The sequence below is a fragment of the Ylistrum balloti genome, unplaced genomic scaffold, assembly GCF_031769215.1.
Source record: "Ylistrum balloti isolate Yb309-2 unplaced genomic scaffold, AGI_CSIRO_Ybal_v1 Utg369674, whole genome shotgun sequence".
Lineage (NCBI taxonomy): Eukaryota > Metazoa > Mollusca > Bivalvia > Pectinida > Pectinidae > Ylistrum > Ylistrum balloti.
The window spans coordinates 823,389-895,477 of NW_026781918.1; the positions used below are offsets into that span (position 1 = coordinate 823,389).

At 35.0% G+C, this 72,089-nt stretch overlaps 4 protein-coding genes across 5 annotated transcripts in view; 1 reads left to right on the forward strand and 3 right to left on the reverse strand.

Annotated features, from left to right (window-relative positions):
* Positions 1-5,801: 5,801 nt before the first annotated feature.
* Positions 5,802-13,056, reverse strand: LOC132563556 (glycine receptor subunit alpha-3-like). The gene is made up of 8 exons (XM_060228300.1): positions 12,959-13,056; positions 11,598-11,668; positions 10,027-10,094; positions 9,652-9,878; positions 8,344-8,426; positions 7,079-7,216; positions 6,512-6,891; positions 5,802-6,079 (listed from the first exon to the last, which is right to left on the reverse strand). The coding sequence occupies exons 1-8, from the start codon at positions 13,054-13,056 to the stop codon at positions 5,915-5,917; spliced, it is 1,230 nt and encodes a 409-aa protein (XP_060084283.1). The 3' UTR covers positions 5,802-5,914.
* A 3,841-nt stretch (positions 13,057-16,897) lies between these two features.
* Positions 16,898-36,354, reverse strand: LOC132563587 (glycine receptor subunit alpha-2-like). 2 transcript variants are annotated; one of them, XM_060228330.1, is made up of 9 exons: positions 36,244-36,354; positions 26,666-26,845; positions 25,616-25,686; positions 23,646-23,713; positions 22,633-22,859; positions 21,895-21,977; positions 21,049-21,189; positions 20,239-20,618; positions 16,898-19,095 (listed from the first exon to the last, which is right to left on the reverse strand). In XM_060228330.1, exons 2-9 carry the CDS (start codon positions 26,764-26,766, stop codon positions 18,925-18,927), a joined length of 1,242 nt encoding a protein of 413 aa, XP_060084313.1. In that variant the 5' UTR covers positions 26,767-26,845; positions 36,244-36,354; the 3' UTR covers positions 16,898-18,924. The 2 variants fall into 2 exon arrangements, with proteins under 2 accessions (XP_060084313.1, XP_060084321.1); XM_060228338.1 differs by lacking the exon at positions 36,244-36,354 and adding an exon at positions 27,821-28,122.
* Positions 36,355-57,733: 21,379 nt separating this feature from the next.
* On the reverse strand, positions 57,734-65,474 carry LOC132563245 (exosome complex component RRP45-like). Its single transcript, XM_060228000.1, has 14 exons — positions 65,385-65,474; positions 64,848-64,942; positions 64,426-64,542; positions 64,099-64,201; positions 63,379-63,476; positions 63,038-63,077; positions 61,809-61,891; positions 61,095-61,227; positions 60,390-60,478; positions 60,117-60,278; positions 59,470-59,488; positions 59,069-59,195; positions 58,805-58,880; positions 57,734-57,874 (listed from the first exon to the last, which is right to left on the reverse strand). Exons 1-14 carry the CDS (start codon positions 65,448-65,450, stop codon positions 57,769-57,771), a joined length of 1,314 nt encoding a protein of 437 aa, XP_060083983.1. The 5' UTR covers positions 65,451-65,474; the 3' UTR covers positions 57,734-57,768.
* A 156-nt stretch (positions 65,475-65,630) lies between these two features.
* The window catches only part of LOC132563566 (phospholipid-transporting ATPase IA-like), a 52,082-nt gene continuing 45,623 nt past the window's right edge, over positions 65,631-72,089 (forward strand). The window contains exon 1 of the mRNA XM_060228310.1: positions 65,631-65,716. Within this exon, the coding sequence (XP_060084293.1) occupies positions 65,671-65,716 (46 nt within the window). The 5' untranslated portion in view covers positions 65,631-65,670. The remainder of the gene's footprint in view (positions 65,717-72,089) is intronic.

Below are 72,089 nucleotides of genomic sequence, written 5' to 3' on the forward strand. Positions count from 1 at the left end.
TGCTGCCGGTTGTAAACTATCTGGAGGGGAAGATACATGTCCACAAGCATCTGTTGTCCGTAATTCAGAATTATCCCATCGGGCTTCCGTTTATCCCGTTGTGCTCTGTTTATAAGTATCACCTCAATGTCGGTGGCTGTATTGGTTGAATGCATCTGTGAACATAACTTTATACCTATGAAAAGGAATACTGACGAGTCCTGTAATAAAAGCTGTATGATACGGGTAAATCAATTCAAGGGACCTCTCTTCAAGTTTAGTAATTCCCAGAAGAATGAAACGTGATTTGGTCATAAAATCCGAAACCTAGACTGTAATAATATTCTTCTGGTTAATCATGTAACCAACTGTCTAGGTTAAAAGTAAAATAAAAGTTTCCGGATATATTCTATATATAACAATTAAAGAGGATCGAAGTCAGACATTTCATTAAACGTGTTGCAATAAAAACGTCGGGATTTTTTAGTGTTGTTTCGAGAAAGCTAATAATTCTAGTACATCTTACGTAAATTGTGATGTACATAGACCAACTTACGCGAGTTCCCCTCTCGTATGAGATTTATTGAACGAGTCAAAGATTTTTTCTCATTTCAGAGAGATTCTGAAAAAATAAACTAAAAAATTCTTGAGAAGTTTCATAAATTTTATTTGAAATGATATTGGCTTTCCGTGATGAAAATATGAATATACTAGACTGCAATAAAACTAAAATTGGCGATTTTTTTGTTCTATATCTCGATGTTTGGTAACGTCAGAAAACATATATTGCCATGAAGAAATGACGTCACAAGTGTAACCTCTCCCAGTCACTGCTCCGCTAGATGTTATAACACGTGTGATGTTAAACAATTGATGCTATGTAATGTGTGTTCTTATATTGTTAACAGGATAGTTATGTGATAAATGATTACAGAAGTATATACTTTGTTTCTACATGAAAGAATGCCTTAATAACATTGATCATGAATCAAATCTATTTTTACAAGGTTGAGGAATATCTCATTTCAAAAATTTAATTCATTTTACTTTGAACATCAGCGAAGTACGCATGCGCAGAGTCATGGTGAGTGTTTACGTCTGTACAAACCAGACATGGCTTTCCTACTGATGTTTAAATCATTCCTTATTGTAACGATTCTATTTCAGTGATAGCACTGTCGTCTGACAGTCGGTTTGTCAGTACATGTCCTAGCGAGTTTGAGAAATTTGAATTTAGTTCACAAATAATGTAGATTTTGATTTTACGGTCTTAAATGTGTTTGCACATGATTTTTTATGATGATGATGATGATTGAATTTATACGTATAGAACATTGTGAAAACGATGTTTAATGTACTTACTAGTTTTATTTTTATTATTTATTTTTTTTTGTATCGGCCTCCGCGGTTTTTTTTTTCATGTGCCTCTTGAAATCGCCATTTTGTAAGTTGACACCGCGGGAGACTTGAACTGTGTACATGGAAGTTAAGACACTCTGTTTGTGAGAACTGTTAGAATGATAGACACGAAAACAACCATGTCGCTTGTAGAATTTAATGTTGACCTTTTTGTCAACAATTTATGTCTTTTTATGATCTAGACATCTAGACGGTTGACGAGGCATCTCTGATATCTCATTGAGATCTCGCAGGGCTTCCGCATTGAACGCCATTAATTTGAACTTATTATCGACAGATAATTTTAACAAGATTATAAGTGTGTTGATTTCACTTTCTCTGTGGCTGTCCATCGATCTTTAAGTTGCTAATAGAATGAAGATGGATGTACATTAGATAGTTCTCAACAAGTGATCTGAAGGAAAAACTAGATAGTTATCCATAATAATGAAAAAATCAAAATGTATACTATATCGGTGAAACAAGAATCCTAATATTTTTACGGCGTCGGCCTGAGAGACATGAGTGGTGCCGAACTGCCATTACTGAGTCATCTATATATGTTTGGAGACTGATGAAGAAACCATCATTAAATTCTCAAGGACCAGCTAAGCAATGTATTTGATTTACAGGAAATTCTATGATTCAATCAATCTTACGGTAAACTTTATTCGTATCCATGAAGTCGCACGATAAAATTCTCAATCGATGTTTTCTCCGCTTCTTGTACAATATGGCTGTTAATGAATTGAAGATGCACACGTGTATCAATGATTATCAGAGGCGTCAGGGGCGGAGGTAGATATTTACAAAGGCACGTCTAAATAATTGAAAACAGTGAAATTTACATGTTTTCCTGTACGAGATCTCTTCACGAGTTACTCTAAAGCAGTGTTCATATCTCAACTTGAAAGTATGCATTTTCTTCGGGCGTGTTTTCACATCATGATTCATGGCAAGAGAAGGGATAGGAACCAATCATTCATTATACCACACTGCAGCATTGTTCTCTCTTGTCGTTCCTCTTTTTTCCATATACCTCTACATTTATTGTCTCTGTATCATCTTCCTGAATATCATACATTTATTATTCTACCACAATAGATGGATGTTATTTAGCTTCTAAAGTATCAACAAATCTTTTCAACTATTATATCAACAGAGTTTAGCATGTGATGGTTGGCTTACAGGATGAAAGTTGACCGGAAGGGCGCTTCACGCACTCACGGAAATTAGAACGCACAAAAAGTAGTTCACGATTATTTTTGTAACAATCTGATTTTTGTTTCATACTTTTCTGCTTTGAAGACAATTTATTTCTAGTTATAATTTCTATGAGTTACAATACCTCCATGTATTTCTGAAATTGTCTCTTTTGTATATATGTATCAACAAGCGACATTTCAGTAAAGGTCACATCATAAGCCTCAACTGATGACGTAAATAAAACACACCTGTACAGAACAAGTCACTTCGACTTTGGAATAGCTTTCTTATTGTGGTAGACACAGGTCACATAAACTTGTGGCTGTTATAGATAGCAATTCTTTCACTCTTGCTAAAGCTCATGTTTTTTGTTTGTTTGTTTGTTTGTTTGTTGTTGTTGGTTTTTTTTTTTTTGGGGGGGGGGGGGGGGCCCGGGGGGGGGGGGGGGGGGGGGGGTGGGGGGGGGGGGGTTATTTGTTGCAATTATTGAAAAATAACACACTTGAGTAAAAGAAATATGTACTACAGCCACTTGATTTGTAAATTCTTTATGCCAATTTCCAAATGTTTTAATACATAGTATAATCAGACATTGAACACAATTTCGTCAGCGATGTAGTTATTTGTTTTGGTAGAAAGAATGCACAAAAAATGGTACTTTTTTATACAAGTTAAGAACTCCGATGTATGAAATGATGAAGAATCAAGTGACTACATCCTACAGCTGTTATGTCCTCCTAGGAATTGTCAGTGATGCTACATCATACAGCTGTTTCGTCTTTCTAGAACTCGTCTGTAATGCTACGATGTTGAAACCATGGAAGAGGAGACCAATGTGAAAAATCAGAATTGGTAGATTTGAATGTCAAAATCTAGATGGTCGGGGGGAAGTCGTATCTGTAATATTCCTGAATTTTCCCCTGATGGTTCAAATTCCCCCCATTATGATACGGTAGATGAAAAATGTATTTCACTGAAATCATTAACTGGATTTACTAACTTTTTTAGAGGCACATAATATGATATTGTTTGTCACTAGGAATGTGTTACCCTTGTCATAGGTATATAATTTCTTTTTTTTTATATACCATTTCTTCAGTATTACTCAATCGGTATGGTCACAAATAGGTACAGTTTCCATTCTTTAACTGGTACCTAAGTAATATTTAACTTATAGTGTATGAAAAGTTATTTTTATTCTTTGAAAGATCACGCAATTTTTGTTTTAGCATTGGAAGAAATGTTATTAGTATAGTGGCGTTCATTTTGTTTCTTTATAAAAGATTTATCAACATTTACAACTTTAGATTACACAATGCTAACACCCCGTACATTTGTGTATCTAAAACAATGGAAGTAGCTTCCAAATGACACATTTCCTTATTGCTAATCAAATATTTCTTAAAGTATGGAACTGTTGGGAGAAATAAATGCAGTAACCGTATAATAAATTAATTTACTTTAATCCATGAATCCTCTTATCATGTGGGACTATTTGCCCCAGGAGTACGAATTAAGTTATGTTTAAATGACAATAGTTTAGCTATCAATGTATTCAGGTTTTATCAACAAAGTAACGTTATATTCCGGATCGAACACTGGCTGCTATTTAACGTTAAAATGAATTCTTGAAACAGGATACTAGGAATGTTTATACATGAAAAAAAAATTGACAAAATTGATAAGTGGTGCATACAACGTTTCTCGAAATTTTAATTAAGCAAATTCGCCCAATGCAGCGTTCATGAATCAAATAATGATAAATATTGGAATATCGTTGGTATACTACTTTTTTTATTCAATCGATTTTACCATCGATATCTACATGTTATCATCACCATCATCCATTTCTCGTCATCTCTTGTTTGTCGGGTTGTATTTATACGCAAGGTGGGGCGAAATTCGTTGTATGACAATAACAGTTATGTCCCTTTATCAAGAGCATAACCGTCACTGTGATATCTTCGGAATAGTTTTAAAATTAGTACGTACAATAAACGTATTTTTGGAATGATAATCAAAATGTCAAACTGTTAATCAAAATGTAAAACTGTTAATTAAAAAGTCAAACTGCTTATTAAAAAGGATGTTTAATTTCCGTGCCTTGTCAATTTTATTTCATAGCGTACCATTAATGTTAATAGTTCGGTCACGATCCATTACAAATAAAGAAAGAAAACAACGCAAGTAAATTAAAAAAATTTCTTTAATATCAGTCTGATAAATCAAAATATGATGAAACAAAGGATTGTACGATCGTTGGCAAGCAGTGTGGAATACAGAAGACGAAGCATTGTGAACTCAAACATAGGTTTTTATACCTCGCAATAACATGACCAATCACTAAGTTTAATTCCCCATTTTAAAATAACTTAAGAATTTCAAATAAAATTTTGGATTTATGTAACGTCCTGTATATGATTAAAGAAAAGACACAATGCTTTACGACCACGTGGTTTTATTTAGCTGTAACATTACACTTTACGTTGATCCGGAATTGAGAATGTAACCTACTCTATCTGTTATCGTATTTATCGACATACTGACATTACTGACAAACTCATATGGAGCGGAAAAAAACGTGAAACGGAATATGTCAAAAAGATTATCTTAGTCATCCTCACCATTTTACATGTTGGTGACACATTTTGTAGGGTAAGTCAGATAGATAAAGAAATGATGTAAAGTAAGTTAGCACACAACTCTACAAACAAGGCAATTGTCCTCCATAAACTTATAGTGAAATTTCTTTATTTTGCATTACAAGTGTACCCCACTGGGGCCAACGATTAATGAATAAAAAGGCAACCGAAGGCAAACCAATATACAATCAATTTAAAGTGGTATTTGTACAACAGAACAGATGAAGATAAAACATGTAAGGTTGACCAATATCATTCACTCACTTTTAAAATTACTTGGAAATTTCGAACAAGGCACGGCAAATATGAATTGATGATGCTATTTGCTGTCAATGTTGATCAAATCTACTACCATATAAAACATGTAAAAACCTGTAAAACACTATTAACCTATCAATATAACATATTTCTTGTGACACATTCAAAGTTCAAAGGTCATAGACGTACAAGATGTATTTAATAAAGAGGCACTTGAGGAATGCTACATGATTGAATTAATTCTGCAATATTGATGCAGGTTTGACAATAGAATCCAACACATAAAACTCTTGATTATATTAATTACTTGATGCATAATATTATTTCATATAATGTATTTTGTACAATCCATGCAAAATAAAGTGATAGATATCAGTTGGACAATACCTAATATTTTGAAAGTACTATGTAACGATACAATGCCAAAATATTTAGTTCGACGTGAAAACAGCGTAATAGAGCCAAAATCCAAGATTGAAAACACCAAATGAAATAGGAAAGACAACTCTAGATAGTTTATCTACCTTCTTGCCTTTGTCAGAGAGGTCATGTAGCACAAAAGTATTCAGTTTCTCATTTTTCTCTCCGGGCAGACCCTGAAATGATAATCAAATGAAGACGAAATGGTTTTAACGTACAAGTTATTCAATAGGTCAGATACAATGGTCATTATTAAGTGATTGAGCCTATACAAGTATAAAGTAGTAATAAATCGATGGTGAAATAGGTATAAGCTATCGTGTTGAAGTTTACCTGGAATTTTAAAACTATATTTATTCCTTAGCGAGTTCGTTTGTTATTTTATATTTACAAAGTACAATGCACACACACACACAGATACCTGTTTTATTAGTTCATCTAATCACTATGGTAATGACAGGTGAACGCGATGTGTCGTTCTTGATCGATCATTTCATTTGAAAGCTCTCTTTTACAATGAAATTAATCTATAGTGTCGTTATTGTCAATACCTTAGATGGTGGCATCCTACAACAATTTATGATTTCGTTTCAACTTCATTTACTTACCGATGCCACCAAAATGCCACTCGTATCCAACTTGAGAGCAGTCACCAATTTGGAACGTCGTTTACGTGACAGAACATTTACGTATGCATATTCAAGGAGAGAGGCGAAAACAAAAACGAGACATATAGACATCCAAACGTCTATTGCTTTCACATAGGAAACATGTGGAAGGGCGGAACGTGCACCGGAACTTTGCGTTGTTATGGTGAGAACTGTGAGAACACCCAATGAAACCCGAGCAGGCGTTGCTTCAGCGTCCACCCAGAATGAAACCCAAGACAATATGACAATCAAGATACTTGGGATGAAGATCTGAGCGATGTAATAACCATTGTTCCTTTCGAGGTAAAGATAGGCCTCAAGACAAGCAAATTTGCCGCCTGTTTAGAGAGAAAACATGCTGAGCTGTAAAATCGGAAACTGTATCCACAAGTAAGGGAAAATTGTCTAGTCTCTGCAATATATATCGTGCAACTTACATGTTTCGTTTGGGATCCAGCAATGGATGTATAACACACGAAATATGTGGACCAATTAAATTTAGAAACCAAATAAACGGTTACTCACTTTCGCCGTAATCTCTAGTACAGGTACTTAACGATATATCATTCTTGAAAAAGAACTGCGGTAGTAGTCGATCGGACATTATCTTGACAGCTTCGGAGGGACGCCACAGAAACACTACATTCTCTGTAGTATAACTGTCTGTAAACAAGATTTCATATTTCGTTTGTTTAGACAAGAATATTTCAGGCTTGACTCATTCACACTAAAGTACAAGTTGTAGAGATTTCAGCCTTGACTCATTCACACTAAAGTACAAGTTGTAGAGATTTCAGCCTTGACTCATTCACACTAAAGTACAAGTTGTAGAGATTTCAGCCTTGACTCATTCACACTAAAGTACAAGTTGTAGAGATTTCAACCTTGACTCATTCACACTAAAGTACAAGTTGTAGAAATTTCAGCCTTGATAAATTCACACTAAAGTACAAGTTGTAGAGATTTCAGCCTTGACCCATTCACACTAAAGTACAAGTTGTAGTGATTTCAGTCTTGACTCATTCACACTTAAGTACAAGTTGTAGAGATTTCTGTCTTGACCCTTCCACTCTAAGGTACAAGTTGTAGAGATTTCAGTCTTGACTCATTCATACTAAAGTACAAGTTGTAGAGATTTCAGCCTTGACTCATTCACACTAAAGTACAAGTTGTAGAGATTTCTGTCTTGACCCTTCCACACTAAAGTACAAGTTGTAGAAATTTCAGCCTTGATTAATTCACACTAAAGATTTCAGCCTTGACTCATTCACACTAAAGTACAAGTTGTAGAGACTTGACTTAAAGTACAAGTTGTAGTGATTTCAGTCTTAAAGTACAAGTTGTAGAGATTTCAGCCTTGACTCATTCACACTAAAGTACAAGTTGTAGAGATTTCAGCCTTGACTCATTCACACTAAAGTACAAGTTGTAGAGATTTCAACCTTGACTCTTCCACACTAAAGTACAAGTTGTAGAAATTTCAGCCTTGATTAATTCACACTAAAGTACAAGTTGTAGAGATTTCAGCCTTGACCCATTCACACTAAAGTACAAGTTGTAGTGATTTCAGTCTTGACTCATTCACACTAAAGTACAAGTTGTAGTGATTTCAGTCTTGACTCATTCACACTTAAGTACAAGTTGTAGAGATTTCAGTCACTCTAAGGTACAAGTTGTAGAGATTTCAGCCTTGACTCATTCACACTAAAGTACAAGTTGTAGAGATTTCAGCCTTGACTCATTCACACTAAAGTACAAGTTGTAGAGATTGTTATTGAAGTATAACTTACAACTTTCAATGGCTATAAGACAATGCTGAGAATCCAACGGGTAGGCCGAGAGCTTCATATCACAGGACAATGTCATTGATACCCTGAATGATCAAAAGAATGATGACACAGATTGAATTATATTTCAATTTTTATAAATGAAACAACCAAATTTAGTCTTTTTCATTTTACTCATGACTTTGACCAGATTAACATCGATCTGTGGGCATGAATGTTTACTGATTATATAAGGGGAGCGAAGCCGTACACACTTGATGTAAATTGTTGAAAACAATTAATCCTATTTGTTCGAGATTTAAAGGAAATAACACAAAAAGAGAAATTATATACAAATTATATACAACTTATAGATGGTTGCCGTCAAATTTGAAGCGAATCGCGATAGAGAACCGTAAAACTCAGAGGATCCGTTAATACTCCACGCTACTCTCTGAGCATGGTCGACAAAATTTAATATTACAGCTGTTAAACAGAAAATGTGTTACAAAATCGTTTTTCGCCTGAATAATACTATTTGATCAGTCTTTAATGACGGACTTTCTTAACCCAAGCCATTGCACTTGAAACAATTCTATTAACTGTAGACTTCCACATATTCAAATGGAGGAAAAAGCTATATTCATCTGATATCTGATAATTGATTAGTCCATTTCTTCTCTTTCGGAGATGGACGCAGATTCTTTTGAGATGAACTAAGCAGTTCAATAGATTTGTCTCAAAAGTAACTTAAATCATCATCCGATGAAATCGACCAAAGCAAAAATCAATGATAGAATTAAGTCCTCATTCACTTTGGGGTTTGGCCGGGGAAAGGGAGGGGGATAACTGGCATAATGTTATATTCGCAATTTGCACGAAAAAAATTTACCTGACGTTGTCGAAGACAGTTCTGTTAGAATAAAGATTTATGATTCTGTAAGGTACTGTTACGTCATGAAATATTGCTATGTTTCACCTTCGGTTTCAAATTTTTGTTCCTATTCCTAATAAGAGGAACATTTCCCGGGTACAGTATCCCTTAAATAGTTATGCTTTTGGATGGTATAGTACTGATGACATTGGTGCCCGTTAAAACATGTCAGTATCTCCTTTATCAACACTTTTAATTTGTCATTGTGTTGGCTATACGATACCATTGATAGACATATGTCCTCCAACGGTTCTAATAAATTACTCATCATAAATTTTACGTGTGGCATGACTGCCGCTCCTTCTTGAGTTCTGTTATTTTTCCCCAACATGTTTGTTTTTGCTGTGTTTATGTTCATTGTTGTTGTAAATCACCTTACCTCACTGACAAACATTTACCTGACGCTGTAGAAGACGGTGCCGTTAGGATAAAGTTGCATGAGTCTGTTAGGTACTGTCACGTCGTGAAAGTCAGCTTTCTTCTCGTTAGAAAAAATGGTGTCTGGAACCCAAACCTTGTCAATCATACGACTGTCCAGTTCCAACATGTTCATCCCGGGTACTTTGGGGTACGTCAGGCGCTTGTCAACCCATTTTTGACGAAGGAATATTGTTATCGTATAGTCCTGAAAAATTTCAATATTGTTACATTCAGTTTATAAACGTTCACTAAATATTGTGTTCATCTACTGTTTCCGACATCAAACAAACACGTTTACGTAGAATATCGCTCTAATAATGTATTAAAATCACCCTCCTTATCTATCGACTTACCATTGAAACCTCTTTCACGGAGTCCATACTCATTATGTAAATCTGAATAGTCACTCTTGTGGCGATATCTGTTGAAAACAAACGTATATTACTGGCATGCATATAAACACTTAATTCAAATTCCATTGCGATCAAGCGAGGGCAAAATGTAAACAAAAGAAGGACTTTCACCCATAAACTTTGCAAACTTTGTCATGTTTGGAATATTATTGGATCAATGCTCGTTTTAAGATCGAGACTGAGAGTTTGGAATCTTTGAGATGTATATATTGTTAGAATATGCTTAAATTTAAGCATGTTCTAAAAGTTGTTAATAGTTCAGGAATCTTCAACATGCACTTATTAACATTAAATCATTATTATCAGATTACTATCAAAATTAAACACTGAGACTGGTCTTAAGAAAATTTGAGATCCCAGGTCAAGGTGTTTCGGAACGTATACATCTTCGACAAAATATCTCTTGTTGGTGAAAACTGTTAACTAGACTGATAAACATGAAAGTAGAAGGCGTAATTACGACGTAATCATTCATTTATATATAAGTTCTGGCTCAAACAGCTGTCAATAGTATTCATTGTTACTAATGCTGACGTAAATATCACAGAAGAAGAAGAAGAAGAAGAAGAAGAAGGAGGAGGAGGAGGAGGAGGAGGAGGAGGAGGAGGATAATGCAATATATATTACTTTTGTTATTCATTTTAAATCAAAAGGAAATATTTCCGTAATTTTTTTTTAAATAAAAGATACATAGGAATGAGTTAAAGTCTATGATTCCATTACTTATATATAAAATGTACAACCTGGTATTACACCCAGGAATAATTAATCATTGTTCACATGCATAACGATCGAGTGTTTATACAAAGTTTATCTAATAAGTATGTTTAACGAAAGAAGACCTCTTTCCTTTATTGTTTCGTTTTATCACCGCGGCAACATAACTAGTAACAGGTGAATAGTTTAGATGTTTAATGGAAATAAACCTAAGATTAGGACAATAAGAGCCGTATGTTTTACCTTTTCATTGTTTTATCCTATTATTCAATTCTCTTATATATCATCGTGTTATTATAATAAAGGGATGGTAAAATATAACACACATGCATATTACGGATATAAAGTTAACAGAATAAAGTTTTCCTCAATTCTTTGGAATCACGTGTTGTGGGACTATTTTTACTCGACGTTTTATACAGGCAACTTTTAATTAGTATTCTTCTATAATTCCGACATGTTTTTAGATATGACATTTATTATTGATGGAATGATCCAAATCTGACATGAACACAAATTAACCGTAGAATTAGTGGAAAAGGGTTAACAAAAGACATTGACATATTGAGGTATCAAAGAAAGCATTTGGAATTTCGGATGAATTGTCCCTTGATTTAAACCTTCAAACGCTTACAATGTTGTTATAACAGGTGATATAACAGTTTGTAGCAAAGTATCTTTGTCATTTTAATAGTTTCAGTGTGATGGACTAGTAGCCCTACATTCATGAGACAGCATGAATACGTGCTGTTGTTAACCCCAAGCTGTTTCACTTTGGTACAAACGCTACTTACCATCTTCGAACTCTGGTGACAGTCTGGAATCATATCTACTTTCATTCAACAGTTTCTTGATAACAGCCTGTCTGCAAACAAGGCAGTGGTCAACATATACTTGTAAGACACATTTTTTACTGACAACACAATGAATAGTAGGTTGCATAGATAACAGGTCAAGTTAAGTATGGAACAACACTTTAACAATATCAACATAGGCCTAAAAAAATTTTCCACTACGTTTTAGAGTATATATAAAAAAATAAGTATATTGGTTAAAGAAATACTTTCAGATCTTGAGGATAAGCTTTTATTCCTTTTTTCATTGTTGTGTAATATCGATGTTTATTGCTGTTACAAAGCTACACTGATAAAAGTAAATTAAACGATGATTATCTTTCAAGCCAAAATCGTACTATAAGCATTTCTTTGGCCAGGTTAGCCAAGAACCAAGACTAACACGTTGAAATTCTAATTTCTTACAGTGTAGTTGTGACTCTTTTAAGACCGCCTAAGCTTTAATTTACTTTTCCCTGTAATGGATTCTTGGCTTATTCCAAAAAATACAATATGCCAAGTTAACTTGGAAACAGTCACGAAAAAAAGCTGATGTTTTAATTTCATGCGACATAAGCATGTGTAACTTTTAGATAGTTATCGTATCTGCCACAGCCAGCACGATATCCCAGTGAAATTGACGTATGTTTCCCCCAGGTCACCTCTTCCAAACATGCGCACGCATGTCATTTTCCATAAAAGAATAATAATTATAGCATAAGATAGCGAGGGCTTGAAAACTAATTTCTCGACTACTGAGGATGGAAATGAAGTCAAGAAGCTGTTTAAAACATGTACAGCTCTCCCTGTGACAGCGTTAATTCGTTTAGTTGTAGATTTCGGTACACCAGTTGGTTCAGGCAAGCTGTATTGTTATCAAAAAGAACAAAAGAACATGACAAGGTTGAATTGGATTCTGCTTTGTTTTTAGTCTCATGGTGTGTTGGTATCTCGGCGTGAACACTGCCAAAGTAATTCCTCATGTCCTAGCCCCTTCGCTTACGCCTTGTCTACATGACTATCTACCATATGACTACGGGACCTGTGATATCCCGATCTGTAGCAAAATGTAATGTAAATGTTTCGTGATTTGACAACGTTCATTACTTTTGCCAATATATCAGACGAGAGCGTGAAACGTTTATCATATAAGATAATTAATTTTCTTCATAGACCTTTGATTGTTTCAAAGAGGGGATTTTCAACTTCAAATCCTTTGTATTGTACATGACATGAATTACACTATAGATCATAGAGCTAGATATAAACGACACAGAATCTACATACTTCAGTTAACTCTGCAGATGTTGTGAATGAAATACCTTGTTCGGTTGCAGCTATGGAGCTCATCACCTTTCAGAAACTGTACCAACACAGTCACCGCAATGAAAGCGTCCAAAATATTCCTCAACCCGTTCATTTTTTCTTCATTTCGTATCTACCACATTTTGTGTCTATGTTCCCAACTTTCAACGTCCACACTGTTGAATAGCTCTCCCTTCAAATAAATGCTACACAACACGACGCATAGAGCGCTGTACATGTTTGCTAATAAATTTTGCATTGATATTGTATAATGCTGATCAATCATTTAACTGATCAGATCTATGACATCCATCTATTAATGCCTACTACAATGTCAGGACGTGTAGGGGTACAATTGTATTGGCCTCATTTTTCCTGTTAATATCACGTCGATCGTCACTGCATTTTAAAGCAAACATCCCCTAACAATCGCCCTATGTTATTGATCTTAACGTGATATGTTTGTATTTAACCTTTCAATAATTTAGCATCGATATTTCTCGTGTATCCTGTGTTGATGGTTCATATAACTGTATGTACGAAATAGCAGGCAAATACCAAACCGTGCTTTTATTTCAGCGGCTGGAATAGGTTTGTAACCAAGAACAACGGCATTAAAAAAACAAAAACAAACAAAAAAACATTTGAAGACCGATTGGATTCTTTACAAAAACCATTGGGTGTCCATCATGTTCGAACAACATTTTACTCGGTTCTCCTCTCATTATAACGAAGACTACAAGTGGATTCAACTGATATTGCTTCTGACAGCTTGGAGACTTCATATGATTATTATTTCTCTGTGTGGCTATTGGTGATATTTTTGTTCATTAGATTACCCCATTATAACGGTTTTAATTAAAGTCTAAAAAATAAATCCTTACTAAAATTGGTATTTTCATGTTGAAGTGGACAATGTGAGGTTTCATTATTTTCATAATAATATTTTAGCTTTGTGTTGGAGATTACTATTTGGGCAGTCTCGAATCTGTGTCTTCGCACCAAACACTAGCCGAACAGGAAGTGAAACAAAGTTGAAGTGTTAGGTTGGAATTAGCAATATATTTTGCATTTTTAGTATTTTTAAAGTTGGTAAACATGACAATCACATGTCAGAAATAGGAGGAACTTTTTTATTTACACAATCTTTATTCCTCTACTATGACCAATGATTTCAGGAAAAATGCAAATTAACCGTTTCCTGTCACCTTACATACTTCAGTCGATTCGATATACCAGGCCCTGTCCCTAATATTACGAATTTTGAACAAGATGTCATCCATTGAATGACAAACTCGTAACACATGGTTTAAAGAGATGCAGGTTGGTGAAAATTATGGGGAAGTTTAATGGTCGTTACGGTGATCTCATTGAGAAATATTCTATCTTCCATATGAAGCTGGACGTGTGTGATGTCCTTTAGTTTCCTGTTGGTTCCGCTGTTATATATATATATTGTTCTCATTTAAGAACATTTACCTGGCGAGTGTCCTCGATGAAACATAAGACGCTTACACTTCGAGAACACATGGCCTTCTTTTCCGTGTACTTTTTCAGGATTATGCTCACATGTTGGTATTTTATTACTTAAAGCTTAGAACAAAAAATATTTTTTCCCGGACTCAGAAAATTGAATATTGCTTTCACTGTATTTATCTTGTTTTCGCATGTTTTTCTATCCTCGAAAAAAGCATAACAATAGATACTTTTGGAAATCATCATTTTTAGAGTGTTTTCCTTACATATATCCTTTTTGTGTGTCAATGCATACGCGTTGTGACAGAGTGTTAGAACTAACTTCAAGTCCAAAAAGCTGACAGAAAAACTTATCTTTAAAAAAATTACGTGTACTTGAGAAGTAACAATACACATGAAATAATTTTTGACACCAAGCTTAACATCTTTAGTATCTCATATGCAACAGTACATAGCCGCTTATAAGGTTGTTTCTTTTAAAGATTTTTTTTAAATTTAACATTAATAAATAAAATTCTGTAATCATCATACTTAGATTTAAAGCTTGTTCTAGATCTTATTTTCTATGCCTGCATAGACGTGTAATTACGCTGGAATAACTACATATTTTATTTGGTGGGCTCATGTTCATCGGCAAGTCAGTGTAGACTAATGACTTGAGAAACTGCTACTAACCACTGTTTAGTGTTTTAGATGTAATGAAGTCATTCGATGGATATCCAGTAATGCTTTGATAAACACATGTTACAGTAAACTAGAAATTCCTATATGTAATTAAGAATCAAGATATTTTTGTACTTTGGATTTTGAAAGTATTTTCTTGGCTTTCTAACAGATTTTACAAAAGATGCCCTGTGTGGTCATGACATAGAAAGCATCACCGCACTACACCAAGTCGGATGAATCCAATAACATGTGGATTTAAAAAAAATCTGCCTAACAAAGTTTTGGGAACTTTGTTGAACAGAAGTTTTATTTTCATCACAATGATCGCATTGGGAAACATTCTATTTTTGCGCGATATGATGCTGATGCTCGTTAGGATGCCTGGTGATTCAGTTGCTATTTATTTATTTTGTTTTGTTTGTTTTTTACATTAGGGAACGTGACATTGCTTACTTCAGTTAACAGATATTTAAATATGGCGATGTCCTCGTTCAAGATAAGGACGCTTGTCCTTCCTTAACACCATATTTCCCTCCAATATTTTTCACGGGTGACTGGTTAAATCGACCTTACCATCCTATTTTCGTCGAATTTTAGTTTGAATCAATATACGGTTGATATGTCAGTATTTTCTTTTCTTTTTTCGTTTTTAGACAATGATCCATTCTTTTCATTTTAAAAATTCACCGAGACAATTGTCATTCTAAATGTCATGTTAACTTAAACTTTCCTTGCCTATCTAAAACGACAGTTTTGAAAGAAAAAAACCTTTAAGCTCCACAATTGAAAATTCAACGAGAAGGTATTAAGATATCTAACTGCCGTCGATATGCGGTTCTTCTATTTTCATAAAGTCAACATACAGATTTCCCTTTTCTCTTCAAAACCGTATTGCACTGCACAAGGATAGGAGACCGATGAAACTCTATGAATATTTTATTTTGGAACCTATCTTAAATTCTTCAACATAATTATTGAAATAGAGCGGAAGTATTAAGGAGGACCTTAATTGAATTCTGTAATCATTTATTTATATTTAAATTTCATTTTAAAATAATTTTGAAATTTCTTAATCGTTGCATATGACTCTAAATTGTTACAACGTATAGATTTTTCCTGTTGCCCGATAACCGTCACATTGAAATGATAAAATAATTTATCAGAGATGAACATTATTTTAATCGAAGTGCAAAGACGATGGGTAATGTTGTAAAGTAAACAGTATACCTTATTGAGTAAATGGCTTTTTCTTTTGAAACTAGACCGTAACCATTATTCTTTCAAAACATTTGAACAAAATAAACTCCAATCGATTTGACAATGCGGTAAGTCATTATCTGCTAATACTTAATTGTAGATATATCATATGTTCAAAGTGTAAATAATTTTATCATCTCGTGTACACTTTGCATAAACGTTTTGATAAATAAACCTATTTTTGCAAATGAAGGCAGCTTTTCGTAATATTTACCGTAACATCAAATCTTGTCTCGATGGCTTTGATACATGGCCATCTATCTGCGTGTACCAACTATGTATCTTGATAATATATGTTCCTCATCCTGTGAAGTGATTTTTTTTTAAACTTTCCGTCAAACACATCCAATACTTTCTATTTATTCTCGGCCGCCATTGGTTGTCGAGGTTATCACTATACCATTCGACGTAGTGAAAACGAAGGGAAGTAACTCTGGGAGATTAGAATGTTTCAATTAAGAGTGTTTATAATTGAAACGATGCATTTGTTTCTACATATTTTATCAACAAAGAAACGAATATAACATATCTTCTTATAAAAAATAACAACTAAGTGGTTATAGCAAAATACTATAAATGTTTTTATCAAAAATGTAAAACAAACATAGAATAACATATTTCCTTGAAAAATTGAAAGGGTAAACATGTCTTTTTTTCATAATTTTCTGAATATACATACACCAGACCAAGTAACTATTCAATGAAACATGCGTAAAATTTCAAAAACGTCTTTAAAATACCACATGTCAAACAAATGCAAGACAACACATCTATGCGTTCAATTGTAACGAGGTTAAGGAGCGAATCTTACCGGATGTTGGAACTGATATATGTAAAGCTCAAAATTCACAGTTTCGGAAATTCCTATCAGTGTAAATCAATTAACTAAAATCAAGATACCATCCATTTCACTTATGATTTATCGCACAATATTCCCGGAGTGCACCGGCCCAACCTTTTTATGCTGCAATTTAGAAAACTAATGATATTCAACAAGTTAGTTTCCGATAGGTACGGCTGAACCCTTCAAACTTCACGCACCACATATTCCGCAATCCAGCCTCGAACCCGATCTGTATCTTGCGTTTTTCTAGCATGTTTAACCGATCCAAATAAGGTAAAATTAGACGGTAGCAAAGACTGAGTTCTGTAGGAAAGATACGTTAATTGTCTGTCGGAAGTAGAATAAGACGGTAGCAAAGACTTAGTCTATAGGAGAGATACGTTAATTGTCTGTTGGAAGTAGAATTAGACGGTAGCAAAGACTTAGTATATAGGAGAGATACGTTAATTGTCTGTCGGAAGTAGAATTAGACGGCAGCAAAGACTGAGTCTATAGGAAAGATACATTAAGTGTCTCTCGGAAGTAGAATAAGACGGAAGATACTACAGCACTGACCATCACTTGCACATCTACAAGATAAGAAGGATAAACAAGACGGTTATCTTACTGACCAAGTCTTACCATTATTTAAGAACATGATGGTGGCACATTCCCGCCAATAAAACCGTTTGTTTAGAGTTAAGAGATAAGGTAGAATGCATATGAAAATATCGACAAAGCAACGAAAATCTGCACTGTCTATGATGTAAACTATCCCAAAATTTTCTCTCTGAAGGTAAATATTGAAATTTTGAATTAATATGTGAGACCTATCACAATATAAATGTTGTTTTATATATAACTGTCCAGAAAAACACTGCATGACAGACATAAGACATATCTAAGTATGTGTATACCCACGACTGATCAATGTCCAGGTAACTTAAGATATAAATATATATATATAATATGAACTAGAGGATTAAGTAACAAAAGAATATCTACCAGACTTGTGTGATAAAGTGGAGGTCTGTTTGATGTGGTAACTCTAAACAGGTTTACTGTATCTGTTCAATGACGGATTAATAGGTTCAAATTTACCAATACATATGTAGCGAAATCAGAAGAGATGAAAATAAGGGCAGGCTTTAAAGTTAATTATTAAAATGTTTAAAAACATTTCATTTTAATTTGGAATGTCATAAGTACGAATATTGGATCACTTCCTGGTAACATATCAACATACAGGTTATGTCTATATCTTCGTTTCCGTGAATCTTCACGCTGTGATGAGACATTTTAATTAGTTGCTCTACCGGAAGTCATCAAAGATTTAATTACGTAATAAATCAACATGTGATGAATGATCATTAACATCGTTTGTAAACAAAAGTGATAATATATCACAAGCTTACTTACCGCTCTATAATTGATTGTATACCAGAAACTTTAATTAACATTTTTAGTATATACAATAAGGAAAATATAAAATAATTGCTTGGAAAACTTGATTAATTGAAAACAACATGACACAATATATACTATTTGTACCAATTATGTTTCTAACTGTTCGACTGTTTTAAATAGCCATTGTCTGCATACCAAGTAAACCCTTGGAAGAAAAGTAAGTGATTGTTAAAAAATGTTTTTCAAATGAACGATACGTTATTTCAACTCGTGAATCAAATCTTGATCTCAATGAATTTCTCCAACAAAACCTTCTCTTGGCAACATGATCCGACGTCGAGTGACAGCTGGAATCTATCCCGATGACGAAAGGTAGTATGACCAAAATGCAAGGTTGAAGAGTGCAAATGAACAAGGAAAGATAACTCTTGACACTTTATCTACCATTCGGGCTTTATCTGTAAAGGTCACCGGCCCAATACTTGATTTGCGCTTGACACCATTATCGCTGTTGCCGTTCATTTCCTGCCAATACAAAAATAATTTTTTTTTCAAATTTTGTAAATGAGAAAAATGACAGTGCTGTTTTTTCTGTTGCCATAATTGGTTGTTCAGTTCAATAAATGGCCGTATCTCATGTATGCTATAACCGGATGCAGTTCTGTGTTTTTTCATTCAGATTTTTGGTTCCGGTTTTGCGTAAGCAAACACGGATTTCTCGGTCTGTAATGACATATGTCAATATACTGCAAACTCAGTTCCGATAGATATGCTTTTGTTGACCAAGTTTTTTCAGCTTTTCCGATAACTGCGAATTGAACTAGACACAGCTAGTAAATACGGAAAGTCACATTACTGACGATTCAATTAGAAAATATTCAGTTAGAGAATAACTCGAAAGTTATCTATTAAGGTTTTTATCACTTTTCCTTCTTCTGATTTCGTCTTCAAATGGTTAATTAAAAGTTCTTTGGAGGCTTCGTAGACGAAATTATCAATTGTGTAATCATTACAAATTCAGTATTTAATTACAAATAACATATCGCAGGTTTAACAGCTCAGTGGGTGAAATGATTTATTTTTGTGATCATTTTTGTTAGATCTACTCATTTTGGCTGATGTATTGCTGTTTATCCGACTCTTATCCATATTTATATTTAACTGACTTATTACTAAAATACATCCATAGATAACAATCAAGATTTACTATCTCACAAATATTTCAAACTTTTGTGGCGAAGAAAACATTCCATTGTGTTTGGAATTAACATTTTAAATGTGTTTGCAGAATCAAAAGCATTCCCCTATTGACTGACGGCATGGATTCTATTTGAAATGTTCGTGTTTGCTTTAATACTTTTTTTTGTCCAATTGGTAACCTGGCAACACGGCAATATATCTGGAATAGTGGTGGATACCGTAACATATGCGTTAGTGTATAAACACAGTTTTATGTGATTGGCTCCAATACAAGATCTTAAAAGATCTATCATAATTTATTTCCTTTCTTGGTGTCTTTTCTACTTATGATTGTCTTATGTATATTTCACAGTTGTAATATTAAAATATTGTGACATAGAACTTTAATCACTATCAATAATCATTATGAAAGAGCTGGTTTAAGAAACAAAACAAACCAATTGGAAATGATTAAGGAACAAAACAAACCTGAGTGTTTAACATTCCGTCCGGTCCAATAGCTAGTGACGGAAGCAGTTTAGAGCGGCGTTTACGAGACAGAACGTTTATGTAAGCGAATTCGAGAAGTGAGGCGAAAACAAACATGAGACAAGTGGCCATCCATACGTCGATTGCCTTGATGTAGGAGACACGTGGAAGGGTGGAACGTGCACCGGAACCTTGCGTCGTTATGGTGAGAACTGTGAGGACACCCAATGAAATTCGAGCAGGTGTGGCTTCAGCGTCCACCCAGAATGAAACCCACGACAACATAACTATAAGAATACTTGGTATAAAAATTTGAGCGATGTAGTAACCGGTGTTTCTTGTGAGGTGAAGCGTGGTCTCGAGGCAGGAAAAATTTCCACCTACAGTTAAAAACATGACATAATCAAACGAAAAAATATCAAACAAACTAACAAACTTTCTAGACATTGGTGAACAAAGCAGATCGAAGACCGTTCGAATTAAAGATGGCGAAAGAGACATAAGATGGATTTCGTTATCATTATATTACCCTTTGGTACATAAATGTATATGTATAAAGACAAGCACATCACATCCACAATATACAGATATTTTATTCTTAGTTTTGTAAATAAAATTATATATTTATATATATATATATATATATATATATATATATATATATATATAAAATAAAAATAAAAATATGAACTAATGACCCTGTATGTTTGAAAATGAACACGTGTTTGGTTAAAACATTCACCAAATTAAAATTACATATATATACCTATTACATACAGCATTCAATGTATAAACGATATGACCACTTACTTTCTCCATAGTTTTTTTGGCAGTCGTTAGTTATCGATGGTTGATCAGAAAAGAAGAATTGAGGAAGAAGTCGATCTGTTTGCATTTCTACAGCTTGGTAAGGGTGCCATTTAAATATCACATTGTCTGTTGTGTAACTGTCTGGACAGAAAAAAAGAACACCTTCATCAGCTGATTGTTGTCCCGTGCTTACAACAGGTCTATTTTAATCATAACTGGTGCTTTATATCAGAGAAAAGAATCGTGTTTGGTAATATTCAGTTTGGAAGGAACACTATTTAAAGCGATATAACTGTGAAGATTATGCTGTTTACACTCCCAATTGGGTTTCGGTGCTATCTCCTTATTTGCTTGTTAGACAGAACCTTGTGAAATGTAAGTCACCTTCCCGACCTTTGGTGGGGTTTCCCCTGGTACTCAGGATTTCTCCAATAGTAAGGCCCCTCGAGGTATTCAATCCGGACCAACAAAGGTGATTAATATAAATTGGTATAACTAATTTCGCAATTTTTACAAAAAAAGTTGATAAAAATCACAAAGTGCAAATAATAACACATGACAAATTTCAAAATGATGCAGAAATATCTTGCATTGAAAGCAATGATAAAGAATCAGCGCGTGTATTGTGAGAGTCTAAAGAACACACGTTATCAATTAAACTCTTTATTTACATATTTCAGTGAAAACCAGCCAGCATTATTTACAAAGTAAAATATTTCCTGAAGAACTGAAAAGGGCATTGACAAATTCATTTACAGTGCTATAGCACAATTGAACACACTTCAAGTTCAACAAATATTTGGTATGTATAGAAATGAACAAAGCCATTTCTGGTTTTTTACTTACAGCTCTCTAAGGCAATGTGACATTTCTGGGAATCCAAGGGGTAGGCCGATAGTTTCATGTCACATGATAATGTCATCGTCACTCTGTAGATTGTTCAAAAGACGCAAAAATGAACATCACAATTTAATAAAGATTCATAGTTGGAAACTACATGATTCAGTTTTTTCCTCTTTCTAAGGGCTAAGAGGCCTAAATTTTGAGATGTATCAAGTGACGGAGGAAATTCAAAAGTGATCGAAAGAAATGTCTGAATCTAAATGTCTCGAAGGCAAGATAATTCAATAATTTTCATAAGAACGTGTGTATATTCTTCTGAACATTTCTACCTACCTCTGCTTTTATATTGAATGTTCCAGTTGAATGTGATTTTTATAGACGCTTAACGTGTCCATTTTGTTCAAAATTATATCACCGATGGAAGCGTTAGCCATTTATTGACAAGTTATGTTTACAAGTAGCTAACCGTTGACCATTTTTAAATATATATTTTTTTTAATATTGACTATGGCCAATACGCCATAATTATTGTCAATACTACCTCTCGCGTTTTCACTGTAAACAAGTGAAAATTCCGAACCTCCAACAAAGCCAACGACCCATTCTCTAAATTGAACAATCAGGTTCGTTTTTGTCAAACTTTTGACCAAAATGTACTCGAGCAGCTAAAACAATGTGGAAATGCCCTTGTACGATATTAACTTCATTCCCGAAAAATCTTCCCTTGGACATCTCACCTACCTGACACTGTAGAACACTGTTCCATTAGGATATAGATGCATGAGTTTGTTGGGTACCGTGATGTAGTGGAAGCTTGCAGATTTCTCGTTAGCGAAGAATGTATCAGGCACCCAGACTTGGTCTATCATTCGGTTATCAAGTTCTAGCATCTTCATCCCCGATACTGGTGGGTACTTCAGGCGATTATCTATCCACTTCTGACGCAGGAATATCGTCACTGTGTAGTCCTGTTAACGATATCATTGATTGGTCATATCATTTCAGACAGGTGATGGTACATTACAACATCTGACTTTCAAGCCTGATGATGTTTTAATTATAATTTCATAACAAATCAAAAATTGTTGTTGACAATATCATTATCGTGTCTTTCTGATGCTTTAAGATAAATACATATAGTTCATTTGCTTTAGCCCTAGTTCACCAAAAAGTTCATCGTTAACATTTCATTATCATTTAACCACAGCTGTACAGAATATAGCCCTAATTCAACCTAATAATGGTATATCGTTTACAACGTAAGCCAGCCAACTTTTCGTATCTTGTACGTGTTGTATAATCAGATTTAATGTTGACATGGTGTGCGGTAATATAATTAAAAACTGGCAATATCTTCAGAAAATGAAAACATTGAGCACATTGCATAATTCGTGTATAAACTCAATTAAACGAATAAATCATATGTAAATAAATTATATTTACTAGTTGATATTTCATAAATGCTGTTTAGATACGGAAGTACAATCTAATTGCAGAAATCACGAACAATGACAAAACACTATTTAGATATTAGAGAGGTATGAAACATGCCTACTATAGGTGATGTTTGTTTTATCATGGACACAGTTAGGATCAGAACGTCCGTTAGATCATTTGGTTATGTCTTCTATTGTTCTGCTGTTGCCAGCGTGTTTTGATATCCTTTTTGTGGGCAGCTGTAATGTTATATTTTGTACTAAGACCTTACGTACTGATCCTAAGGTTGTTGACAATTAGAATAAGGAATACTTTACCATGGATGCTTCATTCAAGGAGTCGATGCTCATGACATAAATCTGAATAGTGACAGCTGTAGGAACATCTGTAATAAAATAGGCAAGTCTTCAACATTTTAAAAATTCTGACTAGAGCTCAATACATGCTTTGGAAAGTTTGGTATCAATACGTCATACTAACAGCTCATGTATTATATCAATTACATTCGTTTTTCAAATACACGTTTACACGCATATGTACCATCGTCATTTAAATCTCATTCCCAAAGTTTGACGTATTTGATTTTCTTTAGATAGTAGTTCACTTGGGAAAGTGAAGGGAAGTGAAGTAAAGCGATTTGGGAAATTTACATGGCTGGTGTCGTCGATAAAACAGAAGACACCATTCTGGAGTGTCTAAGCAGGTTTTCATGAAAACGTACTCATTCTCAAATGTTCATCTTGTGTTTGGTTAAAATATTTTTGATAAATCCGATATCTAAATTTTTCAGTGATTTGAAGAAATTTCCAATGACTTCGTATGACATACTCTTTGTTAAGTTATTTCAGGATTTAAGCCAGTTTCAATAAAGCTGGGATAAGCACAGATTTCGTGATTTACAGTAGTTTCTTTAAAACCTTCTTTCGTTCATGTTTTGTCCTAATTTGGTCGAATCTTAGTTTGAATTTTGATATTTTTTTCCTTTTTGCATATGATACTAAGCGTCTCTATTCATCTTTAAATGTTAAAACAAACTAATTATTGTACAAAAGATCCCAGATATTGTTATGATCTGTATTTGCTCTATACAAGTTGAATTTTTTCCTCGTATTTGTTCTCAACTGTTGGTTGTATTGTCATTCATTGATAAAACTACCATACGGTCTTTGGTAATTACGTCACAGTTACTTTCTGAGAAACTTTGAAGTAATCTCAATCCATCAAAATGCAAGATGACCACTCGTAAGCCATTTTTCACGCCATAAAGGAAATCTATATTATTTTTAAAGAAACTTGGATATACAAACTAAAACTGTCAAAATGAAAGTAGGTCATATTGTTTTTAAGATCAATTTAATTAAGACGTATGCAAAAGAAAAGACCACGTGCAACTACTATGTAGAATTGGAGAACGATTCATCCATTCCTTTTCAAGCAATTTCAATAACAAACTTCAATTGTCAAAGTTACAGATGATCGTTTGTCAACTATTTTGTTTTGTTACCCGACTCAAAATTAAAAAGGTCACTACTAAGGACAAGGGTAACCCACATTTTAAATTCAAAAAGAAATCTATTAGATTAAAGACCGCCTAAAAGTCATTTTGACTTTCTTATCAGTCCAAAACCTATGAAATAAAAACACTGTTAGGAGTTAAGGGGAACCTTCATTCGAATGGGGGAGGGTAAACTTTGAAAACTGTTGTAAAAGATGATTAGTTAAATAGGCTACAGATCAAACACGACTTATTTACACAAACTGCTTTTCTCTTCAACAAGTTTTGTTTCCCATTCAAAAGTGATTCATATTTGATCCATTATTTAAATGATTTGTATGGAAAACTTTTCATCCTGGCCATGTGCCCAAAGGGAAACAAACCAAATGTCTTGATAATAAAATGGATTACTACAAACAGTTAACAAATTTAATTGTCATACACGTAAAATGCTTTGACGTGATCATGCAGCACTGGAGAAATATGTTCCGTTTATAGCATTATGTATTATTCAGAATCAGTAAAATAAAGATTGCATCAAAATAAAACGCAGCATAATCTGAATCATACCGAGATATATTAGCATACCCTAAACAGAGACTCTGTTTTATAGCTTGTGAGCTTTTATATTATCACTAAAAATAAATCTGCATATGACATTTATCTGTTTTTACCATCATGTTGTGTTGATAAAAGATGTATTCTGGATATAATGAAAGCAGTAATACTGGAGGTAAATAATAATTACGTGAATCGTTTATCATTGTAAGCTGCAAACACAAGGTATCTCACCTTCCTCGTATTCTGGGGATATTTTGGAGTCATATGTACCGTCGTCCAACAGCTGTCGGAGGATATCCTGTCTATCAAACAATGTGAACTATATAATATTAAAAGTGATCATGTATATTAAAACATATTAAAGGTAATATAAAATATATTAAATTAATTTAAAAAAAAACTGAATATATTTCAATAAGTAATATATGATATCTAGAATTAGATATACCTTAAAATGTATAATAAAGTATTGATGGACATTGGAACAAACACTGGAAAATATAGTTAAATATTTCCACCGAATTTTACATGAATCTCCATATGATATGTGATTTATAAAACTTTGAAAATTCTCCGAGACAAATGGAAACTTTTAAGTCCTTAAATACTTTTAGATACTCTTATTATTCAAGCAAATATTGTAGAAAAAGAAAACATTTCTAGGTCAAACCTGAAGTTAACTTTTGCTCTATAAAGCCATTGCTATGTCATAATGCAATCTGTAATTATGTGACTACATTTTCTTTATCTAAACCGGACGTCACAGTTGGTTACATTACACACGTGTAATAGTGAAAAACTCGCACGTACATATTCACCGAATATCAAGGCAACTATGAGATAAAGTGGTATACTACATCTATGTACAAAATAAGCCGATATACCTAAGTGTATACCGAAACAAGTGTTATACAATGTTATACAGTGTTATACAATGTGTTATACTATACCGAACTAGGTATTTTACTGCTACTTTTGGATGCAATTAATGACATACAATGGGCTTGGCAATTGCAACTATTTGCATTAGTCAATATAACAATTTTGTTACTAATTGTTCAAGTAGACACTAAGGAATGATTGGATAAAATTACAATGGATTTGGTTTTTTCAGTAATAACGAATCATAATTCTGTTTTCATGACTAACGAGAATTAAAGTTCTACAAACAAAACTGGATTTATTTTCGTCAAGTCATAAGAAACACTTCGATATTATAGCTAGACTATCGAGACTTTACAAGTACTAGTCATGTAAACAGAAGTAATGGAGAGCTGTTACCTTGTATGATTCTTGTTGTCAAGGAAATGGCTTCCCTCCAGAAGCTGGTACCATGCGGTAAATATGATATAACTCTGCAGAAAGGTCACCAAAACGCTCATCTTTCTAAAACACTATACACAGGTCCCAGGTCGACAATCATCGTTTATTCTATCTCCCCGATCTGTATTCTCCCCGTATCTGTTAATCAATAGCAGATGAAACCAAATAAGGTCAAAACAAGCTTAAATGTACCATGTATAACAGACAAATAGAAAGTTAGATTGTTCCATCAGAAGGTAACATTAACATGATTACAGATACTGTTTTAATATCAAACATACATTATCTCCAATACTTCATAACGCTTGTAAACTCTGTTTTAAAACCAATTTTCCAAACCTTTAATCTAGAAATGACTGTTATAGAATATCTGCATTCATGCGGAAAATATGATAATTAACCACATATAAATGCATCCGTGTTTGACGTTTCATCGCCTTCATTGTAACATGCATGATATATCTCTATAGGATACAGATAACGTGTCATTTGAAATTCAAACTCATGTTTCATAAACAGGATGTCCCTCAAGAAAATCAATTTTGGTTCTAGAATTCTGATCAATTATGAAAAGCATACCATATCATTGAGTTACAAGTAAAAAAAATAGAAATTGGGGTAATTTGTTAATTTGTATAAGGGGACTAGTAATATTATACATTTCCAGGGAACATATGTTGTGTATCGCGACCTTACGTCTGATGGAAACCATGTAAGTAGGACTTGAAATAAAACTCTAATGAATATGATTGTGGACAACACAATATATAGATTCTATGTAGAACTTCCTCGGGTTGACCGCGACTAAATCACACAATGTAGTTTTAAAATAAAGATATTTATCTACGGATTATAGTCTTTAGATATCGTTGATGACCAGAAAACTTGTTCATTTTTTACCAACTTGTATTCCTTCAAACATTTTGCAAAAAACTTAAAAGCAGTTGAGATCTATCTTGGTAATTATCATATCTATAGAAAATTTCAAAACACCAGCTTCAGCACTCAGTTCCTAAAGAATCTATAGCAAGTTTTAAAACCGAGCCGACAAACCAGCTTAAACACTGAGTTCCTAAAGAATCTCTAGAAAATGTTAAAACCGGGCCGACAAACCAGCTTCAACTCTGATTTCCAGTAGGCTTAAATCACCGCCGACAAACCAGCTTCAACTCTGATTTCCAGTAGGCTTAAATCACCGCCGACAAACCAGCTTCAACTCTGATTTCCAGTAGGCTTAAATCACCGCCGACAAACCAGCTTCAACTCTGATTTCCAGTAGGCTTAAATCACCGCCGACAAACCAGCTTCATCACTCAGTTCCTAACGAATCTATAGAAAGTTTTATAACCAATCAAGCAAACCAGCTTCAAAACTCAGCTGCTGAAGGTTTTAATCCACTGCCTACAAACCAGCTTCAAAACTCAGCTGCTGAAGGTTTTAATCCACTGCCTACAAACCAGCTTCAAAACTCAGCTGCTGAATGTTTTAATCCACTGCCTACAAACCAGCTTCAAAACTCAGCTGCTGAATGTTTTAATCCACTGCCTACAAACCAGCTTCAACTCTGATTTCCAGTAGCTTTAAATCATCGCCGACCAAACAGATTCAACACTGATTTCCAGTAGGTTTAAATCACCGCCGACCAAACAGATTCAACACTGATTTCCAGTAGGTTTAAATCACCGCCGACCAAACAGATTCAACACTGATTTCCAGTAGGTTTAAATCACCGCCGACAAACCAGCTTCAGTAGTCTTTTCCTTCAGAACCTATAAGAATGTGTAAAACCATATGTCTCAATTAAGCCTCAGTTCTCAGTTCCATCAGAATTTATATAAAGTTTAAAATCCAAGGCCGACACTCGAATGACATGTGCTATTTCGTAACGATTTACGGATATTAAAGACATATTAATCCGACTTACAAGGATGTCTAGACAAATCCTTCGGTGACTACTAGTACAATCAATACACTTGTACAAATATCAGCATGTGTATTACATATATCCGTAGTGCATAAGTCCTTACAAATCATTACATGACTAACTACGATAATGCAATCAGTGATCACACTAATGAATATGCATTTCCAGGTTGTAATTAGCAATTATTACAGTCATTTTACCTATATACATATATTAAGTTAATTGCACACTCGTGTACAAATAATGTTAAATTGATGGTTTCTTTGTTATAATTTGAAAATACACCCTCTGAATAGACCGAACAATTGCTGATAGTTCAAAACTCTGACGACTTTTTAGAAAACGGCTAACGGATATCCGTTGTGTTTTCTGTCATTCTGAGATTCTAGTATCAACACAACTTATCAATTTATCTACCAAGTTAATTGACACAGAAAATCTTGCATGATTTTACATTCATTTGAGACATTTGAAACGAGTCTATTTTTTTTTTTTTTTTTTCATTTACCGAGTCTCGGGTGAGGTAGAAAAAATGCGACGAGATTTCTTATATCTTATAACAAGGAACGAATGTAATATTCTGTTTATCACTGATACAACATAACTTACATACCTTTGCGATCATTCACAAAAATACTCATTAAGACTAATTTGAAATCTCCATTGTTATTTCGCTCAATGTGTCATTATTTGGTGTCGTCAAAGAACCAATGACGCAAAGAACTTATGACGTCACAATCGAAAATAACGAGAACCTGCTATTAATCACTGCGGTGATAGATATGCCAATAAGAAAATAATTTGATATAAACAGTATGTTTCGTTTATAGTGCAAGCGGCGTATCTCATACTGTAGGACAACCTAACAAATTAGTTTCAATACATTTTTATTGTCTATTGACGCTTGAAAATTAATAATTATAACACCGGTTTACTTTTATTTGAAATATTACCGTTTTCTGTTATACACGGCTGACACTTGTGAGAAACAATTTATCAGAATTGACATCTCACATGGTGTTATAATTACTCGGCATACTGTTACATAATTTTCCAGCATGTTAATAATTACCCAACCCTATACCACCAGGATATTTCAATACAGACACCAGACGTCTGACTTACTAGGAATATTGATCGGCTGGTAATTACATAACCTTTCTGGTTCCTGGGGATATATCCGTGAAACAATCAGCATTTATTGTAGGAGTGTAAGAAAATATCGTTTACATGTAGTTTGTATCAAGTTATTGTAAGATAATTGAAACAGTTTATTTTTAGCGTTCTGGTCAGTCGATATATCTTGTATTTGGCACTCGCTTTCAGCGCTATGCTATATGAGAATTGTTTCATACTTTTCATCTGTTAGAAATAAAATACCGTTTTCACTTAAAAGTTGAAACTGAGGATTTGTTCAGGATTCATGTGAGTTTAGTAAGTGATTCCTTTTTTGAATTATCACCAACGAAACATCACTGAGTGCTGGAGGTTTTTTTTATATTATTTCACAATCATTGTAATGTTGTTAGTAGAAATACTTGTTTTACAATATTTAATTGTTTTGACACATATGCAAGTTAGCTGAAGAATGTTTTTATCTTTCCATCGATGTATGCTTTATAACTATCGCGCTGTTGACAGCTGTATAAAGCATTGCCTGAATGCCTTCCCTTGTCGCTAGTATTTGGTGTCATATAGGGTGGAATTCTGACTTTCTGTCCCCGACCAAGAAAAAATAAAATTGTGGATAGACAGTCAAAAGCCTTACAAAGTGATGTTTAAGAACCGGTTGGCTCGTTAACCTATCTTAAATGACAATCTTGGTCGCCGATTTCTCCCTATTTTTTGTAAAGACTGTAATATTTCTACCTTCATAATTTCATTTGATATTATCCCCCTAACCCACCACCATCACAAAAAAATAAGATCAAAAGTAACGCGATTAACATATTATCTATATCAAGTTATTGCTATCTGGTCGTACCGTCACCTACAGTTATGCAGTTATCTCCCTTGCCATCCGGCGACTGCCACGAAGTAGGTAGAAATAGAATTGAGATTGAGATGTAAGGTTTTATATTTCAATGTTTACGGATGACTTTAATTTCGCTTTCTTCCCTTTTATGCCTCTATACATGCGGTCACTACCATCACCAAGAGTAACGGAAGTACAAAACACCCAGTGAGTTTTAATCTTTATTCTGGTGTGTTTTGCTTTGTTTACCAAAAGTTGCATTAAATAGGTAAAACGATAAATAAACATTCTTTGTTTTAAAACAATTGCGAAAAAAGTTTACATCAATCAATCTTGGTTCGGATGAAAGCGTGTGAGGGATTTTACTGTGTGAGGAAACCAGATTACCTGGTGGAAACCTATATGGTCAGGTAGGTGACCTCCATACATTTTCGCGTCCATTACGGGAATTGTACGAACTGGTAGCCCGGACTTCTAGGTGAAAGGCATTATGTTGCACTTTACTCATCGTATAATCAGAGACGTATATATAATTAAACGTGTGTTCATTATAAGAACGCGTGACCATCAGGTTATACGCCGGATAAATACTGCGGAGGATCTCTGGAGACATGTGGCGAATGCGCATTTACATTTTCTAAACTGATTGGGGAATTGTTTACGACAATGATTTGACAATGTTTCTAAGATAAACATCATCTATTATTGAAAATAAATATACACTGTGAATCAACATCATATAGTGCCCCGCCTAAATCGCGTTTATATCACAAATTATGAAAGTCATCAGCTTTTCATCCTCAGAGGACAAAGATAATCTTTCTGGGCATAACCATATTATCAAAATGGCAGCTTGATTGCATTGTCCTGACGTATCCAATCATTTGGCGGTAATCCCTGGTGAGACATATTAGTGATGTCAGGGACAGGTCGTCGCCTTGAGCTGGTTACAGCTGTATACATTACAATGTATCTAATATATCACGTAATTGAAAAACAAACATATTAATCATTTGTATTGCATAAATGTTTAACGGGGTGTGGATATAACAAAAACATGTCTTCATATTTTGTTTTTTTTTCATGCGTAATAAAAATACATTATTTTTTAAAAGTATATCTCAGGTAATTTTCTTTCACGATCGCTTCATCTATTTGTTTGAAAGGAATCCTAGAGATTTTTTTCTAACTCGTGACGAATTTCATAAATCTCGAAAATCTCATATCAAATTGGATATTTATCTTCATTTATACCTAATTGATGAAACAAACCCCAGATATGTGTTTAATTTGTGACGAGTTTCATAAACCATATAGAAAATAGAAACGAATGAAAAATTATGTTTAAACTTGTATACTTTTGAAAACATCAGTGAAAGCAGTATGTTTTGAAACTTACACAAACTCTAAATTGGCAATATTCTCATTCTATATCTCTGTACTTCGTGACGTCAATATCAATATGACGCAAAAAAAACCGAATAAACATAAATACAAATAGAGAATACATGTCTTAAAATATAAACGGTATCTGGCAAGAGTGAAGAAAGACGAAAGTGGCTAGCCACTTTTGTTTTCATGTTCCGAGCCAAAATGCAGTTTATAATTTTAGAAACTGACGGTGTATTCTATTTATCGTGCAACGTTGATTGAAAATCAGATCATCGATACTTCAACAGATTTGTTGTTCAATCTTTGTTTACCTGGCGTTAGCGTTACGCTTAATTTTGCCTGATGACGTGCGCCAAAATAATTGCTCCGCGCAGAAATATAGTTCCACACTTAAATGGATATGACGGCGATTTTATAAATTTTCGCAAATAAAATGTTCATTACAACATATAAAATCGCCTATTTCAACATTTATCTTATTGCTAAACGTCAATTCTAAGTAAATTCAGAAAGTAATTCTGTCGAACTAACGCACTTGCTAAAATACAGTCGTTTTCCGTCACTGTCGAATCAGCAAAAATATATGTGGCAGGTGTATTTCGACAATGACAGCGCCAGTTGCAGGACAAATGTTGTTATGCTGATAACAGTGATGTTACGTAATTAAACAGCTTATATATATCACCTTCCAGCACCGTTAACTCAGAAACAGAGATTCATACATGTATCTAACGCCGAGGAAAGATTTTTGAGTTCAAAATTTCATTTTCTTCATCACTCAGTGGTGATAGATTATTATTTTACAACTCTAGGTGTAGTGACGTGACATTATCATGTCGTCCTAAATTGCCCATGTATCAAAATTGAATTATAGAAATCCGACTGATGACGGGACCAGATTGCATGTATGGGACCTTTGATTTTGTTGTTGTTGTTGTGTTTTTCCATTTTGAGAGGAAAACTACGTTAACTGTATACAAGATTTATTTTCTGTAGCAAAACTAAGAAAATACCAGTGAATTGTGGCAGATGTTGACGAGTCAGAATTAAGACAACTCTGTGAACGAACCAGGAGCTCTCACAAAAATAGAACCAGAATACCCCTCATGTCTCGATCCAAACAGTCGAAATAGAAGAGAAAATAAAGTTACATGTCAGAAAAGTATTACTAAAGAGTAGAATAAACTGTGAGTAAGTGTATGTAAAATTGAGTTGTGGAACCTAGTTACGCACATTGTCAAGATGTCAGAGTCAGAGATTGCCCACCGGTTTTCAAATCAGTTCTTGAAATCATTTTATTGTATCACGAAAGTAGCCAATTAAGACCCCGTTGTTTTCATCAACAACATTTACTGCTTATCGACCTATCTGGGAAGTATTTTCAATGAACACATTCCGATTTCGGACTTAAATGTTCAGATTTCCGGAGGTGACTAATGCATGTACATAATTCGCTATAGATTTTTCGTTTTCACGAATGCCTAATGAATACTTATGTCGCTAATGCGGAAAAACGTTTGGCCTAAGCGGAACTAATATACCTCTTAAGCAAATATTGATACTGATGTTGAGATATTTACACCGAACACGTGTCACAACAATTATTGTGAAATACGTAACATCCTGAAGAGTTCGACTTTTGTGTCGCAGGTGTAATACATGTTGATGTACAAATTTTAACCATTAACCAGAAACAAATATATAATTGTATTCGTTTCCATGATATAGATTCATCAATCATACCTTGTGGATACATGTTTGTATAATACATGCTAATCGAATAATCAATTCAGTTTCAGCACCATCCCGTATAATGTTCTTTTCATCATTCGTTGAAAATTGATTACGTGCATAGAATTTGATAGAATAGCTATTATCAACACACATTATATATGTATTTATGATATTATAGAAAGTGCATAGGCCATTACATAACACCGTCCTGTACCAGGTCTTGGATTTCACATAACACTGGCCTGTATCAGGTCTTGGATTTCACATAACACTGGCCTGTATCAGGTCTTGGATTTCACATAACACTGGCCTGTATCAGGTCTTGGATTTCACATAACACTGGCCTGTATCAGGTCTTGGATTTCACATAACAGTGGCCTGTATCAGGTCTTGGATTTCACATAACACTGGCCTGTATCAGGTCTTGGATCTCACAAAACACTGGCCTGTATCAGGTCTTGGATTTCACATAACAGTGGCCTGTATCAGGTCTTGGATTTCACATAACACTGGCCTGTATCAGGTCTTGGATTTCACATAACACTGGCCTGTACCAGGTCTTGGATTTCACATAACACTGGCCTGTATCAGGTCTTGGATTTCACATAACACTGTCCTGTATCAGGTTTTGGATTTCACCTAATACTGTCCTGTATCATATCTTGGATTTCACATAACACCGTCCTGTATCAGGTCTTGGATTTCACATACCACTGGCCTGTATCAGGTCTTGGGTTTCACATAACACTGACCTGTATCATGTCTTGGATTTCACATAACACTGACCTGTATAAGGCCTTGGATTTCACACAACACTGGCCTGTACCAGGTCTTGGATTTCACATAACACTGGCCTGTATCAGGTCTTGGATTTCACATAACACTGTCCTGTATCAGGTTTTGGATTTCACCTAATACTGTCCTGTATCATATCTTGGATTTCACATAACACCGTCCTGTATCAGGTCTTGGATTTCACATACCACTGGCCTGTATCAGGTCTTGGGTTTCACATAACACTGACCTGTATCATGTCTTGGATTTCACATAACACTGACCTGTATAAGGCCTTGGATTTCACATAACACTGGCCTGTACAAGGTCTTGGATTTCACATAACACTGGCCTGTATCAGGTCTTGGATTTCACATAACACTGTCCTGTATCAGGTTTTGGATTTCACCTAATACTGTCCTGTATCATATCTTGGATTTCACATAACACCGTCCTGTATCAGGTCTTGGATTTCACATACCACTGGCCTGTATCAGGTCTTGGGTTTCACATAACACTGACCTGTATCATGTCTTGGATTTCACATAACACTGACCTGTATAAGGCCTTGGATTTCACATAACACTGTCCTATTTCATGTCTTGGATTTCACATAACAGCGTCATGTACCAACAGAAACTGAGATAATTTGAACCAAGGGATAAATGAGCATATCAAGATGAATTGGGTAAGGAACTAATTACTAAATCATTGATTTCGAACACTTAAAGCTGTCGACATTCTGCATGGAGTAATTTCCGTTAGTGATAGAGATGGTTTTAGGCAGTATTGATTCGTCTGTTTACCCAGACTGACTTTATACTAGTACAACTAGCTAAATCACTAATTACTACAACAATCCCAGCACTTTTACAACTATACAATTCGTTAAGCAGTCAAATTACCGTCCAACCATAACCTTAAATATATTTATACCACTCACTAAACAGTAAAATTACCGCCCAATCTTAACCTCGAACATGTTTTTACAACATGCTAAGAAGTAAATTTACTGCCCAACCTTAACTTTAAATTTGTTTATAAAACACACTAAAATTACTGCCCCGACCTTAACGTTAAAAACGTTTATACAGCACATTATTTTTACAACACACTAAACAGTAAGACCGATTTTCTTAACAGATTGATATCCTGTGATTTTACATCTTCAGATGTGTGGACAGTTAATTGTTATTCTCGTTAATTTAAAGATATAGGAAATGTATACACCATTTTTAAGGAAGAAAGACAGACATCAATCGTCGGCATAGTCCCAGGAATTGCGCACACTTGCCTTAGATGTATCTCGTAGATCAATTGCACTGATCATGCATGCTTAAAGTTTATGTTTGCCGCAAATAACAGTATGTCGTTAGATGAACAATTTTGAAACAAGTTTTCGATGAAATTCAATATATAATTACACGAGAAATTACGATGTAAGTACAGAACTTAATTACATAAGTAAAGATCATTATACATAGATTTGACAGGGTATTATTTAGGAACACTATGTAATTTAAACATTGATATATTGTTAATGTATACAAAACCCTCTCCCAGTAAATATGCATCGACCATTTCCTGACTTGTTTTAATTAGAACATATAATGACATATTCAATAAATAATTTTTTTTCGGTGAAGTCAGCATGAATACATAAGCGGAAATTTATCATAATTAAAGAAAATGATGAAACTACACTGTATATACATATTCAGTATGTTCCATACTTACGCTTAGTAAAGATCTCATTCCCATAGAATAACACTGTTGCGTCCGGTCCGAATGCCGAGTCTGTAATGTCGTGTAGAGCGCCCGAGTGATCGTTTCCAGTCCGCGTATATCAAACACTTGTAACCGACCAGTAGGAGCTACAGCAATGATATACCGATACACAGGTCGTCAGTTGTGGGTAATGATAGGGAGATTGCGTTTTTCAATTTTCACATCATTCAAGCATTTGATCAGTTTTCTGATAATCTAAATTATACTGAAGTGCAGTAGATGAGCGCACAGATAAGATTCTTCCTGTCAACGCGGCCGTTATAGAAATAATTCACCTGCATCGAACAAATGGACGGAAGATACCTCTGTAGAGTTACATAACCGGCTGAAGTTGATCTGCCTTTCAGACAACTATGCAAATGGAGTTTTAAGTTAGGAGACTAATAGTGATTGATCCCTTGCAGTTTCCATCACTTCAGAAGCAAATTTAATACAAACATAAAAACTATAAAGGATGACATTTTTTAAACATGTTTTTAATCCTTAACAACTATTTCATGTACTCGGAAACCTAACCTCCATCACATAATCAACATATCTAAACTTGTTTCTCATTCCATATGTATGTGTTAAATTGTTGAATATTGAATCAAAATATTAAGCAGTCACTTCTGTTATGTACACTACGCATGTACTTGTTTAATCAATGTGATATCGATGGATTCGGAATAAAGATTAACATTTTCCGAGCAAATTTATATAGGAAAGGAAAAACTTCGGTCGACCATTGCGCGGGCCTGTCACGTAAAGACCTATGTTACCCAAGCGCAATCTTCATTCAAAGTTGTGAAAGCGATGATTTGGTCTCACCAGCTGCAAGCTGGAATAAATCACTGTGACAAAACTGAGTGTAAAAATAGAATAAACACATCTGTCACACCAACAATGAGGAAGCGTTGGCACAACTTTGGTATCGTTACCGCCTAAGGCATTGTAAAAATCATGCATTCAGTTCAGACATGCCGCCTTGATGAGACACCGAATCACGTGACTGATCATCGCTGTCACTTCGGTACATGTTTAATTTTTCCGTTTGATCTTGAAAATAGACGATCTTTTGGAAAAAGGTATAACATTAAACGCGAGCGGCCCGCCAGCTGATATATGAGTTATTCATAACAATACAACATGTTAGTGTTTTCCATCAGATTTGGTGTCATCAATATTTCAACTTGTTCTGAGCCAAACTCCGTCCGATCAAAGGTTACTGAATAATATATATATATATGTGTGTGTGTGTCATGATCAGTGTGACCTAAAATGCGCGAGCACGCGCCAGGCAAAAAAAAAATCCGGGTTATGTTGACAGATCTGAGTGGAGCGGCATTCTCCACATCATAGAAGTTAATGTAAGTTGGATCCGTTCAGAACATTTCACAGAAATGGGAACCACATGTTTTGTCTTCCATGTAAATAAATCCTGGAATATTAGTACATTTCAACTCCGAGGCAGTGATGTTTAGAGAACTGCGTCTCATACTATACATCACTTTATCTGTAGTGTAATAGGTGTCCCTACAAGGTCAAGGTCAAGCTTGCCAGATACCAAGGATTCCTGGTACTAATGAGCCCATGGTAGCCCACACGAATTCCGCTTTGCTAGATCTGTAATTTTCGACAAGTCCTGTTTGTTGGTTTTAGACACTCCAGGAAAGGCTTATAAGAAACGCGAATGTTTGCCCTCTAGCTTTTCCATTCGACCTGTAAAGAATAACTTATTTAAAACAAATAATAATTATACTGAGTAATTTGCATAAGACAACAATATATGTGAAAATGAGAAACATGAAAACGCGCTATGAAATAACCAGATTTAGTATCGTTAGGTAATTCATGTATATACATGTAAGTGACAAAGCATCATCTACATTCTAACGAGCAAAGCATTGTCATTTATAACGATTATGAATACCATTGACAAGCAGTTAAATACTTAAGAGAAATTTGTTTCTACCGTAAGATTTCAGGAATGCCCCTTGTTAAGTGGTTGTTAGCACATTTAGTGATGAATTGACGGTGGGTCGACAACAATGGATTTTTTTTCGGAAAATCAGAGCGAATGACGTCATGGATACTTTTTGTATTACGTTACATAAAATAGAAATTTTAACTTCAGACTTGGACAGGTTTGGTTTACGTAAGACCAATGCTACATTATATTTACATTCTACTCGTGCATTCAGTGCAGAGGTTGTTTAGAATAGTGCGGAAGTTGTTTCCGCCAGTAATGATGGTATTATCAAGTAGTCTTAGTAGTCCCACAACATACTGTGGGAAACTTGTACTATTGCGCTAAACGATGATAGTGCGCACACCAGAGCAGTAGCGATTGTGATAAGACTACCATGACTACAGAGGAAAGAAAAGGCTACGATAAGAAATGTACTTCTCACACCTGAGACGGGATTATCCATGTGATGGTATCTCATATATTTCCCATCACGTACGGACGATCTGCTTTCTAAAAAAACAAAAAGGATGGGATGTTTACCTACATAAAATAAACATTGACTTAAAATACATAAAAATAGAATAGAATAAAAAGTTTACATCGAATTAATAAGGAAATATACAGAGAAAGTGAGGCCATGTAAAAACATCCTCTAGGATCGTCAGTGATGCCACATCATACAGCTGTTTAGTCATTCTAGGACTCGTCAGTGATGCTACATCATACAGCTGTTTCGTTCTCCTAGGACTCGTCAGTGATACTACATCATACAGCTGTTTCGTCATTCTAGGACTCGTCAGTGATGCTATACCACACCGTTGTTTCGTCCTTGTAGGACTCGTCAGTGATGCTACATCATACAGCTGTATCACCCCTCTAGGACTCCTCAGTGATGCTGTACCACACCGTTGTTTCGTCCTTGTAGGACTCGTCAGTGATGCTACATCATACAGCTGTTTCGTTCTCCTAGGAATCGTCAGTGATGCCACATCATGCAGCTGTTTAGTCCTTCTAGGACTTGTCAGTGATGCTACATCATACAGCTGTTTCGTTCTCCTAGGACTCGTCAATGATGCTACACCACACCGTTGTTTCGTCCTTGTAGGACTCGTCAGTGATGCTACATCATACAACTGCATCATCCCTCTAGGACTCGTCAGTGATGCTACATCACACCGTTGTTTCGTCCTTGTAGGACTCGTCAGTGATGCTACGTCATACAACTGCATCATCCCTCTAGGACTCGCTAGTGATGCTACACCACACCGTTATTTCGTCCTTGTAGGACTCGTCAGTGATGCTACATCATACAACTGTATCGTCCCTCTAGGACTCGTCAGTGATGCTACATCATACAACTGTATCATCCCTCTAGGACTCGTTAGTGATGCTAAACGCCTGAAATATAAAAAGGTTGACATTTATTTTGTAGAATTTAGAATATTTCGGAAGGAAAGCCCCATTTAAATGTTAAGTGTTACCAGAACGACAGTCTAACAGTGATAAATCTACAGGCGAGTCCCGAGTTCTGCACTTGTTGAATTTGATGGGACTCGCATAATTTGTGGAAATACTTAAATCTTACATTGCATTGTGGAGCCCTTTCCTTTTAGCAATAAAGTTGAAAAGGACCCCTGTAAATTGATCACTGTCTAAATTATCCGGGGATTGATTTTCTCGGTGATCACTTGTTCCCTATCATCAATAAACCTTTTTAGTAGAACTGTTCCAGCTATACTATACACAAAAGGCTAATGCGTCTTTACCTCCTACAAAAATGTATAAACATAGCAACAATATTACATGGTGTCCTATTTAACATCCACCATACGGCTCTCCTCTTTCATTGATTGTGTCTCATTTTTTACATACTGTCTAAGGTCATCCTCAGAGATGAATATTTATTGATGTTAGGATCCCCATAGGATCGTAGATATACTGATATACACGAAGGATGTCTGACCTCCATCAAACCCACACACGGTGACAAAGGCATTTAGTCCATTCGTGACGGATTTCACACGAGGGATCCCTAACGGTGATAGCACTCTCCATAGAAACGAAACTTAAGTACATCGTACTAACACCTCGCTTTATATATTCATACATTGTTTTGTACAGCGCTGTTGTATTTTTCAAGTATTTTGCCAAAATGTTGGAACTACTATTTCAGCCCTGGTAACGTTTAAGGAAAACAGTGACAAAATGTTCATAAATAATTGAATGGAAACAAAGCGGAACAACGGACTGTAGACTATATGAGCTAAAAAAGAAAATATTTCTCCGATCAAACTGCACCGATGGCTCACATCCAAAAAATACATTTACTTTTCCATTTAGACAAATAGAAGAAGATCATAGGCATTGTTACGTGACTGTTCCTTTATCAATACCAGAATTTTCAGGATATGTCATAGTAACCAATCAATATCTTACCCAGGGTTTTCTGTCAGAGGATATTCAATGTACATTGAAACTTAACGAAAGTATCAATGACCCGAATTTATTGAAGTACCAGAATAAACAATTAAGACTTGATCTGGGCTAGCGAGAAGATCAGGTATCTAGGCTACAAAAGTACAATCAAGACTTTACAGGTATCTGGGTTACTAAAGTCCATCAAGACTTTACAGGTATCTGGGTTACTAAAGTCCATCAAGACTTTACAGGTATCTGGGTTACCAAAGTACAATCAAGACTTTACAGGTATCTAGGCTACAAAAGTACAATCAAGACTTTACAGGTATCTGGGGTTACTTTACAGGTATCTGGGTTACTAAAGTCCATCAAGACTTTACAGGTATCTGGGTTACCAAAGTACAATCAAGACTTTACAGGTATCTGGGTTACTAAAGTACAATCAAGACTTTACAGGTATCTGGGTTACTAAAGTCCATCAAGACTTTACAGGTATCTGGGTTACCAAAGTACAATCAAGACTTTACAGGTATCTAGGCTACCAAAGTACAATCAAGACTTTACAGGTATCTGGGTTACTAAAGTCCATCAAGACTTTACAGGTATCTGGGTTACTAAAGTCCATCAAGACTTTACAGGTATCTGGGTTACCAAAGTACAATCAAGACTTTACAGGTATCTGGGTTACTAAAGTACAATCAAGACTTTACAGGTATCTGGGTTACTAAAGTCCATCAAGACTTTACAGGTATCTGGGTTACTAAAGTCCATCAAGACTTTACATATATCTGGGTTACCAAAGTACAATCAAGACTTTACAGGTATCTAGGCTACCAAAGTACAATCAAGACTTTACAGGTATCTGGGTTACCAAAGTACAATCAAGACTTTACAGGTATCTGGGTTACTAAAGTACAATCAAGACTTTACAGGTATCTGGGTTACTAAAGTCCATCAAGACTTTACAGGTATCTGGGTTACCAAAGTACAATCAAGACTTTACAGGTATCTGGGTTACCAAAGTACAATCAAGACTTTACAGGTATCTGGGTTACTAAAGTACAATCAAGACTTTACAGGTATCTGGGTTACCAAAGTACAATCAAGACGTTACAGGTATCTGGGTTACTAAAGTCCATCAAGACTTTACAGGTATCTGGGTTACTAAAGTACAATCAAGACTTTACAGGTATCTGGGTTACCAAAGTACAATCAAGACTTTACAGGTATCTAGGCTACCAAAGTACAATCAAGACTTTACAGGTATCTGGGTTACCAAAGTACAATCAAGACGTTACAGGTATCTGGGTTACTAAAGTACAATCAAGACTTTACAGGTATCTGGGTTACTAAAGTACAATCAAGACTTTACAGGTATCTGGGTTACTAAAGTACAATCAAGACTTTACAGGTATCTGGGTTACTAAAGTACAATCAAGACTTTACAGGTATCTGGGTTACTAAAGTACTAGAACTATTAAGATTTCTGATATACGAAAGTACTATCAAGACTTTACAGGATGAAGGATTACTCATATACACACCATGCCATAATGTTATCTTGTAACATCCATATAACCTACATACCCAACACATTGTAATTCCGACATGCTGAAAACAACCGAACTATATCTATCTACATACTTAAGTTGAATTACAAAAACCTTCTTGATGAACTTTCCTGATGCCATCATTATATCATCATTTACAAATGGCGATTCCTTTTTGTGGTAGCCCGTAAATATATCGTAGAGTTTCGTTTATCATGTTAAGACAAACATTAATATTTCAAGGAAAGAGTAAATGAATAATGTTTCTCGAGAAATTGTGTCAAGTAAGCACTTCAACAACTGCATTATGAAATCCCAATGGGGGTTTAAGATTGTACAAATGACACGAGTGAATAGCACCTTTTGATACAAATTCAGCGACACATTGTATTTCAAAATTCATCTATAACCTCCATAACATTGTTGCAATTTACCGCTTTAGGAAGAGAACCTGTACATACATTAAATATAACATATAAAGAAAATGCCAAGATGTCAACATAATCAAATCCAAGTTCAAATTCCATAAAACTAAGACCTTGTGTTCAGGAATAGTGAGCGTCCTCTGCTTCATGACATGACACACGACATGTAAACCTAGGTCAATCCAAGTAAGCAATATCACGTTCTCAAATGAGAACAAGATGTACGTTAACGCAACAGGTAAACTAACAACCATCAAACACGTCCAGCTTCATATCACACAAAGAAACAGATTTCGATCGTATGATAATGTCAAGGTTCTCCGATTGTAACTTGGTATATCACTCATTCTGATATACTTTCAACTGCGTTTTGGAATCGAGTGGAAATTTAACGATCTTAAGAAAAGAAGGTAAAATTGCAATTATTGATGATGTTTGTGAGGTTAACATCTGATGTATGTAACTTTTTGAATGCGTTTCAATTAAAATTCCTAGATTGATTTTTACGGTTCCGGAATAATATTGAAAAAAAATGGAAATCAATAAGAAAAATAGGAAAAGTTTAACTTTCAATTAGCTAAGTAACGCTAAAATGTTGCTATAACATCTCAAATATATGTATTTGTAGTCTCGTAGTCTCGTATCTGAATGTGTAGCCTTCAAGCTGAGTAATGATTACAAAGTTAGCTTTTAAAGTCAACGATTCCCAAGGGTAGTAATAGTACCAGTAACACTGCTGACATACTAATATTTCCCGATTATCTAAACACATAGCCAAGTTCCTATAGGTGAGATCAAGCAATCTAGAATGCCTTGTCCTCGTTTCATTGTATCAAGGGTGTGTGAATGTCACATTAGTGTACCATATTATTAGAGAAGGGAATCGGTATTGATCTCGACGGTTACCACTCCATACTTGCATGGCTGCGTCGAGGCCATTACCAGGACATTGAAACAACCATCTATATTACATATGTACGAGAACATTTACCATTACATGATAAAAAATAATATAACACTCAGATGTTAATGTCACGAAAAGTTCGTGAAAATGCGTCTGATTAATACATTATTTAAGGACTAAATTTTATCGTTGTGTATGCCAAGAGAACATACCACTTGTTCTGTTATGGAACAATGGCACAGAAAATTTAATCCTTATGATTTAATCCCAGATTCAGAATAGAAAACTCAATAGTGTCCAAAGTCCACATGCAGCAGGTAAGTCCAAGTCATGTTGACTTAGCCTCTCAGACAGTATGGTGAAACAGAAAAACGAACGATAATAACAAAAAACATTATGACCGGTAAGAAAAAAAGAACTTTTGTGATGTTCCGAAGTGTCTTTCAATAGAATTAACACAATTAGTATCCTTTCCGTTTACATTGTAGTACTAGTATCGGATTAAATCAAATGAAGACATCGCACAGGAGGAAAAAGACACGTGTGGTACAATTATGTTTAGTATGAATTTAAAGTATGACGTACAAGATCCTGCGATGGAATTCACATATTGTACTGGGAAATTCAGAGTCCGGATTCAAAAGGAATAATCAGAAAATACATCAAAAACAATAAACGGTTAATTGTTCAATATGAAACACAGAAATGTCAACCATCCAAAGACGGAAATGTCATATCTCGATATTCCAGTTATTGATGTGAAACTAGACCTAACATGAATCAAAATAAAAGAGGAAATGTTATGAAAATATCAGCTTATAGGGGAAACATCAATCAGATCGAAAATGCTTTATGAATATATATGAGAAAATGAGAGCATAGAAATCATATCACAGAATGGCATAAAAATGCAGATTATAAAACTTCTAAGAGAAGGCAAAAATCAACTATGAAAACCTACAGGAACATGTGACAGGCGATGTGAAATAGTACAATCACAAGAAAGCAAATACACTCCGTGAAGAAGATGCAAGAAATATTTTTCAATGTTCAACATTTACAGGGACTACGGAGACTATGACTTACCAACAATATGAGGTTATTTTCAACAACTAACACCAACTGAGCCCAATGCATCGCATTCCCAAATTCAATATTTTGCGTAAATGAAACAGAAGTTCTAATAACTGAAATATCAATGTAGATTTGAACAAAACCGTGAGACGAGGTTTTAGAAAGATCAAATCGATGCTCTTTAGGACGCTGTGAGTTTCATTGTAATAATACATGGTTTCATATCAGATACGTGCCTTACTTTATTTGGCCTAAATATAACTGATAGACGTCATGAATACAGCAGAAGACGCTAACCCTTCAAGAACACCTGGAAATCTTTTAATTGTCGATCGGTTGTCCTTTGGTTATATTGATTGAGATTCGAATGGCGATTTTGGTTAAATATTGGTATTTTGTTCTGTTTTGTCTAGTATTTACATACACAAATGAACATCAACGGGACGTATTTGAGAAAAGATAATTCCTAGATTGTTCAAAGGGCATACAACTTAGTACAAAGGACACACAGTTCACTAGCAGCTTCCGATAAATTCATATTTAGATGAAGTAGAACTAAAAAATGAATGAAACTGCATCATACAGCTGTTTCGAACCCCCTGAAAGCAGGAATGTCGTCAGGATAGGCTATTTCATGCAATGTAAAACACTGTATTCAATTAATTTTCACATGGAAATCTACAACGCTACAGTATAAAAACCGGTGTTTGTCAAATTTCCAAGAAAAAGAATAACTGTACTGAGTTATTATTATCTTATTTATATCACTTCGAAGTTAAGTATAAATAAACCGACACCAGGAAAAATACCAGATTCATGGTTTACATACGTGGCTTGAAGAACTCCTTTGATGTTGTGGTATAAAATCAGCTCATTAGTCAACTTTCATACACAATTTGGATTCTTTATTACCTTGTGTATTGATCGGAAACAGAAAGTAACGTTGTTACATCTGGGATCATTCACGGATCAAGGGGTTGATATCCATGTGGTATAATGAACTGCGATAAGCTAAAGCTAATGAGAGAAATTACCTTAATACTTAAACATGAAACAAGTCGTATACCAAATAGAAGATAGAAAAAGATTTTTTAACATTTCAGTAGTTTTTCTTTATCGATCTGCTTATGGAAGATTAATATATATAAAAAGTTGATTTTTTTTTTCAGAATTATATACTGATTTTTTCATATCTTTCTTGGATTGGTTGAATTTTATTCAAATAACCTATTTTGTTTACATTTTTGATAGAATACTGTACATATAGAACAATGAAATAATTAACCCATTTCCCTATCGTGTGAATGTCATACCAAAAATACATAATTTTTATGGCATTTTCAGACAAATTATCATGGAAATCTAACTTCAACCAATTGATGACGATAGACCGTAAAATTGGGAATTGTCCAAAGAGAATGAATTCCAAAATAGTTTATATCATCAACTATAGATTGACAATTTTGTGATGGTTTGGACTTAAATTGAATGATGTTGTAATAGTATAAAATACATCCTCCCTCGACTTTTCCTCTACGTTGGGGTAATATTATACGGTAATTAATCATTTACGTTACTTTACATATCATATAACAATATTGAAAAACAAATTTCCCACATCATTGATTTCTAACAAAGATTACAACTGAGATCAATGTTATAACGTAAATCCAACTGAATAAATCTCATCGATAACGTAATGAAGAACAATTTCACTGCAATAAGACACCTGCATACTTCATGGCTACATTATTTGATATATATGAACAAATTACGTTAGGTAGAGAGTGCATCAGTCGATCATGAGTTTTTTTTTTTTTAAATCAGATACGAAGGTGTGTTTACTCCAACATGCAATAACTATCATGAATTTCAATATTGAAAGGTTTCAAAATACCGGTGAGTATATATTTCTGAACTGAACCATGTCAATACTCCAATGCTCTTGGGTTTTAAAGTCATTAATGACATAATGTCTACACGGGATCAGTGAATATACAAATGTTTTCTAATATTTGAAAGAAGTAAAACGCGACAAGCAGATATGGCAAACCCCAGGAACTAAACGTCCACAGACAGTATCTACCACCTGCATTCTCGAATCTTATACAAGATACATGCTACTGAGATCCATTGTAATTTACAATATTGAACGGAATTTAAAAATAAACGTCTAACACATCTGTATACAATGCCACTATAGATTAACATAATTAAGAGATATGAGCTAGTGTTACAAAAATATAGCGCTATTATTAAAATATTGACATGATTAATAGTTATGTACCAGTGATTAAGAGATGTGGCCTATATTTTGTCATAATGTAGAGTTATTATTACATAATTAAAAGTTATGAACTATATTTTGACATAATCAAGGAGTATGACTAAGTATTGGTATGATGTGGTTCAAGGACTAACGGCATTCCACTTAATTTACTATCTACAGGTCTCTGAACATACCATTCCTGCGTCGCAATGAAAATTTGAAGGTAAAGGAATTATTCACATGGTCTAGAGAACTGACAGCTTTATTCAAAATCGCCATTTACTGAAACAGCTGGATTCATAATAGTCAATTAAATTCCTAGATAAAGAGTGTAAATATGTGCACTAAAAACGAAGCATGTTAATACATTCGTAGTGTGTCAGATTTGTAATCAGCAAAAACACTGGTAATTATTCTTTGTGTAGATTACCCTATTAATCAAAAACTTTTTGATAACATCAGTGTTCAGGAATTTCCAAGTAGTAGTGAATTTTAAAATGATGAAAACTGACATTTTATATGTACCACCAACCGGATATTTAATATTCATATACTGGGGGTGTAACAGATGGGAAAGCTTAATGATTTTAGTACCAAATTGACATACAACATATGTCGGGTTGAAAAAACAACCACTCTGATTATAGTAGTAATAATAATTCACATCAATCAGCACAGACATATCAAGTTGTGTATCAAGGAACATATGTAGAATACATATTGTTTACATACGTGTTGTGATTATGAGGAGACGTTGTAAACAATTATAGAATTCATCACTCTCATCTAATTAGGAAACCAGTCACTTAATTAGGTATATCTATAATAAGTAACAGTTCTGGTGTGATATTGGTTCATGGTAATGTGAACCGAAGGGTGGTCATTGATGGGATAGTTATTGCTGGTGATATATATTCATGACAAATCACTACTCGTATAGATACGTTCAAACATATTACAATTTGGGAAAAAATAAAATGCATGTATGTCAGTCTCTAGTAGTGCTTAAACGTGATTTTCTAATCTGTAGTAAAGACCTTAACGGAGAAAATGTGTTTGCATTGTCTAGAGACCAGACCATTCACAATTTCTACAAGAGATCATTGGGACTGATGTAGAATATCTCGGTGCTGGCTAAACTGCCGCAGATTTTCTAATCTGTAGTAAAGACCTTAACGGAGAAAATGTGTTTGCATTGTCTACAGACCAGACCAGTGACAATTTCAACAAGAGATCATTGGGACTGATGTAGAATATCTCGGTACTGGCTAAACTGTCTCAGTAAAGGACTATGTAAAGTGTCAAGACAGCCATTATTGCTCTTGAAAAGTAAACCAATGGCGCCGTTTGCATAAATACTAGTATCATGACATCAAAAATATTTTCGAAAAAAAAAAAACAAAACAAAAAACAAACATTTAAATGCCATTATAATCTTGCTCTTAGAAGGAAATTAGCGCCCTCTCCATCTCAGTATGAAACTCAAGTGATTTAGGTTCCTTTACCATTTCTTCCAAATTAGGAATTTGTTCCAGTCCTTTTTTATCAGACAATATCAACATATTAGAGACATATATTATACACTTGTATGAAATCCTGTCCTATTATAACAGGCACCTAACGAACCGTTCCGAAACACGTGGACTCACTTACGAAAACCGACGTTGAAAGAATCATTAGCAAAGTTGCCAGACTTTCCGCCCTTGCTTAAGATTTTCTTTATAAGCTTTATTCAAGATGTTTTTGGGGATTTTTTTTTAAAAGCCACTTCTAATTTCAATACTTTCAAATGTACTGAAGATGATCATGTACAGTTAGCGTTCAGAAAATTTTCAATTAAAGTGCTGTATGTTATTGTTCGTTATGAAGGGAGATTTTTATCTATTGTGAAAGAAACCAAAACAGTATGTGTTACAGTATATAAATAGCAAATGACTTGGAGAGACACTTGTACGTTTTTGTTATCTGTGTATTGCAGTTGCAGACATCGGTCCATACTTGCGATCTTAATGTCCCTTTCGAGAGAATCCGTATCATGTCTTTAAGGTGATGATCGGGAGCGCATGTGGCTTAAGTTTTATAATCTATTTAAAAGGTCATTAGGATAAGCTCCTGAAATTACTTGGCGATAAGGAAACGGATACAGGTGTTCAATGGCAATTAGGTTTAACATGCACGTTTAGTCATCCTCATATTGCTGTTGATGATAAATGGCCAGTACTATTAACATTGATTAACATTATGAGGACAATATGTCTATCAACAATCTTTAGAATAGTCGTCCTTATCACATAACCAGTATACCGGTTAGACGATTTACAGGATCACGCAGGATCGGGCAGAATCGGGCAGGTTCGGGCAGAATCGGGGTAGAATAGTGCCGTTTTAATGATTTCGATGAATTTCTTTTGCATTGATATCATCAGATGTTAAACATTTTGAATAGTTTTTAAGGAAAAATGAAAACTTTTTAGTGCAACCTTTAGAAGCATACACGGTCAAAATCAGACAACTGACCACTGTGAAGCGCACTAGCACTGATGAACGTACTGTACGAGAAGGTAAGGAGTCGACCTTTTGTCGCCTAGTGTGACGAGATGGTAAAAAGACAATAGGAAAATGAACAAAAGATGGATACAGTATAATACAGATGATTCAGCTACTCTGTGTTTAACACTTGGTCATCTTTCGTAGCAACTGATCTCGCGTACAATGACATGTTGTTCAGTATGTAGAGAATACCAGTGGGTCGACTCCAAAAGACATCGCTCCTACCTTTTTGTAATGTGTTGTTAATAGGTGTAACATATTACAGTATTTGATTTCTGAATATTACTATTAAACCACAAAATACGTGTAAACGGTACATTTTCTTTGTGTTATCGTTTGACGTTGTTTTTACTTCAATGATGAGAATGGAGTAATACAACATCGGGAATATCACTGCCAGCGGTAGTAACCTCGCATGCGTCTCTGTGGTACATGTGTGTCAGATAGTAATCGTTTATAGGACGCGGATATCGTATCATCAGTCTTCACGTCTCTCTGCTCACCAATATTAAATGTTTAATCACAGAATGGGAACAACATCAAACGTTCAAGTTCACTACACATAGAGAGATTAATAGATGTAGAGAAAGCATGCTAATAGGCTGTATGTACGGACACTGCGGCAAATGGTATTTGAATGCATGTAAAACATTTTTAAGTTTATACATACATCTCCAATCATAATGTTAACAAAAGAAAACAAAAAAAACAAAAAAAAAAAAAAAAAAAAAAAAAAAAAAAAAACCAAAAAAAAAAAAAAAAAAAAAAAAAAAAAAAAAAAAAAAAAAAAAAAAAAACAAAAAAAAAAAAACAAAAAAAACAAAAACAAAAACAAAATACAAAACTTGTCGACTCAATCATAACCTTATTTCATATTCAATAAAACTAGAGCATTATATGAACATAAGAAAGGTTTACATGGAGACGCAAAAGTACAAGAAGAATATGATCAGGTGTTCCAGAAGAGTAAGCGTCTTCTGCTTCATCGACGGCGTCCTTCGTGTTAACCATGGTCAAACCAAGGTATTAAGGTCATGTTCTCAAACGAGAACAAGATATATAACAACAGAACCAACAGACAAACTAACGAGCATCAAACACGTCCAGCTTCATATTGCATTAAGTAAAAGCATATTTATCAATGAGATTACTTTGACGTCCGAAAAACTTCACAATAATTTTTATCAATCAGCATCTTTTAAAACCATGTGTCACGAGTTTGTCCAAAATTGACGTCTTCTTGCGAGCCTGTGCCAGTCAACGGTTAGTGAACCACACACGTCGCTGTGGATATGCATTTGAATATTGCATTTCATATTCTGTCTTCGTTGATAGTCTAGATTAGAATTCAGAGTGAAGAGTAGTGGGTATCAAAATACACAAAAATTCTTGCTTCGCTTTCTTAAAAACTCTTAAATGTCATAATCTGTATAATAACTGTATGAGGTTTTCATCATAACAAACGGATATTTATGTTTCCGTCTGTAAACAGTATGTTTTAATAAGAAAAAGAAAAGTAAAACCACCTACGATTTTACCGGAAGTTGAAGGTATTGCTCATGTAAGATAAATGTTAAATAACAGGTTGCACACACATGAACAAACATTGTTTGCTGGGATTAAGTGGTACAATGCCCCCGATAAGGACGGATGTATATCTCAGTGCGTTTAATCCAGTAATTGCTGCTGAACTTATCAAACTGTATATGTCTTCAATGCATGGGTGTGAGCTGTTTACCGAAAATGAATTACTTGTGTTGGAGAGAGCTCAAAAATGTATTTATTGTGAAACGGAGTCCAGGCTTTGACGTGAAGGCGGAAGAACAAGTTTAGATTGACATGAGTAATTTCTGTTGAAAATATGTTAAACTCATATCATCGATAGTGTTAATGCCTCACAACATAATGATACTACGTGTTACTGTAAAATCACCTGACAGAGAATTCACTCACACGATTAATTAGACGCACGTGGATACGTAATGGTTCTGTAATAATTAAAACCCTAATAATTACGATAATTTTAAAACTGGCAGTGTTTACTTTACAGCTTCACACGGGTACCACACTCATCTGTAAATAAGTGAGAATTGCTGTCAATATTATTAAGACAATATATTAATTTAATGCTAATTATAACGTTGTACATTTCATTATTAATTCAAGTTTAAATAGTTTCTATATTTTTTATGTAGATGCGTTGACATTGTGTTTACAAATGATACTTATGTTATCTTTTTTTCTACAATTTCCATATGGAGGATATAAAGATAATAATGATAAAAAATGGTTGTTAACTTGTCAAAAATGATTCGATATTCCAGTGTCGACTACTGATGCAAATTGCTAATCAATGAAGTTATGTGAGAATATTCAATGGTCGACATCGTGATTTCTTCGGAGAAAACGTATTTTTTCTTTGTGAGATAGGCTGTTTGACGTGATCGACGTTGTCACTTAACGGTTGACAACCTTCCGGAACGCCTGGTCTTATTATTGCACAATGCGCAGACACTGGTTTCTGTGTCTCAGATTGTAAATAATAAAATACAATCGTTATCCTTTGTGAAATACGAAACATTTAAATATACATAGATAACTTCTATCACACAACTGGGAAGTGGTGCCAGATTGCAGTGGCACTATACATAGCGGGAAATACTTGTCCTTTGAGATATATACAGAGTTTGTGTCACTGGATTGTTACACACGAAAAATTAATTAACTTATTGTCATGAAAATGTACAATTAATTTCTAATTTAAAAGCAAAAATTTCACCGTCAAAAAAACTTAAGATCAACATGATTTTTGCCTGACAACATGATTATTATGCAGTTTTGTGGAAAAGATTTTCCAATAGACATCTTGAAACAGTTTTCGTACGGGGCTAACTGGATTGAATATCAGATCAGATCAGGTAGGACCTAGTTCAGTTCTCGTTTTCACTTTAGACATACTGATGATGTTATGTTATCAAAAATATGAGAATCTTTTAGATAGTGTCCATGGGCTGTATCCGCTAGATCTAGAAACTGTTTTTAAAAACACATCAAATTTGTGTATAAACAGTAGTGGTAGCTGTGCAATAGACATTACTTCAATTCCAACTTGTTGTTTTATATACGTATAATTTTACATTTACAGATAGCAACCTTCCAGCTTTCCAAAACTGTTTTGTTTGCATTTCAAACACTTTAAGCTAACACCTTGTTAGACGTATATACAGATGTTCTAGTGCTGCAAGCTAACGACATTAGGAAATATTCTACATTCCATGTGTTTTTTTTTAAATTTAGATCCGTTCATTGCTCACTAGTATATATAGTGGTCCCGTTGTTGTTAAGCTTGTTCTCATTTTAGCATACACCACTTCTTGATATCCCTAAAATTACGTGCGTGTACCGCCCACGAAACAAAAGGATATGTCGATATTCTTTGTTTCTTCAGTGACGAATCGGTGTGATATTTCGTCGTATGCTGACAGGGTTTGACATGGTCACATTTATTTGTACTTTCTTCTTTGTATCTCATGTTTACTTTTTGTGATTTTTCCGTTTGATTCTGTCGTTTTATGTAATGTTACTGAGAGGCAATTAGTAAGCGACATATGCAGCATTGAGTATACACCGGACACAATTGGGGGAGAGGGAGGGGGGGGGGGTGAATATAAAGACTGTAATTATGCCTGATAATTATCGGAAAAGGTTGATTTCAAAGTTTTTTTTCAATAACAAAACAAATATCGCTCTTTCCTCTTAACTTCTATTACACAATTTTTCCGAATTCTATCTATTGTCTAAAGAGGACGTGGGGGTTTATCTATTTTTAGTGAAATCATATTAGCGCATTTGATTACGTAATATCGCCAACTGTACGAGACTTTGATCAAACGTAATATTGACACAACAGCAGATGTAATTGTTTGTCGAGTTTTAATCTGAAATTAAATACAATAATGGTGATTCAAGTGTTCTCTGATAGCAAGAACGTGAGATCAAATTCCACTACATTAAATCTAACCAGGACGTTTCCTCGACAGTACTATTATGCTGTCACGTTATAAACCAATAAAAACATGTCCATCCCATTAAACACGACAAAGGTTGTCTAGCCACTGAAATTTGAATTTGTTACATCACCCAGAAGTTTTCATATAAATGTCGATTAAACATCATTAAACCTTATTTAATTTAAACACACAAAAAAAGTGAACAACAAAATTAAATTTCCACTTTTTTATTTTGAAATTTACACTTATTCTTGAGGAATACATATCCCGTTTTTTTATATTTTATTTCATTTATTCATTTTTTTAAAAAAATTTCCCGGATATGTGCAATACCGGATCTCGTTTAATCGTGGGGTTATAAGAGAGGTAAAAATTGTTAGTCAATACTCGTATATATATCATGATGTAGAGGCATGTTCCAACAAAACAAGAAGCGTACTCTCTTCGCCCTGAAATCGACTGAAATTAACTGAAGTCAGCCTTGTCATTCCTATCAAACAACCATATAATTATCGGGAAGAGTTCTACGCAATTGTAATCATTGGAAAGTTGGGTTTTTTTTAATTTTTATATCTAATGTAGAGCTACAACCCGCACAAGCATTGCTTTATTGTGTGTTGGTCTATTTAATCAACCGACGTCTTTGTCTAAACGTCTTGCAACTATCTTTAGTTAAGTTTAATCAGTGTCACAATTGTAATATGATTGTAGACCCGGGAAGTAGAATTAATGGATAGTGGATTTTTCAAAACTCTAAACAGCTTTTGTGCTTCGATTTAAAAATAATAGAATTTCCACTGGATTCATTGCCGTACAGTGTACCTTCAAACTGAAAGAACATCGCCAGCCTACAGACATAGGAGAAAGGCAATGATGATATAAGGTTGAGAGCGAGGTAAATGTGAGTTGTTTAACTGACTTGTAAAACCAATTTTCATGTGGTAATACTTACCATAACTTAAGTATACAAATATGGTACCTACACCTATCTTTGTATCTCAAAAACAAAACATTAAAAAAAATCCCACCCTCCCTACGATCCCATCAGACATCACGGCATAGACATAGAGTGATCTCCCGTTCTCTAACAACCTTTATGGAGCCCCACTGAGGGAAAGCCAGGCAGAAAAGGAGAGGGAAGGATAGGGTGGGACTCAATAAAGTTATGGAAAGTGTTGCCTCATGAAAATTGGTTTTACATGAAAAAACCTCAATTTAGTTTCAGTAATAATTACCATAACTTTAGTATGCGAATTTGTCTTACCGTAGTGGTGACTAGATGCCAGGTGGCCCATACAGCACAGCCTAAATAGTAGGGAGGGGGAACAGAGTGCCCAAGAATTGGACGGACCTCCCCGTGTAGGAGTAGGTGAACCTACGTGCCGCCGTACGGAAAGGCATGCCCCGGGGCTAACGAGGCACGGCCATTGAACGTTCCGCCACCCGAGGTCCCAACGAATACAGGGCCTTCAGAGTGGGAAACTAGGGATCGCAGATAAAAAATCTGTGAAGGTATCCCTGCCCCGCCAGAAGGACATGACCTCCTGAAAGGAGGACCCATTGAGGAGGGCCCAGAATGCAGCGAGGGCCCTGACCTCTAGAGCCCTAACTTTCACCCTCGCCCCGAGCTTGATCATCAGGATGCTCGTAAGCGTACTTAATGACCTGGCAAACCCACCTGGAAACCGACTGGGAGGAGATATCTCGTTGTCCCTGTTTGGTGGGCAGAAACAGACGGGATCGACAGCCTTGCCCCCTGGTTTTATCGAGATAAAAGATGAGAGCCCGACAAGGACAAAGCAACCTATCTTGCTCCTCCGAGCTAGTCAAAGCTATGATCCTGATAGGATCTACCGAGAACCCCGGGACCTGATCCCTCGCTAAAAAGGAAGGATCAGTTAGGAGAGTTACGACAGTGTAGCTTCTGGGCCATCGTAGGCTAGAAGGAAGCGACGACAAGGCGTGGACTTCACTCCTCCTATAACCAGAGGCCAGAGCCAAAAGGATGTCTGCCTTTAAAGTTACGAACTTTAATGAGGCAGACTCCAAATGCTCATAAGGAGCCCTAGTCAGAGAATTTAGCACCAAGGCAAGTTTCCACCGTGGGGCCAGCTGCCGAGCTCTGGGTCTATCCAGATCGATGCCTCTGATTATGGCAGAAAGAGAGGAGGACGAACCTATCTCCTTCCTGCCGTAAAAAGCAAGGACACTTGCAATAGGGGTTATAATGCCAGGGGCAAGATTGTGGTCCCTAAACAAAGAGAGTAGGAAGTCCGCAATCAACTGCACAGAGGCTTTGAACGGATCAATCTCCCTGCCGACACAGCAATCACAATCGCGTGAAGGTGGAGGATCTCTGGTCGAGAGTGTGTCGTCTTGGACCGAGGCTGGCGAAAGAGATTCGGTATGGTGGGGAGAGCCAGGGGCTCCTCCACCAGAAACGACAAGAGTTCCGGAAACCAAGGTTGCCTCGGCCACAGAGGGGCTATCAGAAGTAAGGAGCAGTGATGCTCCCGGAACTTCTGTAGCACCCCAGATTGAAGGGAGGGAATGCATATGCATACATCCCAGTCCAGAAATAGGGCGTCCACAGCCCAAGCCTTCGGATCTGGAACCGGAGAGAAGCATGTTGGCATCTGGTTGTTCAGGGAAGTGGCAAACAGGTCTATAAGAGGTCTGTCCCAAACCTGACACAGCTGCCATTAGAACAGTGTTTATCAAGGCCACTACTTTCTACCTGTCTAGGAAGACCAAAAGAACAGTGTTTATCAATGTCACTATTTTCTACATGTCTGGAGGGACCACAATAAGTAGTAACAACCAAAAAAGGGCTTTGCTGAGAGCGTGTCGTTAGGTCATATAAATCAAAGTGTTGTGTTCCAAAATGGTGCAATATATTGTCAATTTTAACAGTATATTTCTTTCTTGGTATACTCAATGTTCGTAATGCTTTTTTGTTAGTGCATTTTGGCTATTCGTATAAACAGACTGATTGAGTTTAAAATATTTATGTATATGACACTTTACGTCGCTGCATCCTCTGTTGGTAACAAAGTAACATGAAAGGAAAACAAAAAGGTTCAAACCATAGGAGGCTACCTCTATGAACATAATTAGTACATGTATTCAATAATTGGGAAAGTTTTTTCGAAAGCTTATTTTTCATGAATATCGTGGTGCACCAGTAGTTCAACTTCTGAAAATGTAGTTAAAAGTTAGTCTACCGTGGTTCTAACTTAACCCTACCTGATGCTTTCCGAAGTTTAAGCGTAACTGTTAAAAGCTTTTTTTTAAATTAAAATTGTATTTGTTTTTGGTGTCAATGTCCATCTGACTACAATAATGCATTTTCCAATGAAACATTTGCATGACTGCTTCCTATACTGGACAATTTCCTTGCACATTCTATGAGGTCATTACATTTACTTAGCCCTACAGTGCATCATGTTCCTCCTGTTGACTAAAAGTACTACGCACCAGACACGTATAATGCATTGAATGTCTCTGTATGCATCAGGTGTAATTTTAACACTAGATTCTCAATAACATTGAAAGATAAAATATTGATGTTTATACAAATACTGCTTCTCTCAACATGTCACGATATAGCCTTGACAATCCTTTCAAAATATTTTCATGCGTATGGTGTGTGTACAGGACACTTACATTGATCAAACCAATCATATTCACTCTTTAATCAAGATCATGATCGACTCCTAAGCTGATCTTTAATTTCAATAAGAGCAACAGTGACTGCTTAACTACGTCATGTGATTTGTCTATCATTCTTTTTTTGTTGGTTGCTATTGGCAACATGTATACTTTCCCTGACTTGTTGAAGTATCAAAAGACTTTTAGTGAATGATTTCGGCAATAAAAAGTGAACTGCGGAATTCCATGGTGTCTTGTTAAAGCACCAAATAAAGAGATGTAGTGAAAATATTGCCAATTTATGTTTTGTATAAGTCTACTGCTGTCTTTATGAATGCTTGAGAAAGTATTTTCATTATGCGATAAACAGACTTAACTATATGATAAACAGAATCTTACACTTGTTTCCATTTCATATGAGATTTACAAAACAAGTCTAAGAATGAATTTTTCATTTTACCACAGACATGGATGTCCGAAACCTCAATTTAAAATGAAAAATTCTGAAGACTTCTTACACCAAACTAATATGAAACCGAAACTCTTTTAAAATCCAATGTGTATATCACAATGACTGACATGAACAAATTATCTATATTCTACGAAGTTCAAAATTTATCAAAACAGAAAAAGATAACAATATTCAACATGAATTTATTACAACAAATTAAACTATGAAGGTTTTCCTTTCCGTTTTTTTGGCTTGGATTTTGTTTGTAGTTGTGTGAGATTTGTTGATTCAGTTGAAGATCCTTTCTTTGTGTTGAAGGCTGGTTCTCTGTCAACAGAAAAAACAAATATACAGCAAGGCATTATTTATTTCTCTACCTATAATTCTTTTAGAGATTGGGTATGAAGAAATTTTTCAGAGATTGAGTATGACGCATTTTACTAGAGATTGGGTATGAAGAAATATAATAGAGGGTCAATACTGAACGTTTTCGTCAGGTTGGAAAGTAAGGATTATGTAAAGATTCTTTATACACAACCAGGAATTTTAATATGTGACGTTTCGGTGACCAGTACAATCCGTACGCTGTCACCTTCCTCAGACAAATGACCAATAAAGCATGTACACAAAGGTGTGATATGTGTACGAGTTGTCGTGGAATAGCGTCGATTTCGGACATGCTGACAAGTGCCGAAATGACTGTTAGCGAATAGTAAAACCATTCGGCTACGCTTAAAAAGTTCACCCAATCAGAGAGGAAGCAGTCGGAGTCCCAGATAAACAAATCGGCAATCACTGACCATGCAATGCAGGAAAACCATGTGATTGACTGGGAAAACTCAAAGGTGCTCGATAGGGAGAACCATCTTCTGAAGCGACAGATCAAAGAAGCCATCTGGATACGCTGCAGCGGGGCAGTTCTGAACCGAGATGAGGGGGCTCATAGACTCTCGCACATCTATGACCAAGTAATAAAATAAGCGTAGCCGAATGGTTTTACTATTCGCTAACAGTCATTTCGGCACTTGTCAGCATGTCCAAAATCGACGCTATTCCACGACAACTCGTACACATATCACACCTTTGTGTACATGCATTACTGGTCATTTGTCTGAGGGAGGTGACAGCGTACGGATCGTACTGGTCACCGAAACGTCACATATTAATAGAGGGTCAACACTCAAGCATTCTTCAATTGATCATTTTATGATATATTTTGTTGACAAGTTCTGTTTTAGGTGACAAAGTGATACCTACTTTGGTTTCGTATGTAGTTGGTCACCTTCCATGATGATGACATCCTCCTCCTCGCTATCAGAATCCAGCACCACCACTAAATTCACAAAATGGCAAGTGGCAGAATCAAATTAAATATTGAACATTATTCCTTATATACTTTTACTAATAAGAATCACATTTTTCCTGACAAATTTTGCGTACTTCTATCAATATCTATCTAAGTTTCTGTTAAAAGGAAATTGTCTAAATGTAACCAATGTAAAATGTAAATTGGAGTTTTACCATCTGGTTTGGATTTATTGTTTGACCTCTGTCCTGTGACCTTGTGACCTTGTTCCTCTACAAGCTCCTTCTCCTCCAAATCCCATGTACTGGGACCTCCTTCTCCTATAGAACCAACCTCTTTGTCCTACAGCAATGACAAAATCATCGTCATCATCAACAACAACAAATGTAACAAGGGAAGTAAGCAAGCCATTTACTTCAATATTTGCAATTTCAGTCTATACGATACTGGAGTAGGACAGAACAGTTAAACTACAGCAAGGCCAATACCCTCCTACACAGTGTATAGATACATTAATGCTAGCTTTGTAGTGACAAGAAGTGATCTGAAGGTAAATGTGGATTGCCCACTTTGGTTGTTTTCATTAAAAAAAGATTAAGAATTTAAAGAAACTTACCAATATTTCCACATCAGATCTGATAAAAAGTCAAGGTGAAACTTGTCTCCAAACTTTTCGTAACAGTATACCCACACTTTCTGCCTAAGTATACATTTCTCACTTAAAACATCGATGGTGATGTAATTATCATTGCATAATATGTTCATTACATATGGTTGTTGAATGAATTGATGATTTCAGCAGTTGGACAATATCTGAGTTTGAGAACAATTTAATATATAGAAACATTTGATATTACCAATAGCATCAACCCATATCATTTAAATCCTTAGTCATGTCCATAAACAAAGAACCTTGAAGTAAGGACCTTTATTTTTAGACAAGCATTTGCATTTGTCAAAATACACATTATACCAGGTAATATTATATATTGCATTGGAGTCACTAATTAACCAAATACAGCAACAAATTTACGAATGTGTCTGAGAGTTCATACATTTGTAAGCAAATAGCTTTTCTATATAATCCAAACTCTAACGCTTTGCCATGAATGGTCTAGCCAATGTAGAAACAGTAAGATGTATACGAGATGTAAAAGATGTATGTGAAATGTAAATAATGTATGTGAGATGTAAAAGATGTATGTGAGATGTAAAAGATGTTTATAAGATGTAAAAGATGTATTTGACAGGTAAAAAGGATCCGAGTCACTTGAGACTGTGGTCATGGACTCCCTAATTGTCTTAAGTGAGGCTGCCACGTTCTCTTCCACCTCATCCATGTCCACTTCCTCTGGTTCCATCTCATTGGTAGTGATGGTATCCATGGCAACAGATTCTGTGTATCCAAACTTTTCTCCTTTGACCCTAAAAAACAAATAGAAAAACAGTTATAAATACAACCTGACCAATACATACTGTGTAATAAGCCAATGTGTATGTAGATTGACCTATAAAACAATTACAAATACAACATACCTGGCCTGTCTGTCATTGTCCAGAGCTTTGTGAATAAGATCTGTTGTCTCTGCTACCTTCACCACAGCAATATTGGAACAACGCAGGACCTAAATACATCAATATATCTGGCACTCATTATAGTGTTGGAACATGGCAGGACCTAAATATATCAATATATATTTATATGAAGCACGTTTTTTATGGTTATGCTAGACAAACATAACATTATTCACAGTATAGCCAGCTGTAATCTAACTGTTATTAGGAAAACACAACGATTTTTATTATCTTACTGTGAGACAGATAAGTATTATATAAGAACATTCCAAAATTGATTATGTCCCTTCCAACATGTGCTGCACTTAATATCTAAGTTTGTACTTTTTTATTTCATCTTTATGTAATATTTTTCCATGGAAAGATTAAATGTTTCACATAATATAGTCAGGGTTTTCCATAAGAGCCGGTCGCCAGCCAATTTGACCGGCTACTTTGATCATTTGGCCGCCTACACCAATCCAGTTCCGTAATAATGTTCCGTACACGACTACACGTACACGGCAGGCCAGCCTCCTACTTTCACTACACAGCCTGATACTAATAAAATTATGGAAAACCCTGTATAATTACAAAAAAATTAAACTTGTCTTAATCAGACAACAAGGCTGCTAAGAGTCCATGAACAAACATGTATTTCAAAACAAATACATTATTGACAAATACCTGGTCTTTAAGGAGAAGCATTTGTCCTGTTACTTGTAATGTGCAGATTTCACGATGTTTGTTCATTCCTATTACCATCTTTCCATCCATCACTTTTTCTTCTTTGTCTGTTGGGTCAACCAACAAGAATTTTCTACAAGAAAGATAATGGCAATAAGGCTATGGAAATGGAGAGTGTTCGAAATGGTGCTAGGTTTACAAACGTTCATTATAAATCAAGGCTACATTTACAAAAGTTTTAACTTAAAATATGAAAGAAACTGTAAAAGACGGTTAATATGAAATATAATATCAGACGGTGCAGAGAATGGTAAACCATCAACAGGACAATTTCCAATGCTTGTTGAATCAATGAATAGAACAAAGTTCAGTCATCTGAACTTACAATTCTTGCTCATAGAAACAGCATCAAACTTTTCATTAATTGTGCACGATAGCAGAATGACACAATTTCCAACTTTGCTGCTGCCTACACTTATGTGTGCTCAAAGAATGAGACAGCAGACAACTTTTCTATTTTCCTACACTTAATCATGTTCATAGAATAAGTCTTACTGCTCCTTTCTATAATTAGCTCTGCAATTAAAATGAGGTGAAATCTAGCTATATAGTGCTTCACACTGACCCCTAATTAGTGAATTACGGCATTGAATGACCCCTGGTAATGTCTTACAGCACAGAACACAGAGCTTCCATCTCCCTTTCTACACTTACCCTTGCTCATAGAATGAGAAAGACACACAGATAGGCATATGATGTACACTGAGGGGGATTGGATCTTTCTCCTCCAATGGGTGCTGCAATCATAAACCAAATACCTATATTTTATAAAGAAATGCTGCTACATGTATATATGTAAGTGTATGTATATGTCTGTATGCAAGCATGTTCATATGAACTACATATGTGTGAGAGTGTGTGTGTGTGTGTGTGTGTGTGTGTGTGTGTGTGTGTGTGTGTGTGTGTGTGTGTGTGTGTGTGTGTGTGTGTGTGTGTGTGTGTGTGTGTATGTTTATGGGTGTGTACCTGGGTGTGTATCTGTATAAAGTCTCACAGTTTGAATATGTAGGCGTGTTCTCATGCATGTGTCTGTAAGCATATGTTTATTTTTATTCATGTATCTACTGTACATTGTAATGAATAAAAAGATCAGTTAAAAAAATGCTGCTGTCAGAATTTTTATGTGTGGAAATGTACCATAGTCATTTTATTCATGATTTAGATCGTACACCAGATATTAATGTAGATGGAAAATCTATATGAGGAAATATGTATGGTAAGCATCACTGAGACAGTAGAAATGTGGTTACATAGAAATTGTCGTTGTCAATATTATCATTTGTTTCAGTTATAAGGTGATATATATCTCCATTGTCACAACATACTAGTGAGCTTTATCTCCCTCCTGACAAGTGACAATTATTGCCATATCAAAACTTGTGAGTTTTTTCGTTTTATACATAACTTTTGAGTATTCTCCCAGCTATATGTAAATTGCGAATATTCTTCGCTGCTGTATATCACTTTAAGTTTTCTCTCTGCTAAACAAGTTTTATCCCTGCTATACATAATTATGAATTTTCTCCCTGCTATACATGATTATAACTTGTGACTTTTTTCCCTGTTACATATTGCTGGTAAATCCTCTAACCTGCATTCATCACACTCAGGTAACAACATGAACCACCTACTCTCATAAGACTTTTGAATTAACTCCACTCTTACACACCAGTTATCTCCCCTATCACCTGGTAAGCCATCACTTTTTGAACTTCTTGTTGCACATAATTATTTATTGTTAACTAAATTGCCATTATATTTAAATTGTTCAAACATTATCTGTTATATCTTTATGTAAATTTTCATTCACTTTACCTAAAGTATAAAGAAACAGGGTATAATATCTCATTCCATATAACTTGAGTCTTGGAGAATCTACTCACCACTATAACATTGCTTCCATCAACAGTCACATCAGGTCTCCTACATAATGAGAGATTCAAAAAGATCTTTTGAGTTGCTCAACACAACAAAGAAAACATATTTTTTTTTAATTTTATACAATAATTTATTTCAAGGAAACAAAAATTTAGAAAGAATTTCAATAAATAAAATACAAATGCCTGGATTATTTTTTTTTCAAGTTGTAAAAATAAAATTGCATTGTATAGACTTTCATTATTTCAAGAAAGACATGGTAATATCAATTATTTGTTGACAGGCATACAACACCTGTACTTTGAACATATCTATAAGTTGATAGAGGTTAATTTAGAGTACATACCTGAAGTGAGTGAGTGCTGTGATTGCTGCTATGCTAGCACAGTCGATTATATTCCCATCATGATTCAACACATGGATGTCTGTTCTCACCTGCCATACCTGTCATGAAAACATCAGTCATCTGTCTTTAACAGTTTATTCATAGTGTTCTCATCAATATAGGGATGAAGAAAATTAATGCTTACAAGGTTAAAGGACTCTTGATACACAATCAATGGTATCATATGTGCTGCACAGATGCTACACCATTGTTGATAAATACACTAAATATAACAAATCCTCTGAAATACATTGGTAGTGAAGTAGACTGAGACATTTCTAGTTTTCACATAAGTGTAGTTGAAATGAACATATTATATGGAAAAGTTTGAGAGAAAGACTGTATAGATTTGGCTTTCTTACCATAACCTAAGCTGTTCATGTATCCTCCAGCCTAATATGATACACACAGACCTGTTACCTATCTTTTCTCCTGCTATGATACACACAGACCTGGTACCTATCTTTTATTCTGATATGATACACACAGACCTGGGACCAATCTTTTCTCCTGCTATTATACGCACAGACCTGGGATTTACCTTTTTGTCTGATATGATACCCACAGACATGGCCCCTTCCTTCAAACCTGACCTGGGACCATTCTTTTCTCATGCTATGATATACATAGACCTGTGACCAACCTTCTCATCTGAAAAGATCCCACAGACCTCTGACCTACCTTTTCGCCTGATATGATACACAGGGACTCCATATCAACACATCGAGATTCTTTCAGACACCTCTCCAGAAGTCTGTTTATTTCCACACTTAGCTCAGATGGCCTACAAAATCCAAGCCAGGTGAGCTAATGATGAATTTTATCATTTGTTATTGCCAGCAAATTTGAAATAAAAATAGTCTTTTAAACATTAAATTTATGGAGGAGGGTGGTACGGTAAAAAGGGACTGAAAATTTGAAATATTACTCTTTTCACTTTCTGATTGATTAGCTATGAGTGTAATGAAAAGTTGCCATGATTTTTTAACTTAGAGAGTCAATATTTACCTTCCTTCAAAGGATGGACATGCCATGGGAGATAACTCTACATTGATGAAAAGAACACCATCAGAAGGCCTGGTGGCTTTAGGTGCACAAAGCTCACAGGACACCTTAGCAAACACTCTGAAAAATAATATTCACTTGTACTAATTTTCAGTTCATATCTATCTATTTGAAAATAGTTCCTGTTTCTCTTCAATGTTTTAGAGACTGTAAAAAATCAGAAACAGCTGATCGAAGACAATGGCATAATGTACACGTACCCCCGAATCAAAAGCATCCTTTTATACATTTACTTCTTTACTTCTCAGGGATCACTGAAATCATAAATGACTTTAATCTATTTTGTCTGAATAGCCCCTAAACAGATTCAATCTCCACCTTTTTGGCAAATGTCATAATGTAATAGCATCCTTTATATAATCTACCTTGTCTGACCAAGTTCCACATAGCAGCTGCCCCTCTCAGTACCAAACTTAATTCTGATCTTTCTGTAGTCAAATGGCTGTCTTCCATCAATCCTCTGAAAAAAGCAGATTAAAAATCAAAGTTCCTATAACAAACCAGTAGGGGATTTGATTGTGACATTTCGATGACTACTCCGTCACCTTCATCAGGCATACAACCTACCAGTGTGAAGGGTACTAGCACTGACATAAGAAGTGTAACAAATCGATCTAATTTTTTGGCTGTACTATAATCCAATGTACATCAAGTTCGAAATAGTATGACAAGGTGTTAACTGATCATAGTAAAATAGGACACAAGATGGTTTTAATATTACCAACATGAAGAAAATGTTTCAAAATACCTCTGAAACATAGTTTACTCCATCAAAACTAAAGTATCTGAAATAAAATGCTAAAAACATTTGATTGTCTCACTTCAAATATACCAGATTATGACCCGTCCAACATCATCCACAATGTGATAATCTCATCAAAAACAATCGAAATTAGAATTACCTTCTTTTGTATTACTGCTTGCTTGATAAATTCTCGTTCACAATTCGATAATGGAGTGTCTCGCATCTTGTTTTATGAATGTTTATTTATGAGCATCTCAACACGTGTGAGTCCAGTTTCAGTTTCAAAACGAGGCGCACTTCCTGGTGTAGGCTATTTTTAACTCTTCCATTGAAGAGCTGCCCAGAGGATCCTTCAGGGGATGAAAACTGTCACAGCACAAGAATGACTGTTATTATCCTTAAGAAGTGCATTGAAGTAAATTATTTATAGCCATAGAAACGTTATGGCAAACAGACAAGATTTTACTGACTTCGGAGGCAGATACGAAGGTAAGTGCATTAAACCACACAGTCCATCTCGTCTAATCCACTGACGCTTACTTGGTTTACTGTCTGTATCATTCAACATTTTACCACCGCTGCCGGTAGGTTAGCTGTGATTGATCGCTATCGATCGGCAAGTGACAATATCCCTACTGGTCATCTCAGTACAGCCACGGAGTCGTGTTGACTGGTGAGAGTCACAAGACACCGTCATCGGGTAGTTAACATGGTCTCTTTCTGTAGCTGATAGTAATTGTAGAAAGACCATCGGTTGTATGATTAATTATACAAACTAATCGATGAGTTTAATAACCATCTAACGTGTAGCTATACATCATTTCTTGTTTACCTGCTACTCGGCAAGGGCTGTTCATCTGCTCTGTAGGTACTAATTACCTCTCATATTGTTGTTTGCTTTATTCTGTAAGTAACAAAGGTTGAATTTTCAGGATCACTATTAATGATTACAGTGTTAACGTTTAAATTCATAAGGAAGAAAATAAAGCAACCTGTTGAGCATATATGTTTAAATTTATACTGAAAATAGATGTACTTATTTTCCTATCAGTGGTCAGTGATGAAGAGGGTAAGTATCATTCTTAACATCTGAGTTACTAATTATAACCTGTGAAGATGACGGTCATTAACATGTCATGGTGATGTGAGTCACTAATTATAACAATCTTACAAATAAGGATGACTGTGAGTCACTAACAAATGATGATTATAGTGAGTCACAAACAAGTGGTACAATGTCTGTGAGTGGACAAATGATGATGACTGTGAGTCACTTATAGATGATGACATCTGTGAGTCATATACAAGTGATGACAAATGTGAGTCACTTACACATGATGACAAATGTCAACCACTTACAAGTGATGACAAATGTGAGTCACTGACAAGTGATGACAACTGTGAGTCACTAACAAATTTTAATGAATAAGCCACTAACAAGTGATGACAGCTTTGAGTCACTATATATAGTGATGATGACTGAGTCAATAATGAGTGAAACAACTGTAAGTCACTAACAAGTGATAAAAATTTTGAGTTACTAGTACATATAAATGATGATCACTGTGATTTATTAACAAGTTTTGAAGACTGTGAGTCACTATTAAGTGATGTAGACCGTTGATTGATGATTTTGAATAATCAACAAATTGTGAATGATTGTACATGGTATAAAGTAATTTTGTTCACAAAGTCAAAGTAATGATATACTGTGGATTCATTTATTTTCGTTGGGTTCAATTTTCGTTGTTTCTACAAATTAGACAGTTTCGTGGACTCATAAATTCGTGGATTTTTGGTTCTGTGGGAAAAAAATAAAAACGTTAGAATTTTCTCTTTTTGCTTCCAGTCGATTTTTTTTCTGTTTGTATTAAGGCTATGTTCACAGGAATTAACACTAATGACAAGAATAAAAGAACGTTTTTTTTTCAAGATGGCGTCCTGTGTTTTTATAACGCTGTTTACAACAGTCTCGCATTAATATCAAACCACAAATCAGTATATATCCTGGCGTGTAATCAATCGGTAATTATCAGAAACAATTGTTTTCAGTGGATAAACATTGTGTGCTGATCAGTCGGTGTACCGCAGTCATATGAAAACACCACGCGTATCGATGGGACCATGTGTGTAAACAGGTGTGTAAACAAGATCTGCATTATTAATAATTATTGTGAACCTGTAGTCGGATAGAAATACAGATCCAATCTTCAATCGACAAGATGGTCCGATCAAGCCTAGTGTCCACAGTGTCGCTAACGACTGCGATCCCATCATACTTAGCATCACAATGGGTACTTACCCTTTGTTATGTTTAATAATATATAATTATATATCGTTGACACCAATTTAGCGTATCCATGTCGAGCCTCAGACTACCCGACTCCCGACTAATTACGGGGCTTCTGTCATTACCGGTGGACGTTTCCGGTGTCGGCAAAGATTACTTGGTCAAATTTCAAAATTACTTTAGTAAGTAGTTCATATTTCGTTGTGTTTTTAAATTCGTGGATTTGCTCATCCACGAAAACAACAAAAATTGGACCCCCACGAAATAAAATGAATCCACAGTAACCTTATGTAATTAGCTATACTTCAATAGTTAACTAAGTACTTGGAGATTAGTTTAAATTGTTAATATCTGTTTAATGTCATATTAACCACAAGCTTTTACAATCGACAATTTTTTCATTCCAAAAAGAAATTTATAACAAACCTATTCAAAGCCGGATGCAATATGTCATGTAACAAAAAATCATAGCAATATTTACATTGTGTAGCCTACATTAATTGTGTTAGAAATGTATCTTATACACATATTCATGTTATGATGTAATTACATTGATGAATGGTTGCATGTATGTTTAGTGATCTGATTTCAAGGAAACATTTATGTTACATGTGGAGTGATCCCTGTCCAATTTTTATATGAAACCCTTTAGTAAGATATAATTACTTAATTAATTAATTATATAATTGATAAAATTGGATATGGGTTTTGCTTATTCGCTTGGCAAATATCGTAAGCTATGTCTTTGCAGTGTAATTGGTAGGAAGAGGTTGAGGGTATGTTTAAATGTATGATATAATTAGGAGGAGGAAGGCAGGTATGCTTTGTTTCAGTTAACCCTATGACAACCTGCGAGTATATGAGTTTAGATCTGAGGCTAAATGTTTGATATCTGTTTGCAGTCATTACTCTGGTTATCACTTTCTAATTCAAGACGTAGTGGCTTTGTAAAATCCAAAATAATCATTGATTCTGCAAGTTTGAACAAAGAAAATTTGTGTTGTATCATAAATGGTAGAGAGGAGCGGTAATTTGTATTAGCCTTATATCAATAAACCAATAAATAAATAATCTTAGATCTCAATAAAAAAAAAAGATGTACAACTTTAGATCTTTGATTATGAGCATGATTAAAACATGTTTTTAAACATTAGGGCATTCAGTGCTATATCTAGGTCTGTTGCCTACAGCTATGTCATTTAGTACACTTTATCCAGCTGTATATACAAATGTATTTAAATGTGATCAGAAGCAAGTTGTTACATTGTTAGAAAAGACTTCTGATAGAGGGACATTTCCTAGCCAAATGGATCAACTAATACAAATTGATTAGAGCAATGTTTTGAGATGTCTACAGAGTATTTTAAAGGTGTCTCGATCGATTATACTACATGGAAAATGTTACTACAAACATAACCTGGAAATATGATAGACCTTGGAGTTTAAGGTTGTAATTTAACTGCAATGGAGACATCTTGGTGTTATAAGAACAGCCTCATGCACAAGGACTCCTTGCTATAATAAGAATTCCCATGGGGAGTCGGGAACTTTAGCATATTATTGGGACACAACACACTATAAATACAGTGCTTCATTGTATTGTTTGGACTATTGCTAGAACATCACAATGTTATCCGAGGACTGAATCGTTAGGACTGTTGGAAGATTTTGGGATCGCTATAGGGAAATTTGGGTTGGTTTCAGAACTGTATATGAGTCTAAACTCTTGGGAGTTTAATAAATGAAAATAGAAATAAATATAAAGAGGAACCCTGAATCTACTTGAACTACATTTCAGGAGAGGCTATAAAATTTGTGGTACTGTTATATGGGACACCTTGTTGAATATGTAGTATTGTGGTGTGGGACTCTTGGTTAAATCTGTGGTGAGAGACTCCTGATGAAACATGTGATCTGGGATTCCAGGTTAATTATGTGGTACTTAGGTGTGGAACTCCTGGTTAAATCTGTGGTAGTTAGGGGTTGAACTCCTGGTTAAATCTGTGGTACTATGGCATAGAACTTCTGGTAAAAATGGTGGCCTGGGATTCCAGGTTAAATCCCTTGTGCTTAGGTGTGTGTTCCATGGTAAGTCTTTAGTACTTAGGTGAAGGACTCTTGGCTAAATCTGTGCTAAGATGCAATGGTTTGTCCTATACCAGTTATGATGGATCCACCTACTGCCACACTATAGGTTATCTCCATGTGTAAGTGCTATAATGTAATGGCCTAGGGGAAAGATTAGCCTGCGTCTGTTTTGCTGTCATACCACAGGACATGACACTGCCTGAATCATTGTAGTCTAGTGGGTGACCACAATCTATACAGGATTTACTGATGGTGGCTGCATAGCAAACACTACACGATTCTACTGTGAAATAACATTTTTCTTCATCCACTTTAAATAGTTTTGCGGACCAACAGCTCTGGTAAGATGAATGACTATAGGTGACTGTCAATGTAACCACAATCTGTGTCTTTTAAAGTTTAAAATCATTGATTACATGTATGTATGTATATAAGTATGTATATATACTGTTTGAATAAGAATACTTTTGCTTTGCTGTTGTATACATACAGTATTATCTAGTTTGAAGTGCATGTGACTTTAGTACAGAAAGTGAGGGGGTTGGGTTAGAGGGAGAGGGTAGGAGTGGAACTGTGATAGCTTGAATGTCAATATAATGTCAGCTAGGTTTTGCAACTTAAGATGATTCAAGATCCAGAATGTGTGGTTCAGTGTACTCCTGGCGGTTTGTGTTACTCAGGTTGTTTAAAGATCACATCATACTGTGCTTTTTTGTTTTTGTCCATCACATGTGGGACACATGCACTCTGAATAGCATAAGGTAGGCCTCCCTTATGGTGTTCAGTGAGGTAAATAACAAGCTTCTACAAGGAGGTCCAACTTTAAATGACCTTGACTGATTACTGGGCAGTGGACCCTGTAAACAAACAATGACTGGAATGGTATGTGACCAAGCACATCATTGTTTTGAAGCCAGAATTCATTTTTTAACTTTACTGAAAGCCTGAATATAAGATATTGTTTTTCCATAGTATAGAATCTCATGTGTAAGAGATTCTGTCCCTTTATAATACTATTCACCAGTTTTAGTTTATGAAAGTTATATAAAAAAAATTATATAAATAATATTGTTATACTTGTATGGATGGTCAGTCATGAGCATTTACCTAACATACTGAGTCTATCAAACTGTCGTGGTGTTATACCACTGCTTGTTATTTATCTATGTATAGCAATCAGACTAAATGTTATATATATATATATTATCACATTGTAATGTGATGCGGTGAGTCTTAAAAGTGTAAAACCACAACTTAGACATCAATGCAACACAGAGTTGTAAGTCCTTAAGTATGCCTTTGACACACATATAGGGGCATACCTTAGGCTTATATAGAATGTGTTGTTGGGGCTTATTCATACTATTGAAACTGTGGTATTATACTTTGTCTTCATTAAATACTCAATTGTCATCCACAACTCAGTATGGTAGAACATAAGCATTTATTCCTCAGTGGGCCAACACATAACCTCTGACTCCATGTCCGGAGGTATGTGAAATAAAATTGATGTTGATAATACTAAATACATATAGAAAGTAGATATTGGTGGGCTTATTATCAGACATGGGTTTGTTGCCAGACAAATATGGTAATGCACATGTTTTATATACTGTGTCACTCAAGATGGGGGTTAGTATTAAGCAAGACAGCCAATGTTCAGCCATCAGAACATTTGTTAATTTAACGGTTAAGACATAGGGAAGTCGCAACCCACAGATATCTTAACGATCAGCGCTGATGTAATTACACTGAAATCATTATAGCTACTGTTACATGTTTCTTTTGTATATATTGATTCACAGCCATATGTACAGTGTAATATTCATTCCGTCAGTCACTGCCATTTTCCGTTGCCATTTTCCGTTTGGTTTAATATAGATGTGGAGTTTTAGAGGTTCAGTCTGCCTGGCTGGACATGAAGTGTGGTTATGTGGAAATAATGTCATTATCTTTACTTGTTCTTTCTGAAGTCAATTATTCCTTGCACAGCTTTCACCGTTATAGTTTCTTAAACTAACTTTGTCATTATAAGTCATACTCCTTCCACCATTATATAGTCCTGACACTGAAACAATGGTGTTTACATCTGTAATGCCATGGTGAGATTGATTTCCAGGTTTTTCTGTAGTCCTCAGTTCATTTTTCTTATCTATATACATACTGCTTCAACATTAAATACAAGTCTCTATGTTTTAAGCAAAAGACTTGATATAACTTCTGCAGGAGTTAAAACTTTTGAAGTGCTTTTTAATTAGCAATAATACGATCTAATCAATTAATTAATTTCTAAATTTCATTTGTTAGATGAAGAAAATATGTCTCCATTTTTTTTTGTTTAGTGAGTTTCTGGGACATTTTTTTATAAAATGATAATTATTATTTATTATAAAATGACAGAAAAACATAAATATTCTATAATTTATGAAAAACATTTTTCCATCATGGTTGTGATGTATTCAGTGTTCGTTATTGTGTAGTGTT

Coding starts and splice junctions, on each gene's coding strand:
- LOC132563245 (XM_060228000.1), bottom strand. CDS start 65,450: ATGCGAGACACTCCATTATCGAATTGTGAACGAGAATTTATCAAGCAA. Junction 64,943..65,384: donor AAGCAGTAATACAAAAGAAG/GTAATTCTAATT, acceptor TGCTTTTTTCAG/AGGATTGATGGAAGACAGCC. Junction 58,881..59,068: donor CAATAAATCCAAACCAGATG/GTAAAACTCCAA, acceptor TTGTGAATTTAG/TGGTGGTGCTGGATTCTGAT.
- LOC132563556 (XM_060228300.1), bottom strand. CDS start 13,056: ATGAACGGGTTGAGGAATATTTTGGACGCTTTCATTGCGGTGACTGTG. Junction 8,427..9,651: donor ACCGTCTTCTACAGCGTCAG/GTAAATGTTTGT, acceptor TTGATCATTCAG/GGTATCAATGACATTGTCCT. Junction 7,217..8,343: donor TCTTATAGCCATTGAAAGTT/GTAAGTTATACT, acceptor TCTTGTTTACAG/ACAGTTATACTACAGAGAAT.
- LOC132563587 (XM_060228330.1), bottom strand. CDS start 26,766: ATGAGCGTTTTGGTGACCTTTCTGCAGAGTTATATCATATTTACCGCA. Junction 25,687..26,665: donor GACAACAAGAATCATACAAG/GTAACAGCTCTC, acceptor ATTGTTTGATAG/ACAGGATATCCTCCGACAGC. Junction 21,978..22,632: donor ACAGTGTTCTACAGTGTCAG/GTAGGTGAGATG, acceptor AACAATCTACAG/AGTGACGATGACATTATCAT.